Genomic DNA, 72,089 nt, shown 5'->3' on the forward strand with positions numbered 1-72,089 from the left:
TATATCCAGATATCGATTAGGATTGTCCCTTGATGTACTCTCATCCTTAGGGATTATCCATTTGTGGCCAGAGGGGAATCCAAATGAAAGTGCTTAGCTGTTGATCCAAATGGTGGAGCTAATGTCAAATAGATGCCAGAGATACAGTAGATGGCAGGAGTCCAAGTTATCTGGTGTGGTATCGGTTTTCAATTGTAGGCTACCGGCTCTCAGTATCACGCTCTACGTGTTTCGCTGGTTACAGAACATCCAGCTTCATCAGGAGCATCATGTTTTCATGTTGTTTTACCCATAGTGTGTTTCTTTTGTTTAATTTAGTGGAATTTAGCCAGAACCCAGTGGTCAGACAGGTTCCCAGCAGACACCAGGGCGGGACAACAAATTCTTCCAGAAAAGTATACATAAGCAATCCCCAGCCACATTGTAAAAGGCTGACCCACCTGTCTGACATCAATAACATCACTCTCAGCCAGTGGTGGCTCTAGAGGTGGGGATGCAGCACAGTCCAAAATTCAAATAGGGGAGCCACACCAACTGTCATTCCAACTGACTCACTGGCAGTTGGTGCGGCTCCCCTATTTGAACTTTGGACTACGCTGCAGCCCCACCTCTGGAGCCATCACTGCTCCCAACCAATGGGCATGCTACACATATCCAAGACAAATGGGGGAGGAGGAGGGGAAAACAGTGATTCATTCTGTGTGTGAGATTGGAGGTGAGAGGTTCTAGAGAAATCTGGGGAAAACCTGTCTGGGAAGAACTTGGGCAGCCAAAGGAGTTGGTAAAGCTGCTTTACCCAGGAATTGGACCCAGTAAATATCAGGAGACAGCAAGCAAGATGATCTAAAGCAGCTGTACACAGTGCCATCAGTACTATACCCCTGGGTGAGCGTGGACATATTTAGAGTAATTATCATTGATGGTTGGGACTCTGCAGGGGCTGTTAAGGGGACTGGTAATTACCTGGCATGTTATTCAATGGGTTACAATATGTAATGGTTATTTACATTACTGTATTAAACTATTATGTTTTCTGTGCAATAAAGTGTCTGTTTATATATTTATTTCCTCCCTACTCGTGTGTTGCTGAACCTAAGGATCCGGGCATACTGAGCGAACAATGTTTCCAATAGCTGTATCCTCACATATGGCATGAGCAGTAAAAGCCCCATAATCCCCAATGTCCCCAGGCAAGGTTGCTTGGATCTCTTCTGGAATCATATCTGGGTGCTGAGCAGGCACTGGGCACTCAAACGGTTGAGGGTGCTGGACACTCAAAAGATTGGACAGAAGATGGACACAGAGATGGACCCATATGGATTGGAACCTTGGATGGACAGGAACCCCCGGATGGACCCAGCTGGATAAGAAACTTGAATGGACCTGGCTGGGCAGGAACCTCGAATGACAGCGCATGGGCAGGAACGTCGGCACAGAATTCTGGTGCTTCACGGATCTTGAACAACGGAGGCATACAGCTGCTGGAAGACAAAAAAACATTAGAGCACTTTGACAGGCATCCGGTGAGGGGGCATTTGAGACAATAGATTAAACCTCTTTCCCAGAGGCAAGGGCAGAGCTCAGGTCCTCATTCCCAAAGACAAGGGCAGGTGGGTCCACATGCCCAAAGGCAAGGGAAGACTAGTCCTTATGCCCAAAGGCAAGGGCAGACTTTGGGTGGGTTGCCAGCAAAACAGTGCTAAGAGGGAACTGGAAAACAGCAGCTGGTCACAGGGATGGTTTCCCTTTAGGAGCTGACAGGGAGGAGACCCTGGCTGAGGCTGACAGACAAGTGTTCTTTCCTGGGGTAGCAAGGCTTAAAGCCTGTTTCTGGTGTAGGAAACTTGTACCCTCTCCTGGATTCTTGAAGCCACCTCCTTTGACAGGACACTTGAAGCCTCCTCCTGGGGTAGGATAATTGGAAGCCATACCTTGGGCAGGTTACTAAGAGCCCCCTCCGGTGGCAGGATACTTGAATTCCCTTTCTGGGGCAGGACTCTTGGAGCCAGCTCCTGGGGCAGGACACTTGGAGCCCCCTCTTAGGCTGAAGCACTGAAGACCCCCTCTTAAACTGAGGCACCGGAGACCTCTCATGGAGCTATGGCACTCGTGACACCTTAACACCATTCATGAAAACATTCAACTTTCATTTAAAATCGAGGATAAGTCTATTAACCTTTTAGACTTTACAATATAAAATAAGGATGGAAAAATTCATACAAAAAATTATTCTAAACCCACTATTTTTAGGATGCTTTTATTGGTGCCATGCATTGGTACCATGATAGTTGGATAATTATATTTCTGGGGAGCAACATAAAAGATTAACAATAATTTGTAGGGAGAAAAATATATCCTAAGAATTGGATTTGAACAAAGAAGAAGAAGAAAGATAAATCTAAACTACTGTAAATAGTGGTGTTCATTACGAGTTCATTGCGAGATGCACATGGACCCTTACTTTATGTATGATCTATTTTTCATCCTCACCTTCTTGCCATGAATTGGAAGAACAGAGGAACCATATACATCACATAGAAATTATGGACCAAGAGACTGATTAGCAATAATCTGTCATTACTGTTCATGGGTGGTCATTCCGAGTTGTTCGCTCGCCAGCAGTTTTTAGCAGCCGTGCAAACGCTAGGCCGCCTCCCACTGGGAGTGTATTTTAGCTTAGCAGAAGTGCGAATGAAAGGATCGCAGAGCGGCGGCAACTTTTTTTGTGCAGTTTTAGAGTAGCTCAATACCTACTCAGCGCTTGTGATTACTTCAGACTGTTCAGTTCCTGTTTTGATGTCACAAACACGCCCTGCGTTCGCTCAGCCACGCCTGCATTTTCCTGGTATGCCTGCATTTTTTCGAACACTCCCTGAAAACAGTCAGTTGACACCCAGAAACGCCCAATTCATGTCAATCACTGTGCGGCCAGCAGTGCTACTACTTCGTCCGTTGTAATAGTACTTTGCGTGTGCGCATTGCGCCGCATGCGCAGAAGTGCTGTTTTTTTACCTCATCGCTGCGCAGCAAAGGAATGCAGCTAGCAATCAACTCGGAATGACCACTATGGTCCATATAACATTGTACATTATAAGGTTGAGTGTAATGTATGAATCTGGGACAAAAAATTAGAATTAATATAGCCATTTTTGAAGTGCGAATGTCCTTGACTATAAGCAATATCAGATATGAGAGATATGTGTGGAGACATTTTGATAATGAATACTTACCATGTGGCCGGGATCCTGAGAACCTGAAAAAGAGAAAAAGATACATCATACCTGATTGATGGGGAGGATGGTCGAATTATGATTAATGGACCATTACTAGATTATAGAATATAATAATGGCCTGGCTATTCTATATCCCACTATATATGGTAAACAAGACATACGGACTGTTAACAATATGAAAGAAAAGGGACTCTTATTGGAATTTTTAAATATCACCCTGGCAAATATACATATGCAAAACCCCTCTTAAATAAATTTTCAATATTGGTTTACATGTATCTAGAGGGTTAAACACAAAATAAGCTGTAAATATTATAATATATATGGAGATGGAAATACGTGTTTAGTGATAAGTAGACTTATATATAAGGAATTACAATTAGTCGAATAGATAACAATCACATACAAACAATTAAGGATCACTCTACACAAACCTATGATAACACCACAACACTTATTAACCGGTCACGGTTCACGTCATATTTAAGCACTAGCACATTATAACAACCAGTTACAGGTCTGTTATAGAAAGGTAACAATGATCGTAATTGCACAATTCTTTCACGTCACACGTTATGTGATTATAGTAACTCATTTAAACATTTACTCATCACAGTTGCCATTATTTATACTATATCAGTCACAATCATTCACTGTATTTATATTTATTACATGGACACATTGTTGTTTCACTATGTTTATTTTATGTTTTTTTCACACACACGATTTTGATTTTTTGATGTGTTCTTCATATAATGCTGTGGTTGTTTTCAACAATAAATGTTAATATATACTGATAAAATATATATATGTTCTATAATTAAGGGATATAAATCCTTAGTTGCATTTGTATATTATGCCTGTCAGAAAGAAATGGGGTCATTAATTATATCAAGTGTAAGAGAACCCATCACATCTTCCCTATTGGTCTGGCTAGATCATGTGACCAGAAAACGGAATCCATACCAGGAGACAGAAATTTAACATTTTATCTATCCCTAGCAAATGGTTCTCAGGCTCCAGGATTGACCCAGACAGACCACATGATCGGACACATTCCAAGTAAACTTTTATTAATGGGAGCCTTGCCGTGATTGGATGAGAAAATCACGTGATCCAGAATCCGTGTCGGGATTGGCGTGGCAATATTGTTAAATCTTGGTCACTGGAGACATTCTGGTTTGCCCTGAAAAAACTAACTGTGAAACGCGCGTCGGTGGTTCACACTGTACCAATGTGGTTAATAACTTGTGCATGCTAATTATGTGTATTACTGTCTAAATGTGACTCTGATTGGAATGTACTCCAGATGTAGAGTGATATGTATAGGGCTCAGATTATATGTATCCGAGGCAGAATTAACTACTTAGCTACACAGGCAAACAGCCTAATAGCAGCAGTATAATATTATACAGAGATACAGTGCTTGATGTATCTTTGTACACTACTATATAAGTGTTTGTTATGCATTGAAAGTAACATATTAAATAATAAATTACTACTAGTGTATAAAGCAATTGCTCCCTTTCACTGAATAGGAGAACGTCACTGGTAATATTCAGTATTTAGCTGCATGCAGCCGTTTGTGAAGCACTGAAAGTAATATAGCAAATAATAAACTTCTGCTACAGTGTATAAAGCAATTGTTCCCTCTCATTGAAGAGGAGAACGTCACTGATAATATTTAACATTTAGCCACATGCAGCTGTCTGTGATGTATTGAAAGTAATAAAGTAAATAATAATCTACTGCTACAGTGTATAAAGCAACCGTCCCCTTTCACTGAATAGGAGAACGTTACTGATACCATCCAGCATTTAGCTAGATGCAGCCGTTTAGGATACATTGTGAGCAGTTTTAAAACAATTTGAGGAGGGTGGCAGAATACAGCAACTCATTAACATTTCAGTCAATTTGCTAACTCTCAGACTCTACACGGTGTACACACATTTGTCATATTTCAGCTACTACAACAGTGATGTACAGCATAACATTAACATATCACTAACAGTTTAATAAATTCTGCTGACAGCGCTGACAACGAGGATTGACATAGTTTGCCAGTAATAAAATCAATATAAATTTGCTAGATGCGTAAGGTGATACTCACTTGAGGGTGAGTTAGTGAGATCATCCTATCTGCTGTAATACACTAGAGCAGTATATACTGCCAGCAGCAGACTCTTGGAATTATTTCACTATTTATGAACTTTTCATGACACAATATGTGGCTGTGTGTGAAAGGGGAACACTAGCCAGCAGCTGGAAAAGCACCACAATATCAATGAAATTGGAATGCTCAATACACATTTGGAATTTCTCTAGAATTATTATACCCTAGATTACATGTGAGAGTTTGGTTTGAATTAAACTGACACGATAAGAGAATAACTGCAATACAAACATCAATTAAGTCTTTATTGACAGTAATAAACAAATTGACAGTACACACCGTGTCATTAGAGGTCATACTACCCAATAATCAATTACAAGAGCGGTGCACGACACATTGTTGTCTTGTCATTTGGTGTTCGTTTTAATATTTCACAGTTATAGGCCTTTTAATAATACTAGATTCAAAGTTATATCTTATGTAACCATTGATTGTTTTTGTGGACCACCTTAGACCAATTCTTTCCCTTCTTTTGTGAACAAGACTTAATTAGCACCTCAGTCAGTTTGATTTAACCATGTGTGCTGAGCCATGGATATACCTAAAACCTGGACTGTTGGGGTGCCTTGAGGACCGCGTTTGATAACCTCTGTTCTTTGCTTTTTTAAATTAGAGCCTACTTGCCTGTTGCAAGATACATTTGTGCGCTTCCCAAACTTACGCCTTTGAGAAATCAGAGAGATCATTGCATTCAATGCGAATCGTGCATTTTACCACCACCCCCCTCCTACCAGGGGAGAACCGTGAATCACGGAATTTTGCAGAAATGGGGGTGGGGCACGGAGTGCCCAGCAGAGTCTCCTCCCCAGGCCTCTGGAAGTAGGCAGGTATGCAACAAATATACCTACCAGCCCAATCTGAGAAAGCAGCGACCATTCTAGTGATGCCTACAAAATGCGCACGACTCTAGTGATGGATACACAATGCAGGAATAAATAAGATTTTACTCACCGGTAAATCTATTTCTCGTAGTCCATAGTGGATGCTGGGACTCCGTAAGGACCATGGGGAATAGCGGTTCCGCAGGAGACTGGGCACAAACTAAAAAAAGCTTTAGGACTAACTGGTGTGCACTGGCTCCTCCCACTATGACACTCCTCCAGACCTCAGTTAGGATACTGTGCCCGGAAGAGCTGACACAATTTAGGAAGGATTTTGAATCCCGGGTAAGACTCATACCAGCCACACCAATCACACCGTACAACTCGTGATACTATACCCAGTTAACAGTATGAAACCAACGAAGCCTCTCAAACAGATGGCTTCTCAACAATAACCCGTTAGTTTAACAATAACTAAATACAAGTATTGCAGACAATCCGCACTTGGGATGGGTGCCCAGCATCCACTACGGACTACGAGAAATAGATTTACCGGTGAGTAAAATCTTATTTTCTCTGACGTCCTAAGTGGATGCTGGGACTCCGTAAGGACCATGGGGATTATACCAAAGCTCCCAAACGGGCGGGAGAGTGCGGATGACTCTGCAGCACCGAATGAGCGAACTCTGGGTCCTCAGCAAGGGTGTCAAACTTGTAGAATCTTGCAAACGTATTTGACCCCGACCAAGTAGCTGCTCGGCAAAGTTGCAAAGCCGAGACCCCTCGGGCAGCCGCCCAAGAAGAGCCCACCTTCCTCGTGGAATGGGCTTTTACAGATTTAGGATGCGGCAGTCCAGCCGCAGAATGCGCAAGCTGAATTGTGTTACATATCCAGCGAGCAATAGTCTGCTTCGAAGCAGGAGCACCCAGCTTGTTGGGTGCATACAGGATGAATAACGAGTCAGTTTTCCTGACTCCAGCGTCCTGGAAACATATATTTTCAAGGCCCTGACTACGTCCAGTAACTTGGAGCCCTCCAAGTCCCTAGTAGCCGCAGGCACCACAATAGGTTGGTTCACGTGAAACGCAGATACCACCTTAGGGAGAAACTGGGGACGAGTCCTCAATTCTGCCCTATCCATATGGAAAATCAGATAAGGGCTTTTACACGACAAAGCCGCCAATTCTGAAACACACCTGGCCGAAGCCAAGGCCAACAGCATGACCACTTTCCACGTGAGATATTTCAAATCCACGGTCTTAAGTGGCTCGAACCAATGTGACTTCAGAAAACTCAACACCACGTTGAGATCCTAAGGTGCCACAAGGGGCACAAAAGGGGGCTGAATATGCAGCACTCTCTTAACAAAAGTCTGAACTTCAGGCAGTGAAGCCAGTTCTTTCTGGAAGAAAATCGACAGAGCCGAAATATGGACCTTAATGGAACCCAATTTTAGGCCCATAGTCACCCCTGACTGTAAGAAGTACAGGAATCGACCCAGGTGAAATTCCTCCGTTGGGGCCTTCCTGGCCTCACACCAAGCCACATATTTTCGCCATATGTGGTGATAATGTTTACTGTAACATCCTTCCTAGCATTAATCAGCGTAGGAATGACTTCCTCCGGAATGCCCTTTTTCTTTAGGATCCGCTGTTCAACCGCCATGCCGTCAAACGCAGCCGCGGTAAGTCTTGTAACAGACAGGGCCCCTGCTGCAGCAGGTCCTGTCTGAGCGGCAGAGGCCAAGGGTCCTCTGATATCATCTCTTGCAGTTCTGGGTACCAAGCTCTTCTTGGCCAATCCGGAACCACGAGTATAGTTCTTACTCCTCTCCTTCGTATTATTCTCAGTACCTTTGGTATGAGAGGAAGAGGAGGGAACACATAAACCGACTGGTACACCCACGGTGTCACTAGAGCGTCCACAGCTATCGCCTGAGGGTCCCTTGACCTCGCGCAATATCTTTTTAGCTTTTTGTTGAGGCGGGACGCCATCATGTCCACCTGTGGCCTTTCCCAACGATTTACAATCATTTGGAAGACTTCTGGATGAAGTCCCCACTCTCCCGGGTGGAGGTCGTGCCTGCTGAGGAAGTCTGCTTCCCAGTTGTCCACTCCCGGAATGAACACTGCTGACAGTGCTAACACGTAATTTTCCGCCCAACGGAGAATCCTTGTGGCTTCTGCCATCGCCATCCTGCTTCTCGTGCCGCCCTGTCGGTTTACATGGGCGACCGCCGTGATGTTGTCTGACTGAATCAGTACTGGCTGGTCCTGAAGCAGGGGTCTTGCTTGACTTAGGGCATTGTAGATGGCCCTTAGTTCCAGGATATTTATGTGTAGGGAAGTCTCCTGACTTGACCACAGCCCTTGGAAGTTTCTTCCCTGTGTGACTGCCCCCCAGCCTCGAAGGCTGGCATCCGTGGTCACCATGACCAGTCCTGTATGCCGAATCTGCGGCCCTCTAGAAGATGAGCACTCTGCAGCCACCACAGCAGAGACACCCTGGTCCTTGGAGACAGGGTTATCAACCGATGCATCTGAAGATGCAATCCGGACCACTTGTCCAACAGGTCCCACTGAAAGGTTCTTGCATGGAACCTCCCGAATGGAATTGCTTCGTAGAAAGCTACCATCTTTCCCAGGACTCGCGTGCAGTGATGCACCGACACCTGTCTTGGTTTCAGGAGGCCTCTGACTAGAGATGACAGCTCCTTGGCTTTCTCCTCCGGGAGAAACACTTTTTTCTGGTCTGTGTCCAGAACCATCCCCAGGAACAGTAGACGTGTCGTAGGTACCAGCTGTGACTTTGGAATATTGAGAATCCAACCGTGCTGTTGTAGCACTTCCTGAGATAGAGCTACCCCGATCAACAACTGCTCCCTGGACCTCGCCCTTATCAGGAGATCGCCCAAGTACGGGATAATTAAAACTCCCTTTTTTTCGAAGGAGTATCATCATTTCGGCCATTACCTTGGTAAATACCCTCGGTGCCGTGGACAGACCGAACGGCAACGTGTGGAATTGAGGTACTCCTGGTGAGGATGGTAAATGGGGACATGCAGGTAAGCATCCTTGATGTCCAGTGATACCATGTAATCCCCCTCTTCCAGGCTTGCAATAACCGCCCTGAGGGATTCCATCTTGAACTTGAATCTTTTTATATATGTGTTCAAGAATTTCAAATTTAAAATGGGTCTCACCAAACCGTACGGTTTCGGTACCACAAACATTGTGGAATAGTAACCCCGTCCTTGTTGAAGGAGGGGCACCTTGACAATCACCTGCTGGGAATACAGCTTGTGTATTGCCTCTAACACTGCCTCCCTGCCTGAGGGAGTTGTTGGCAAGGCAGATTTTAAGAAACGGCGGGAGGGAGACGTCTCGAATTCCAGCTTGTACCCCTGAGATACTACTTGAAAGATCCAGGGATCCACCTGTGAGCGAGCCCACTGATCGCTGAAGTTTCTGAGACGGGCCCCCACCGTACCTGACTCCGCCTGTGGAGCCCCAGCGTCATGCGGCGGACTTGGCGGAAGCGGGGGAGGACTTTTGCTCTTGGGAACTTGCTGTATGTTGCAGCTTTTTCCCCCTACCTCTGCCTTTGGGTAGAAAGGAGGCGCCTTTAACCCGCTTGCCCTTATGGGGTCGAAAGGACTGTACCTGATAATACGGTGCTTTCTTTGGCTGTGAGGGAACCTGGGGTAAAAATGCTAATTTCCCAGCTGTCGCTGTGGAAACTAGGTCAGAGAGACCATCCCCGAACAACTCCTCACCCTTATAAGGCAAAACTTCCATGTGCCTTTTTGAATCTGCATCACCTGTCCACTGCCGGGTCCATAAACCCCTCCTGGCAGAAATGGACATTGCACTAATTTTAGATGCCAGCCGGCAAATATCCCTCTGTGCATCTCTCATGTATAAGACTGCGTCTTTTATATGCCCTATGGTTAGCAATATAGTGTCCCTGTCTAGGGTGTCAATATTTTCTGACAGGGAATCTGACCACGCAGCTGCAGCACTGCACATCCATGCTGAAGCAATAGCTGGGTGTGTATATACAGACTTCAGGATCGCCTCCTGCTTTCTATCAGCAGGCTCCTTTAGGGCGGCCGTATCCGGAGACGGTAGTGCCACCTTTTTTGACAAGCGTGTGAGCGCTTTATCCACCCTAGGGGGTGTTTCCCAACGTGACCTATCCTCTGGCAGGAAAGGGTACATCATTAGTAACCTTTTAGAAATTACCAATTTTTTATCAGACGAAGACCACGCTTCTTCACACACTTCGTTTAATTCCTCAGATGAGGGAAAAACTACTGGTAGTTTTTTCTCCCCAAACATAATACCCTTTTTTGTGGTACCCGGGGTAATATCAGTAATGTGCAACACATTTTTCATTGCCTCAATCATGTAACGTGTGGCCCTATTGGAAGTTACATTTGTCTAATCGTCATCGACACTGGAGTCAGTATCCGTGTCGACATCTGTGTCTGCCATCTGAGGTAGCGGGCGTTTTAGAGCCCCTGATGGCTTTTGAGATGGCTGGGCAGGCACAGGCTGAGAAGCCGGCTGTCCCATATCGTCAAACCTTTTATGTAAGGAGTTGACACTTCCACGTAATTCCTTCCATAAGTCCATCACATTAACAGGCATCTGCTCCGCCTCCACATAAGCCTCCTCATCATACATGTCGACACAGCCGTACCGACACACCGCACACACACAGGGAATGCTCTGACAGAGGATAGGACCCCACAAAGCCCTTTGGGGAGACAGAGAGAGAGTATGCCAGCACACACCAGAGCGCTATATAACACAGGGATCCGACTATAAATGAGTGTTTTTCCCTTATAACTGCTTATATAATATATACTGCGCCTAAATTAAGTGCCCCCCCTCTCTTTTTTACCATTTTGTATGCAGGACTGCAGGGGAGAGCCAGGGAGCGATCCTTCCAGCGGAGCTGTGAGGGAAAAATGGCGCCAGTGTGCTGAGGGAGATAGCCCCGCCCCTTTTTCGGCTGACTTTCTCCCGTTTTTTCTGGAAATCTGGCAGGGGTTAATTTACACCTATATAGCCTTTTGGACTATATATGGTGTATATTTGCCAGCCAAGGTGTCTTATTGCTGCTCAGGGCGCCCCCCCCCCCAGCGCCCTGCACCCATCAGTGACCGGAGTGTGAGGTGTGCATGAGGAGCAATGGCGCACAGCTGCAGTGCTGTGCGCTACCTTGTTGAAGACTGAAAGTCTTCTGCCGCCGATTTTCTGGACCACTTCTTGCTTCTGGCTGTGTAAGGGCTCCGGGACCGGACGATCGAGGTCGGGCCCTGTGTTCGATCCCTCTAGAGCTAATGGTGTCCAGTAGCCTAAGAAGCCCAAGCTAGCTGCAAGCAGGTAGGTTCGCTTCTTCTTCCCTTAGTCCCTCGTAGCAGTGAGTCTGTTGCCAGCAGATCTCACTGAAAATAAAAAACCTAATTCTAACTTTCTTTCTAGCAGGCTCAGGAAAGCCTCCTAGTGTGCATCCAGCTCAGCCGGCACAAAAATCTAACTGAGGTCTGGAGGAGGGTCATAGTGGGAGGAGCCAGTGCACACCAGTTAGTCCTAAAGCTTTCTTTAGTTTGTGCCCAGTCTCCTGTGGAGCCGCTATTCCCCATGGTCCTTACGGAGTCCCAGCATCCACTTAGGACGTCATAGAAATTGTTTTAACTAATATACAATGCAGGGACCATCCTAGTGCTTCATATACAATCCATGTACCATCCAAGTAACCAATATACAATACAGGGACCATAGTAGTGACCCACAAAGACAATCCAGGGTCCGTCCTAGTGATCCATATACAATCCAGGGACCATCCAAGTAACCAATATACAATACAGGGACCATAATAGTGACCCCCAAAGACAATCCAGGGCCCATCCTAGTGATCCATATACAATCCAGGGACCATCCTAGTAACCAATATACAATACAGGTACCATCCTAGTGACCCATATACAATCCAGGGACCATCCAAGTAACCAATATACAATACAGGGACCATCTTAGTGACCCATATATAATCCAGGGACCATCCAAGTAACCAATATACAATCCAGGGACCATCCTAGTGACCCATGTATAATACAGGGACCATCCGAGTAACCAATATACAATACAGAGACCATCCTAGTAACCCATATACAATACAGAGACCATCCTAGTGACCCATATACAATCCAGGGACCATCCAAGTAACCAATATACAATACAGGGACCACCCTAGTGACCCATATACAATCCAGGGACCATCCAAGTAACCAATATACAATCCAGGGACCATCCTAGTGACCCATGTATAATACAGGGACCATTCGAGTAACCAATATACAATACAGAGACCATCCTAGTAACCCATATACAATACAGGGACCATCCTAGTGACCCATGTACAAATCAGGAACCATCCTTGTGACCCATGTACAATACAGGTACCATCCTAATGACCCATATACAATACAGAGACCATCCTAGTGACTCATATACAAGGACCATCCTAGTAACCCATATATAATACAGGGACCATCCTAGTGACCCAAAGACAATCCAGGGTCCATCCTAGTGACCCATATACAATCCAGGGGCCATCCTAGTAACTCATATACAATACAGAGACCATCCTAGTGACCAATGTACAATACAGGTACCATCCTAATGACCCAAATACAATACATGGACCATCCTAGTGACCCATAAAAAAATACAGGGAGCCATATACAATACATGGACCATCCTACTGACCCTTATACAATATTTTATCAGGGACCCATTTATAATTTATAATTTTTAATATATAATTTATAATTTTATCAGGGACCCATTTACAATACAGGGACCATCCCATATACAATACAGGGACTCATATACAATACAGGCACCATTCTAGTGACCCATATTCAATACAGTGACCATCCTAGTGACCCATATACAATACAGGGACCATCCTATTGACCCATATACAATACCAGGGACCATCCTAGTTATCCATATCCAATACAGGGACCATCCTAGTGACCTATACATACCCTCCGACTGTACCTTTTTAGCAGGTACAGTACCTTTTTTTTTTTTGGTCTGTACCGATTTTTGGCTCTCTAGACTTCCATTGAAAGTATAGGAAAAGGGGCGTGACAACTCCCCATTTACCTGTGGCCACGCCCCCTTTTTCAATTTGTACCAATTTTTGTGTGTAAAATGTTGGAGGGTATGCCTATTTACAATATCAGGGACCATCCTAGTGACCCATATACAATACAGAGACCATCCTAGTGACCCATATACAATACAGGGACCATCCTAGTGACCCATATACAATACCAGGAACCATCTTAGTAACCCATATACAATACAGCTACAATTCTAGTGACCCTTGGGGGTCATTCCGAGTTGATCACTCGCGAGCTAGTTTTAGCAGCCGTGCAAACGCTATGCCGCCGCCCACTGGGGAGTGTATTTTAGCTTAGCAGAAGTGCGAACACTTGTGCAGCCGAGCTCTGCAAAAACAGTTTGTGCAGTTTCAGAGTAGCTCTGAACCTACTCAGCGCTTGTGATCACTTCAGCCTATTCCTGTCCCAGCAAGCGCCCAGCCACGCCTGCGTTTTTTCAGACATGCCTGCGTTTTTGCAAACACTCCCTGAAACTGGTCAATTGACACCCAGTAACGCCCCATTCCTGTCAATCTTCTTGTGGCCGTAGAAGGAAAACTTCGCTAGAACCTGAGCACAACCACAAAGAGCTTTGTACCCGTACGTTGCCCGTGCGCATTGCGGGGCATACGCATGCGAAAATCGGCAGCGAGCGATCAACTCGGAATGACCCCCCATATACAATACCTGGGGCAATCCCAGTGACCCATATACAATGCAGGGACCATACCAGTGACCCATATACAGAGGTTTTTTTTTTTTTCCTAGTAATCTTATAGTCCCCACCTGTTGGATTTATGATTATAGCGCAGTATTTAGTCTATGATAGGCGTACTATACACAGTAGTTACCTGCGGCCACTGCATATCTCCAGCTCCGGGAAAACTGTTCCATATTTCATTTAAAAGTGGGAATATTTGTATCACATCAGATGTCAGGACTACATGTATTATACCTATACACTGGCAACTTGTCATTTACTGTTGATTAAATATGTTAATTTAATTCTGCAGCGTCCCCAGCGCCGGTGTTACATTAATGTTGGTTATAGTTACTCTGATATAAAACTGGCCCACTACTAGGGATTAATGTGACCAAAATACACCCTACTTCCGGTATCTGCGTTCCATCACCTAACAGCCTGTGCGTTCCAGACTACTTCCGGAATCTGCGTCCCATCACCTTAACAGTCAGTACGTTCCTCCCTACTTCCGGTAAATGTGTTTAATCGCCTTACAGCCTTTGCGTTCCACCCTACTTCCTACTTTGAGTTCAAGCGATTCCTACCCACGCTCCCGTCAGTGCGTTTCACTCACAGGAAAAACTTTAATATCCGGTGCTACAACTTCCGAGTGTAGAGAGTCCAGTCTTGCACCAAGAGGTACTGTACTGTACAGGAGGAGCAGCCTGTGGTGTCCTGTTATTATTATTATTATCCAGGAGGAACAGCCTGTGGTGTCCTGTTATTATTAATTATTATCCAGGGAGAGCAGCCTGTGGTGTCCTGTTATTATTATACAGGAGGAGCAGCCTCTGGTGTTCTGTAATTATTATACAGGAGGAGCAGCCTGTGGTGTCCTGTTGTTGTTATTATTATTACCCAGAGGGAGCAGCCTGTGGTGTCCTGTTATTATTATACAGGAGGAGCAGCCTCTGGTGTCCTGTTATTATTATACAGGAGGAGCAGCCTGTGGTGTCCTGTTGTTGTTGTTATTATTATAATTATTATACCGGGGGAGCAGCCTGTGGTGTTCAATTATTATTATTGTTAAACAGGAGGAGCAGCCTGTATTATCCTGATATTATTAAACAGGAGAAGCGTCCTGTGGTGTTCAGTTGTTGTTGTTATTAATATTATTATACAGGAGGAGCAGCCTGTGGTGTCCTGTTATTATACAGGAGGAGCAGCTTGTGGTATCCCGTTATTATTATACAGGAAGAGCAGCCTGTGGTGTCCTGTTATTGTACAGGAGGAGCAGCCTGTGGTGTCCTGTTGTTATTATTATACAGGAGGAGCAGCATGTGGTGCCCTGTTATTATTATACAGGAGGAGCAGCCTGTGGTGTCCTGTTGTTGTTGTTATTATTATTATTGTACAGGGGGAGCAGCCTGTGGTGTGTTGTTGTTTACTATTATTATTATTATTATTATTATTATACAGGAGGAGCAGCTCGTGGTGTCCTGTTGTTCTACAGGAAGAGCAGCCTGTGGTGTCCTGTTGTTGTTGTTGTTATTATTGTTATTATTATTATTATTATTATTATTATACAGGGGGAGCTGGCTGTGGTGTCCTGTTGTTATTGTACAGGGGGAGTAGCCTGTGGTGTCCTGTTATTATTATACTGGAGGAGCAGCCTGTGGTGTGTTGTTGATGATGATGATTATTATTATTATACAGGGGGAGCTGCCTGTGGTGTCCTTTTATTGTTATTATTATTATTATTATACTGGAGGAGCAGCCTGTGGTGTCATGTTGTTGTTGTTGTTGTTGTTGTTGTTGTTGTTGTTGTTGTTGTTGTTGTTGTTATTATTATTATTATTATTATTATTATTATTATTATTATTATACAGAGGGAGCAGCCTGTGGAGTCCTGTTATTATTATACTGGAGGAGCAGCCTGTGGTGTCATGTTGTTGTTGTTGTTGTTATTATTATTATTATTGTTGCGGTGATATGTGATTTCATCATTTGTGCAGAGTCACATATTACCTGAGACTGATGGAATTCTCTATTGTTTGTCCCTTGTTTCCTCCATTCTGGTGCCCTGTCCCTGTATTATTACCCTCTTCTTTTTTCTTTTACTATTGGTGTAACATTATGCAGCTCAGCGTTATGTGACGGCCTCTAAGGAGCCTTATGGGGCTAATTCTTACATATCTATTACTTGTGTTCTCTGTGATTTGTCTTATATTTATTCCTAGACACTACATCTGTGAGGAACCGTTGTCTTTATTATACGTCACACATTCTGTATTCTCACTGATTAACTGAGGATGGATACGGACAGGAGTCAGAAGACTGAGATGATAATAAATATCACCCTGGAGATCATCTACCTGCTGACTGGAGAGGTGAGGGGATCTGGGAGCGTCACAATGACGTCACTTATATCTATAGTAATAATACAGGGACATGACTGGGGAGGTGAGGAGATCTGGGAGCGTCACAGTAACATCACATATCTATAGTAATAATATGTGGACATGACTGGGGAAATGAGGGGATCTGGGAGGGTCACAGTGACATCACTTATCTATAGTAATAATACTGGGACATGACTGAGGAGGTGAGGGAATCTGTGAGTGTCACAGTGACATCACTTCTATCAATAGTAATAATACAGGGACATGACTGGGTCGGTCAGGGGATCTGGGAGCATCACAGTGACGTTACTTATATCTATAGTAATAATACAGGGACATGATTGGGGAAGTAAGGGGAAATGGGAGTATCACAGTGACGTTACTTATATCTATAGTAATAATACAGGGACATGACTGGGTCGGTCAGGGGATCTGGGAGCATCACAGTGACGTTACTTATATCAATAGTAATAATACAGGGACATGACTGGGGAAGTAAGGGGAAATGGAAGTATCACAGTGACGTTACTTATATCTATAGTAATAATACAGGGACATGACTGGGGAGGTGAGGGGATCTGAGAGCGTTACAGTGATGTCACATAGCTATAGTAATAATATAGGGTCAAGACTGGGGAGGTGAGGTGATCTGAAAGTGTCACAGTGAAATCACTTATATCTATAGTAATAATACAGGGACATGACTGGGGAGGTGAGGGGATCTGGGGGTGTCACAGTGACATCACTTATATCTATAGAAATAATACAGGTGCATGACTGGGGAGGTGAGAGGATCTGGGAGAGTTACAGTGACATCACTTATATCAATAGTAATAATACAGGGACATGACTGGGGAGGTGAGGGGATCTGGGAGCATCACAGTGACATCACTTATATCTGTAGTAATAATACAGGTACATGACTGGGGACATGAGGGGATTTGGGAGTGTCACAATTACATCACTTATTTCTCTAGTAAAAATACAGGAACATGACTGGGGAGGTGAAGGGATCTGGGATCGTCACTGTGACATCACTTATATCTATAGTAATAATACAGGGACATGACTGGGGAGGTGAGGGGATCTGGGAGTGTCACTGTGATGTCACATATCTATAATGATAATAAATGGACAGGACTGGGGAGGTGAGGGGATCTGAGAGCATCACAGTGACATCACTTTTCTCTAACGTCCTTGAGGATGCTGGGACTCCGTAAGGACCATGGGGAATAGACGGGCTCCGCAGGAGATAAGGCACTTTAAAAAAGCTTTGGATTCTGGGTGTGCACTGGCTCCTCCCTCTATGCCCCTCCTCCAGACCTCAGTTTTACACTGTGCCCAGACCAAGATGGGTGCACTGCAGAGAGCTCTCCAGAGTTCTCTGCCTGACAGCATTTTTGTTTGGATTTTTCTTTCTACTTTTTACTACTTTTTCACAGGGAGCACTGCTGGCAACAGGCTCCCTGCATCTAGGGACTGAGGAGAGAGGAGCAGACCTTCTTGTCAAAGATAGGCTCTGCTTCCTCGGCTACTGGACACCATTAGCTCCAGAGGGGGTGAATGCAGGTTCTTACTGGGCGTCCACCCCCGGAGCCGCGCTGCCGTTCTCCTCACAGAGCCAGCAGTGCAGAAGTCAGAAGACGTCTCAGGCGGCAGAAGCCTTCAGCTTCACTGAGGTAACGCACAGCACTGCAGGTGTGCTTCATTGCTCCCATACACCTCGCATACTACGGTTACTGTAAGGTTGCAGGGCGTAGGGGGGGGGGTTCACCCTGGGCAGCAATATAAACCTCTGCATGGCAAATAGACTATATACATGTACAGGTGGGCTCTGTACATGTATATAAAAGAGCCCCCGCCATATTTTACTAAGTTTGAGCGGGACAGTAGCCCGCCGCCGAGGGGGCGCGGCTTCTCCCTCAGCACTCACCAGCGCCATTTTCTCTCCACAGCACTGCTGAGAGGAAGCTCCCCGGACTCTCCCTTGCTTACACACGGTGAAAGGGTGCTTAAAAGAGAGGGGGGGGGCACATAATTGGCGGTTTACATATTACACAGTGCTGCTGGGGAAAAACATTTTGTGTTGGTCTCCAGGGTAATTGCGCTGGGGTGTGTGCTGGCATACTCTCTGTCTGTCTCTCCAAAGGGCCTTGGCAGGGATACTGTCTTCAGAAAAGGGGTTCCTTGTGTGTGTGAAGTGTGTCGGTACGCGTGTGTCGACATGTTTGACGAGGAAGGCTCGCTTACTGTGGAGGGGGAGTGTTTGAATGTCAGGTCGCCGTCAGCAACGCCGACACCGGAATGGGTGGATATGCTGAATGTCTTGAATGCAAATGTTAATCTATTGCATTAAAGGTTAGACAAGGCAGAAGCTAGGGATCAGTCAGGTAGCCAGTCCATACCTGTCCCTGTGGCGCCAGGGCCTTCGGGGTCTCAGAAGCGCACCATATCCCGATCGATGACACAGATACCGACACAGATACTGACTCTAGTGTCGACTATGAAGATGCAAAATTACAGCCAAAGGTGGCTAAGGGTATACGGTACATGATTATGGCCATTAAAGAGGTTTTGCATATTTCTGAGGAACCCCCTGTCCCTGACACGAGGGTGCACATGTATAAAGAGAAAAAGCCTGAAGTCACTTTTCCATCATCATCATTTGAATTAAGTGAATTGTGCAAAAAGGTTTGGGACTCTCCAGATAGGAGACCACAAGTTCCCAAAAGGATTCTTATGGCGTTTCCTTTTCCACAAACTTAGAGGATACGCTGGGAATCTTCACCAAAAGTGGACAAGGCGCTGACACGCTTGTCCAAAAAGGTGGCACTGCCTTCTCAGGATACGGCTTCCCTCAAGGAACCGGCTGATCGCAGGCAGGAAATTACCTTGAAGCACATTTCCACTCACTCCGATACTATTGCTAGACCGGCTATGGCGTCGGCCTGGGTTTGTAGTGCGGTGGTGGCATGGGCAGATTCCTTATCTGCGGAGATTGACACCTTAGATAGGGATGCCATTCAAATGACCATAGAGCATATCAGAGATGCTGCCTTGTATATGAGAGATGCACAGAGAGACATTTGTTTATTAAGCTCCAGAATAAATGCTATGTCTATTTCTGCTAGGCGACTCCTGTGGACCCGGCAGTGGACGTGAGATGCCGATTCTAAGCGGCACATGGAGTCCTTGCCGTACAAGGGGGGGGAGTTGTTTGGAGACGGCCTCTCGGACCTTGTCTCTACGGCTACGGCTGGTAAGTCGAATTTCTTACCTTATGTCCCCCCGCAGCATACTAAGAAGGCACCTCATTATCAAATGCAGTCCTTTCATTCCAATAAAAACAAGAAGGTGCAGGCATCGTCCTTTGTTACCAGAGGAAAAGGGAGGGGAAAGAAGCTGCACACAGCTAGTTCCCAAGAGCAGAAGTCCTCCCCTGCGTCTGCAAAGTCCACGGCATGACGCTGGGGCTTCCCGGGGAAAGGCAGATCTGGTGGGGGCTCGTCTTCGGTTTTTCAGCCACGTCTGGGTTCAATCGCAGGTGGATCCCTGGGCAGTAGAGATTGTTGCTCAGGGATACAGGCTAGAATTTGAAGACTTGCCTCCTCGCCGGTTTTTCAAATCGGCTCTGCCGACTTCCCCGTCAGAGAGGGAGTCAGTGTTGACAGCAATACAAAAATTGTATGTTCAACAGGTGATTGTCACAGTTCCTCATCTCCAGCAGGGAGAGGGATATTATTCAACCCTGGTTGTGGTCCCGAAACCGGACGGTTCGGTCAGGCCCATTTTAAACCTGAAATCTCTGAAATTGTACTTGAAAAGGTTCAAGTTCAAAATGGAATCACTCCGGGCGGTCATCGCCAGCCTGGAGGGGGGGGGATTGGATGGTGTTCCTGGACATAAAGGATGCATACCTTCATGTTCCAATATTCCCCCCCCCCCATCAGGCGTTCCTGAGATTTGCAGTGCGGGACTGTCACTACCAATTTCAGACGTTGCCGTTTGGGCTTTCCACGGCCCGAGGGTTTTCACCAAGTTAATGGCGGAAATGATGGTGCTCCTGCGCAGGCAGGGGGTCACAATTATCCCATACTTGGACGATCTCCTCATAAAGGCGAGATCTCGGGAGAAGTTGCTGGACAGCGTGTCTCTGTCCATGAAGACGTTGCAGCTACACGGCTGGATTCTCAATATACCGAAGTCCCAGCTAGTTCCTACAACGCGTCTGACCTTTCTGGGCCTGATCCTAGACACAGACCAGAAAAAAGTTTTTCTTCCGATCGAAAAGGTTCAGGAACTCATGACCATGGTCAGGAACCTATTGAAACCAAAGAAGGTTTCAGTGCATCAGTGCACGCGGGTCCTGGGGAAGATGGTGGCTTCATACGAGGCCATCCCTTTCGGCAGATTCCACGTGAGGACTTTTCAATGGGATCTCTTGGACAAGTAGTCCGGGTCCCATTTACAAATGCATCAAAGGATCACCCTGTCTCCCAGGACCAGGGTATCTCTCCTGTGGTGGCTGAACAGTGCTTACCTTCTAGAGGGTCGCAGGTTCGGCATTCAGGACTGGGTCCTCGTGACCACGGACCCAAGCCTCTGAGGCTGGGGAGCAGTGGCACTGGTAAGAAATTTCCATGGTCTCTGATCAAGCCTGGAGACTTGTCTCCACATCAACGTCCTGGAGTTGAGGGCCATATACAACGCCCTGCGTCAAGCGGAGAACGGTTCTGATTCAGTCAGACAATGTCACGGCAGTGGCTCATATAAACCGCCAAGGCTGAACAAGGAGCAGAGTGGCCATGGCAGAAGCGACCAGGATTCTACGCTGGGCGGAAGGCCATGTAAGCACGCTGTCAGAGGTGTTCATCCCGGGGTTGGACAACTGGGAGGCGGACTTCCTCAGCAGGCACGTCCTGCATCCGGGGGAGTGGGGACTTCATCAAGAAGTCTTTGCACAGATCGCGGATCGGTGGGGCCTGCCTAAAATAGACATGATGGCGTCCCATCTCAACAAAAAGCTAAAGCGGTATTGCGCCAGGTCAAGGGACCCTCTGGCGGTAGCGGTAGACGCTCTGGTGACACCTTGGGTATTCAGATAGGTCTATGTGTTTCCTCCTCTTCCTCTCATACCCAAGGTGTTGAGAATTGTAAGAATAAGCAGGGTCAGAACAATCCTCATTGAGGACTTGGTATCCGAAACTGCAAGAGTTGCTCACAGAAGATCTTCTTCCTCTAAGGCAGGACCTGCTGCAGCAGGGGCCCTGTCTGTTCCAAGACTTACTGCGGCTGCGTTTGACGGCATGACGGTTGAACGCCGGATCCTAGCGGAAAAAGGAATTCCAGAGGAAGTCATTCCTACCCTGATGAAGGCTAGGAAAGACGTGACATTGAAACATCACCGTATATGGCGGAAATATGTTTCTTGGTGTGAGGCCAGAGCTGCTCCTACGGAGGAGTTCCATTTGGGCCGTCTACTACAATTCCTTCAACAGGAGTGACCTTAGGCCTAAAATTAGGGTCCATAAAGGTGCAGATTTCGGTCTTATCCATTTTCTTTCAAAGAGAATTGGCCTCTCTTCCTGAGGTACAGACTTTTGTGAAGGGGGTGCCGCATATTCAGCCTCCCTTTGTGCCTCCGGTGGCACCTTGGGATCTTAACGTGGTGTTACGTTTCCTCAAGTCACTTTGGTTTGAACCACTTAAAACGATGGAGTTGAAATACCTCACGTGGAAAGTGGTCATGTTGTTGGCGTTCGCTTCGGCAAGACGTGTTTCAGAATTGGCGGCTTTATCGCATAAAAGCCCATACTTGGTTTTTCACGTGGATAGGGCAGAGTTGAGGACTCGTCCTCACTTTCTGCCAAAAGTGGTCTCATCTTTTCATGTGAACCAACCTATTGTCGTGCCTGTGGCTACAACGGACTTGGAGGATTCCGAGTCCCTGGATGTAGTCAGGGCTTTGAAGATTTATGTGACCAGAACGGCTTGGATCAGGAAGACTGAAGCTTTGTTTGTTCTGTATGCGGCCAACAAGGTTGGCGCCCCTGCTTCAAAGCAGACTATTGCTCGCTGGATCTGTAACACGATTCAGCAGGCGCATTCTACAGCAGGATTGCCGTTACCGAAATCGGTTAAGGCCCACTCCACTAGGAAAGTGGGCTCTTCTTGGGCGGCTGCCCGAGGGGTCTCGGCATTACAGTTGTGCCGAGCAGCTACTTGGTCGGGGACAAACACCTTTGCAAAGTTCTATAAGTTTGATACCCTTGCTGAGGAGGACCTCCTGTTTGCTCAATCGGTGCTGCAGAGTCATCCGCACTCTCCCGCTCGTTTGGGAGCTTTGGTATAATCCCCAAGGTCCTCACGGAGTGCCAGCATCCTTAAGGACATTAGAGAAAATAAGATTTTACTTACTGGTAAATCTATTTCTCGTAGTCCGTAGAAGATGCTGGGCGCCCGTCCCAAGTGCGGACTTCTTCTGCATGACTTGTATATAGTTATTGCTTACATAAGGGTTATGTTATAGTTTTCGGTGATACCGTGGCTATGTTGTTGTTCATACTGTTAACTGGGTAAGTTTATCTTAAGTTATACAGTGTGATTGGTGTGGCTGGTATGAATCTCGCCCTTAGATTTACAAAAATCCTTCCTCGTACTGTCCATCTCCTCTGGGCACAGTTTCCCTAACTGAGGTCTGGAGGAGGGGCATAGAGGGAGGAGCCAGTGCACACCCAGAATCCAAAGCTTTCTTAAAGGGCCCTATCTCCTGCGGAGCCCGTCTATTCCCCATGGTCCTTACGGAGTCCAAGCATCCTCTACGGACTACGAGAAATAGATTTACCGGTAAGTAAAATCTTATTATATCTATAGTAATACAGGGACATGATTGGGGAAGTGAGGGGATCTGGGAGTATCACAGTGACGTTACTTATATCTATAGTAATAATACAGGGACATGATTGGGGAAGTGACGGGATCTGGGAGTATCACAGTGACGTTACTTATATCTATAGCAATAATACAGGTACATGACTGGGGAGTTGAGGGGATCTGGAAGCATCACAGTGACATCACTTACTGTATATCTATAGTAATACAGGGACATGACTGGGGAATTGAGGGGTCTGGGTGTATCGCTGTAATGTCACATATCTATAATAATAATACAGGGACATGACTGGGGAGGTAAGGGGATCTGTGAGCATCACAGTGACGTCACAAAGCTAGGGACATGATTGGGGAGGTGAGGGTTTCTGGGAGTATCACAGTGACGTTACTTATATCTATAGTAATAATACAGGGACAAGACTGGGGAGGTGATGGGATCTGGGAGTGTCATAGTGACATCACTTATATCTCTAGTAATAATACAGGGACATGACTGGGGAGGTGAGGGGATCAGGGAACGTCACTGTGACATCACTTTTATCTATAGTAATAATTCAGGGACATGACTAGGGAGGTGAGGGGCTCTGGGAGCGTCACAGTGACATCACTTATATCTATAGTAATAATACAGGGACATGACTGGGGAGGTGATGGGGTCTGAGAGTGTCACAGTGACATCACTTTTATCTATAGTAATAATACAAGGACATGACTGGGGAGGTGAGGTTATCTGGTTAGGTGAGGTGGTCTGTGAGTATCACAGTGACATTACTTATATCTATAGTAATAATACAGAGACATGACTGGGGAGGTCAGGGCATCTGGGAGCGTCACAGTGACATCACATATCTATAGTAATACAGTGACATGATTGGGGAGGTGAGGGGTTCTGGGAGTGTCACAGTGACACCACTTATATCTATAGTACACTTTTATCTTTAGTAATACAGTGACATGACTAGGGAGGTGAGAGGATCTGGGAGTGTCACAGTGACATCAGTTATATCTATAGTAATAATACAGGGACATGACTGGGGAGGTGAGGGCATCTTGGAGCGTCACAGTGATGTCACATATCTATAATAATAATAATAATAATACAGGGGCATGACAGAGTAGGTGTGGGGATCTGGGCGTGTTACAGTGACATCACATATCTATAGTAATAATACAGAGGCATGATGGGAAGGTGAGGGGATCTGCGAGCGTCACAGTGACATCACTTGTATCTATAGTAATAATACAGGGGCGTGACTGGGGAGGTGAGGAGATATGGAAGTTTATACAATGATATTTGATGTGTCCCCCTATACCCAGGGTTACACGGTAGTGAGGAAGACATCCGGTAAGTTCGAGACACCCAGCAGCTGTCCCCGTGTGTCAGGAAGACTGAGCAGAACCCAGAGCCCCATCACGGTGCCTCCACCTCACTCACTGATACATGAGAGACACAATAACCAGAAGATCCTAGAACTCACCAACAAGATCATTCAGCTGCTGACTGGAGAGGTGACTGCTGGGAATGGGACATTATACAGTAACACCGGGGAACGTGTCTGGGTGATGACTGGAGAGGTGACTGCTGGGAATGGGACATTATACAGTAACACCAGGATATGTGTCTGGGTGATGACTGGAGAGGTGATTGCTGGGAATGGGGCATTATACAGTAACACCAGGGGATGTGTCTGGGTGATGACTGGAGAGGTGACTGCTGGGAATGGGGTATTATACAGTAACACCAGGGGATGTGTCTGGGTGATGACTGGAGAGGTGGCTGCTGGGAATGGGACATTATACAGTAACACCAGGCGACGTGTCTGGGTGATGACTGGAGAGGTGACTGCTGGGAATGGGATATTATACAGTAACACCAGGGGATGTGTCTGGGTGATGACTGTATCACTGTGTGTGTCAGGTTCCTATAAGGTGTCAGGATGTCCCTGTCTATGTCTCCATGCAGGAGCGGGAGTATATAGAGGAACACAGGGGTCTGTACAAGGACGTGATGATGGAGAATCACCGGCCCCTCACATCACTGGGTAAGAGGAGACTGTCATGTATTGTACAAGGGAGAGCAGGTATGGGGGGCCCTATATACACACATCATCTGATAATCACATATATACAATGTACTCAGTCACTTTGTGTCTCCTACAGATGTGCCCAGTAATAGAGATACCCCAGAGAGATGTCCCCGTCCTCTGTATTCCCAGGACTGTACAGAGGAGAATCACAGGACCCCACAGGAGGATCAGGTAGGTGGGATTTAGGGTCTCGCCAATATACCAAAGTGACTGTAACTATGTGATCTGTAAAGGAGCTGTGTGTGTCTTATACACTGATATTATACTGTTTACTATCAAATAATGAATAAGCCTTATTATAAAGTGTTCATTATTGTTGGTATTTAGGGTGAAGATAGGAGTAATGTGACTGATATGAAGGTAGAAGATATAGAGGGAGAAGATGAGACATATGTGACTGATATAAAGGCAGAAGATATAGAGGGAGAAGAAGAGACGTATGTGACTGATATAAAGGCAGAAGATATAGAGGGAGAAGAAGAGACGTATGCGACTGATATGAAGGCAGAAGATACAGAGGGAGAAGAGACGTATGTGACTGATATGAAGGCAGAAGATACAGAGGGAGAAGAGACGTATGTGACTGATATGAAGGCAGAAGATAAAGAGGGAGAAGAAGAGACGTATGTGACTGATATGAAGGCAGAAGATATAGAGGGAGAAGAAGAGACGTATGTGACTGATATGAAGGCAGAAGATATAGAGGGAGAAGAAGAGACGTATGTGACTGATATAAAGGCAGAAGATATAGAGGGAGAAGAAGAGACGTATGCGACTGATATGAAGGCAGAAGATATAGAGGGAGAAGAAGAGACGTATGTGACTGATATGAAGGCAGAAGATACAGAGGGAGAAGAAGAGACCTATGTGACTGATATAAAGGCAGAAGATATAGAGGAAGAAGAAGAGACGTATGTGACTGATATGAAGGCAGAAGATACAGAGGTAGAAGAAGAGACGTATGTGAGGGGTGATCTGCAGTGTAAGGAGGAGGAAATCCCTACAGATATCAGCACAGGTGAGCAATAAACACTTTATTTTATTTATTTACAGTTCCTTATATAGTGCATAAAATTCTGTTGCCCTTTACAATTGGAAACAGTGATAAAATAAAACCAAACGAGTGAAAACAGTGAGATAACAAGAATAGGTAATAACAGAAATTCATAGAGGTAGGACGGCCCTGCTTTCAAGCTTACAATCTATAGGGAAGTAGGCATTGATAGACAAGGATAGGTGTTGACTATTGCAAAAAGGTCCACCAGATTGCAAAAGTCCTTGGTGGGCTGTATGATATGGTTACACAGCAATGTTGGCCTGGTGTCGGGAGGATAGGAAAGTGAAGAAAGTAAAAACATGTGAGGTTATGTGTGGACTCTACAGTGGGGATGTAATTGGAAAGTAAAGTATATGAAGCTATGTGGGCATTTCCAGAATTCGATAAACTCACCTTCAGGAATTGCTTAAAGTTTTGGAGACTAGAGGAGAGTCTTATTGTGCGTGGGAGGGCATTCCACTATTTTATTACAGAATAGAGTCCCATATTCTCCTTCCTCAGTCACTACAGCAATATCTCATTCTACACCCTTTTCTGTCAGTGCAAACTAATGAGAGATATGTATCTGACCATTGGAGGAGTCCAGAGCCATCAGCCCCTATTATACTCCTGCTCTCCCATTCACATCATGTCACTGTATGTTACCAGCCCAGAGATCTGACCAGTCTCCTCACGACACTCTGTGGTGTATCATATACATCAGGGGACATCAGCCCCTATTATACTCCTGCTCTCCCCCTCACATCATGTAATTTTGTGTTACCAGTCCAGAGATCTGACCAGTCTCCTACCCATACACTCTGGTGTATCTCATACATCAGTAGCCATCAGCCCCTATTATACTCCTGCTCCCCCTCACATCATGTCACTGTATGTTACCAGCCCAGAGATCTGACCAGTCTCCTCACGACACTCTCTGGTGTATCATATACATCAGGGGACATCAGCCCCTATTATACTCCTGCTCTCCCCCTCACATCATGTAATTTTGTGTTACCAGTCCAGAGATCTGACCAGTCTCCTACCCATACACTCTGGTGTATCTCATACATCAGGAGTCATCAGCCCTTATTATACTCCTGCTCCCCCTCACGTCATATCACTGTGTGTTACCAGCCCAGAGATCTGACCAGTCTCCTCCCCACACTCTCTGGTGTATCTCATACATCAGGAGTCATCAGCCCTTATTATACTCCTGCTCTCTCCCTCACATCTTGTCACTGTGTGTTACCAGCCCAGAGATCTGACCAGTCTTCTTCCCACACTCTATGGTGTATGTTATACATCAGGAGCCATCAGCCCGTATTATACTCCTGCTCTCCCCCTCACATCATGTAATTTTGTGTTACCAGTCTAGAGATCTGACCAGTCTCCTACCCACACACTCTGGTGTATCTCATACATCAGGAACCATCAGCCCCTATTATACTCCTGCTCTCTCCCTCACATCATGTCACTGTGTGTTACCAGCCCAGAGATCTGACCAGTCTCTTCCCCCATACTCTCTGGTGTATCTCATACATCAGGAGCCATCAGCCTGTATTATAATCCTGCTCTCCCCTCACATCATGTCACTGTGTTACTAGCTCCGAGAACTGACCAGTCTCCTCCCCACACTCTCTAGTGTATCTCATACATCAGTAGCCATCAGTCCCTATTATAGTCCTGCTCTCCCACTCACATCATGTCACTGTGTGTTACCAGCACAGAGATCTGACTTGTCTCCTCCCCACACTCTCTGGTGTATCTCATACATCAGGGGACCTCAGCCCCTATTATACTCCTGCTCTCCCCCTCACATCATGTCACTGTGTGTTACCAGCCCAGAGATCTGACCAGTCTCCTGCCTACACACTCTGGTGTATCTCATACATCAGGAGCCATCAGCCCCTATTATACTCCTGCTCTCCACCTCACATCATGTCACTGTGTGTTACCAGCCCAGAGTTCTGACCAGTCTCCTCCCCACACACTCTGGTGTATCTCATGCATCAGGAGCCATCAGCCCCTATTATACTCCTGCTCTCCCCCTCACATCATGTCACTGTGTGTTACCAGCCAAGAGATCTGACCAGTCTCCTTCCCAGACACTCTGGTGTATCTCATACATCAGGAGCCATCAGCCCCTATTATACTCCTGCTCTCCCCCTCACATCATGTCACTGTGTGTTACCAGCCCAAAGATCTGAACAGTCTCCTCCCCACACTCTCTGGTGTATCATATACATCAGGGGACATCAGCCCGTATTATACTCTTGCTCTCCCCCTCACATCATGTAATTTTGTGTTACCAGTCCAGAGATCTGACCAGTCTCCTACCCACACACTCTGGTGTATCTCATACATCAGGAACCATCAGCCCCTATTTCTCTGACGTCCTAAGTGGATGCTGGGGACTCCGTCTGGACCATGGGGATTAGCGGCTCCGCAGGAGACAGGGCACAAAAATAAAAGCTTTAGGACTAGGTGGTGTGCACTGGCTCCTCCCCCCTATGACCCTCCTCCAAGCCTCAGTTAGGTTTTTGTGCCCGGCCGAGAAGGGTGCAATCTAGGTAGCTCTCCTGAGCTGCTTGGAATAAAAGTATAGACTTAGGTTTTTTTATTTTCAGTGAGTCCTGCTGGCAACAGGCTCACTGCATCGAGGGACTAAGGGGAGAAGAAGCGAACTCACCTGCGTGCAGAGTGGATTGGGCTTCTTGGCTACTGGACATTAGCTCCAGAGGGACGATCACAGGCCCAGCCATGGATGGGTCCCGGAGCCGCGCCGCCGGCCCCCTTACAGATGCTGAAGACAGAAAAGGTCCAGAAATCGGCGGCAGAAGACGTCCATGTCTTCCTAAAGGTAGCGCACAGCACTGCAGCTGTGCACCATTGCTCTCAGCACACTTCACACCTCGGTCACTGAGGGTGCAGGGCGCTGGGGGGGGGCGCCCTGAGACGCAATGAAAACACTATATATGACTAAAAATACATCACATATAGCTCCTGGGCTATATGGATGTATTTAACTCCTGTCATTTTACCTCAGAAAAAGCGGGAGAGAGGCCGCCGAGAAGGGGGCGGAGCCTATCTCCTCAGCACACAAGCGCCATTTTTCCACACAGCTCCGCTGGTAGGAAGGCTCCCAGACTCTCCCCTGCACTCCTGCACTACAGAAACAGGGTAAAAAAGAGAGGGGGGTCACTTATTTGGCTAGATATAGATATATTGCAGCTATAAGGGATAGACACTTATTTATAAGGTTGTACCTATACATATATAGCGCTCTGGTGTGTGCTGGCAAACTCTCCCTCTGTCTCCCCAAAGGGCTAGTGGGGTCCTGTCCTCTATCAGAGCATTCCCTGTGTGTGTGCTGTGTGTCGGTACGCGTGTGTCGACATGTATGAGGAGTAAAATGGTGTGGAGGCGGAGCAATTGCCTGTATTAGTGATGTCACCCCCTAGGGAGTCGACACCTGACTGGATGGTCTTATTTAAGGAATTACGTGATAGTGTCAGCACTTTACAGAAAACTGTTGACGACATGAGACAGCCGGCAAATCAGTTAGTGCCTGTCCAGGCGTCTCAGACACCGTCGGGGGCTCTAAAGCGCCCATTACCTCAGTCGGTCGACACAGACACGGACACGGACACTGACTCCAGTGTCGACGGTGAAGAAACAAACGTATTTTCCAGTAGGGCCACACGTTACATGATCACGGCAATGAAGGAAGCTTTGCATATTTCTGATACTACAAGTACCACAAAAAAGGGTATTATGTGGGGTGTGAAAAAACTACCCATAGTTTTTCCTGAATCAGAAGAATTAAATGAAGTGTGTGATGATGCGTGGGTTTCCCCCGATAAAAAACTGCTAATATCTAAGAAATTATTGGCATTATACCCTTTCCCGCCAGAAGTTAGGGCGCGTTGGGAAACACCCCCTAGGGTGGATAAGGCACTCACACGCTTATCAAAACAAGTGGCGTTACCGTCTCCTGATACGGCCGCCCTCAAGGAACCAGCTGATAGGAAGCTGGAAAATGTCCTAAAAAGTATATACACTCATACTGGTGTTATACTGCGACCAGCGATTGCCTCAGCCTGGATGTGCAGCGCTGGGGTGGCTTGGTCGGATTCCCTGACTGAAAATATTGATACCCTTGACAGGGACAGTATGTTATTGACTATAGAGCGTTTAAAAGATGCGTTTCTATATATGCGTGATGCACAGAGGGATATTTGCACCCTGGCATCAAGAGTAAGTGCGATGTCCATTTCTGCCAGAAGATGTTTATGGACACGACAGTGGTCAGGTGATGCGGATTCCAAACGGCACATGGAAGTATTGCCGTATAAAGGGGAGGAGTTATTTGGGGTCGGTCTTTCGGACCTGGTGGCCACAGCAACAGCTGGAAAATCCACCTTTTTACCCCAACTCACCTCTCAGCAGAAAAAGACACCGTCTTTTCAGCCTCAGTCCTTTTGTCCCCATAAGGGCAAGCGGGCAAAAGGCCAGTCATATCTGCCCCGGGGTAGAGGAAAGGTAAAAAGACTGCAGCAGACAGCCTCTTCCCAGCAACAGAAGCCCTCCACCGCTTCTGCCAAGTCCTCAGCATGACGCTGGGGCCTTACAAGCGGACTCAGGTGCGGTGGGGGGTCGTCTCAAGAGTTTCTGCGCGCAGTGGGCTCACTCGCAAGTAGACCCCTGGATCCTACAGGTAGTATCCCAGGGGTACAGATTGGAATTCGAGACGTCTCCCCCTCGCAGGTTCCTGAAGTCTGCTTTACCAACGTCTCCCTCCGACAGGGAGGCAGTATTGGAAGCAATTCACAAGCTGTATTCCCAGCAGGTGATAATCAAAGTACCCCTCCTACAACAGGGAAAGGGGTATTATTCCACACTATTTGTGGTACCGAAGCCAGACGGCTCGGTGAGACCTATTCTAAATCTGAAATCTTTGAACACTTACATACAAAGGTTCAAATTCAAGACGGAGTCACTCAGAGCAGTGATAGCGAACCTGAATGAAGGGGACTATATGGTGTCCCTGGACATCAAGTATGCTTACCTTCATGTCCCAATTTGCCCTTCTCACCAAGGGTACCTCAGGTTCGTAGTACAGGACTGTCATTATCCGTTTCAGACGCTGCCGTTTGGATTGTCCACGGCACCCCGGGTCTTTACCAAGGTAATGGCCGAAATGATGATTCTTCTTCGAAGAAAAGGCGTCTTAATTATCCCTTACTTGGACGATCTCCTGATAAGGGCAAAGTCCAGGGAACAGTTGGAGGTCGGAGTAGCACTATCTCGGGTACTGCTACAACAGCACGGCTGGATTCTAAATATTCCAAAATCGCAGCTGATCCCAACGACACGTCTGCTGTTCCTAGGGATGATTCTGGACACAGTCCAGAAAAAGGTGTTTCTCCCGGAGGAGAAAGCCAGGGAGTTATCCGAGCTAGTCAGGAACCTCCTAAAACCAGGAAAAGTGTCAGTGCATCATTGCACAAGGGTCCTGGGAAAAAAGGTGGCTTCTTACGAAGCGATTCCATTCAGCAGATTTCACGCAAGAACTTTTCAGTGGGATCTGCTGGACAAATGGTCCGGATCGCATCTTCAGATGCATCAGCGGATAACCCTGTCTCCGAGGACAAGGGTGTCTCTTCTGTGGTGGCTGCAGAGTGCTCATCTACTAGAGGGCCGCAGATTCGGCATTCAGGATTGGATCCTGGTGACCACGGATGCCAGCCTGAGAGGCTGGGGAGCAGTCACACAGGGAAGAAATTTCCAGGGAACGTGGTAAAGTCTAGAGACTTCTCTCCACATAAATATACTGGAGCTAAGGGCAATTTACAATGCTCTATGCCTAGCAAGACCTCTGTTTCAAGGTCAGCCGGTGCTGATCCAGTCGGACAACATCACGGCAGTCGCCCACGTAAACAGACAGGGCGGCACAAGAAGCAGGAGGGCAATGGCAGAAGCTGCAAAGATTCTCCGCTGGGCGGAGAATCATGTGATAGCACTGTCAACAGTGTTCATTCCGGGAGTGGACAACTGGGAAGCAGACTTCCTCAGCAGGCACAATCTTCACCCGGGAGAGTGGGGACTTCACCCAGAAGTCTTCCACATGATTGTGAACCGTTGGGAAAGACCAAAGGTGGACATGATGGCGTCCCGCCTCAACAAAAAACTGGACAGGTATTGCGCCAGGTCAAGGGACCCTCAGGCAATAGCTGTGGATGCTCTGGTAACACCGTGGGTGTACCAGTCAGTGTATGTGTTCCCTCCTCTTCCTCTCATACCCAAGGTACTGAGAATTATAAGACGGAGAGGAGTAAGAACTATACTCGTGGCTCCGGATTGGCCAAGAAGGACTTGGTACCCGGAACTTCAAGAGATGCTCACAGAGGACCCATGGCCTCTGCCGCTAAGAAGGGACTTGCTTCAGCAAGGACCCTGTCTGTTCCAAGACTTACCGCGGCTGCGTTTGACGGCATGGCGGTTGAACGCCGGATCCTAAGGGAAAAAGGCATTCCGGAAGAGGTCATACCTACCCTGGTCAATGCCAGGAAGGAGGTGACCGCACAACATTATCACCGCATTTGGCGAAAATATGTGGCGTGGTGTGAGGCCAGGAAGGCCCCCACGGAGGAATTTCAACTGGGTCGATTCCTGCATTTCCTGCAAACAGGAGTGTCTATGGGCCTCAAATTGGGGTCCATTAAGGTTCAAATTTCGGCCCTGTCGATTTTCTTCCAGAAAGAATTGGCTTCAGTTCCTGAAGTCCAGACATTCGTCAAGGGAGTACTGCATATACAACCCCCTTTTGTGCCTCCAGTGGCACCGTGGGATCTCAACGTAGTTCTGGGATTCCTCAAATCACATTGGTTTGAACCGCTCAAATCTGTGGATTTGAAATATCTCACATGGAAAGTGACCATGCTGTTGGCCCTGGCCTCGGCCAGGCGAGTGTCAGAATTGGCGGCTTTGTCTCACAAAAGCCCATATCTGATTTTCCATTCGGACAGGGCAGAACTGCGGACGCATCCCCAGTTTCTCCCTAAGGTGGTGTCAGCGTTTCACCTGAACCAACCTATTGTGGTGCCTGCGGCTACTAGGGACTTGGAGGACTCCAAGTTGCTGGACGTTGTCAGGGCCCTGAAAATATATGTTTCCAGGACGGCTGGAGTCAGGAAAACTGACTCGCTGTTTATCCTGTATGCACCCAACAAGCTGGGTGCTCCTGCTTCTAAGCAGACGATTGCGCGTTGGATTTGTAGTACAATTCAGCTTGCACATTCGGTGGCAGGCCTGCCACAGCCAAAATCTGTAAAGGCCCATTCCACAAGGAAAGTGGGCTCATCTTGGGCGGCTGCCCGAGGGGTCTCGGCTTTACAACTTTGCCGAGCTGCTACTTGGTCAGGGGCAAACACGTTTGCAAAATTCTACAAATTTGATACCCTGGCTGAGGAGGACCTGGAGTTCTCTCATTCGGTGCTGCAGAGTCATCCGCACTCTCCCGCCCGTTTGGGAGCTTTGGTATAATCCCCATGGTCCTGACGGAGTCCCCAGCATCCACTTAGGACGTCAGAGAAAATAAGAATTTACTTACCGATAATTCTATTTCTCGTAGTCCGTAGTGGATGCTGGGCGCCCATCCCAAGTGCGGATTGTCTGCAATACTTGTACATAGTTATTGTTACAAAAATCGGGTTGTTATTGTTGTGAGCCATCTTTTCAGAGGCTCCTCTGTTATCATGCTGTTAACTGGGTTCAGATCACAAGTTGTACAGTGTGATTGGTGTGGCTGGTATGAGTCTTACCCGGGATTCAAAATCCTTCCTTATTGTGTACGCTCGTCCGGGCACAGTATCCTAACTGAGGCTTGGAGGAGGGTCATAGGGGGAGGAGCCAGTGCACACCACCTAGTCCTAAAGCTTTTATTTTTGTGCCCTGTCTCCTGCGGAGCCGCTAATCCCCATGGTTCTGACGGAGTCCCCAGCATCCACTACGGACTACGAGAAATAGAATTATCGGTAGGTAAATTCTTATTTATACTCCTGCTCTCCCCCTTACATCATGCCACTGTGTGTTACCAGCCCAGAGATCTGACCAGTCTCCTTCCCACACACTCTGGTGTATCTCATACATCAGGAGCCATCAGCCTCTATTATACTCCTGCTCTCCCCCTCACATCATGTCACTGTGTGTTACCAGCCCAGAGATCTGATCAGTCTCTTCCCCCATATTCTCTGGTGTGTCTCATACATCAGGAGCCATCAGCCTGTATTATACTCCTGCTCTCCCCTCACATCATGTCACTGTGTTACTAGCTCAGAGAACTGACCAGTCTCCTCCCCACACTCTCTGGTGTATTTCATACATCAGTAGCCATCAGTCCCTATTATACTCCTGCTCTCCTCCTCACATCATGTCACTGTGTGTTATCAGCCCAGAGATCTGACCAGTCTTCTTTCCACACTCAATGGTGTATGTTATACATCAGGAGCCATAATCACCTATTATACTCCTGCTCTCCCCCTCACATCATGTCACTGTGTGTTACCAGCCCAGAGATCTGACCAGTCTCCTCCCCACACTCTCTGGTGTATCTCATACATCAGGAGCCATCAGACCCTATTATACTCCTGCTCTCCCCCTCACATCATGTCACTGTGTGTTACCAGCCCAGAGATCTGACCAGTCTCCTCCCCACACACTCTGGTGTATCTCATACATCAGTAGCCATCAGCCCCTATTATACTCCTGCTCCCCCTCACGTCATATCACTGTGTGTTATCAGCCCAAAGATCTGACCAGTCTCCTCCCCACACCCTTTGGTATATCTCATACATCAGGAGCCATCAGCCCCTATTATACTCCTGATCTCCCCCTCACATCATGTCACTATATGTTACCAGCCCAGAGATCTGACCAGTCTTCTCACGACACTCTCTCGTGTATCATATACATCAGGGGACATCAGCCCCTATTATACTCCTGCTCTCCCCCTCACATCATGTAATTTTGTGTTACCAGCCCAGAGATCTGACCAGTCTCCTCCCCACACTCTCTGGTGTATCTCATACATCAGGAGCCATCAGCCCCTATTATACTCCTGCTCTCACCCTCACATCATGTCACTGTGTGTTACCAGCCCAGAGATCTGACCAGTCTCCTCACGACACTCTCTGGTGTATCATATACATCAGGGGACATCAGCCCCTATTATACTCGTGCTCTCCCCCTCACATCATGTAATTTTGTGTTACCAGTCATGAGATTTGACCAGTCTCCTCCCCACACACTCTGGTGTATCTCATACATCAGGAGCCTTCAGCCCCTATTATACTCCTGCTCCCCCTCACATCATATCACTGTGTGTTACCAGCCCAGAGATCTGACCAGTCTCCTCCCCACACTCTCTGGTGTATCTCATACATGAGGAGCCATCAGCCCCTATTATACTCCTGCTCTCCCCCTCACATCATGTCACTCTATGTTACCAGCCCAGAGATCTGACCAGTCTCCTCACGACACTCTCTGGTGTATCATATACATCAGGGGACATCAGCCCCTATTATACTTCTGCTCTCCCCCTCACGTCATGTCACTGTATGTTACCAGCCAAGAGATCTGACCAGTCTCCTCTCCACACTCTCTGGTGTATCTCATACATCAGGAGCCATCATCCTCTATTATACTCCTGTTCTCCGCTCACATCATGTCACTGTATGTTACCATCCCAGAGATCTGACCAGTCTCCTCACGACACTCTCTGGTGTATCATATACATCAGGAGCCATCAGCCCCTATTATACTCCTGTTCTCCCCTCACATCATGTCACTGTATGTTACCAGCCCAGAGATCTGACCAGTCTCCTCCCCACACTCTCTGGTGTATCATATACATCAGGGGATATCAGCCCCTATTATACTCCTGCTCTTCCTCTCACATCATGTCACTGTGTGTTACCAGCCCAGAGATCTGACCAGTCTCCTCACGACACTCTCTGGTGTATCATATACATCAGGGGACATCAGCCCCTATTATACTCTTGCTCTCCCCCTCACATCATGTAATTTTGTGTTACCAGTCATGAGATTTGACCAGTCTCCTCCCCACACACTCTGGTGTATCTCATACATCATGAGCCTTCAGCCCCTATTATACTCCTGCTCCCCCTCACATCATATCACTGTGTGTTACCAGCCCAGAGATCTGACCAGTCTCCTCCCCACACTCTCTGGTGTATCTCATACATGAGGAGCCATCAGCCCCTATTATACTCCTGCTCTCCCCCTTACATCATGTCACTCTATGTTACCAGCCCAGAGATCTGACCAGTCTCCTCACGACACTCTCTGGTGTATCATATACATCAGGGGACATCAGCCCCTATTATACTTCTGCTCTCCCCCTCACGTCATGTCACTGTATGTTACCAGCCAAGAGATCTGACCAGTCTCCTCTCCACACTCTCTGGTGTATCTCATACATCAGGAGCCATCATCCTCTATTATACTCCTGTTCTCCGCTCACATCATGTCACTGTATGTTACCATCCCAGAGATCTGACCAGTCTCCTCACGACACTCTCTGGTGTATCATATACATCAGGAGCCATCAGCCCCTATTATACTCCTGTTCTCCCCTCACATCATGTCACTGTATGTTACCAGCCCAGAGATCTGACCAGTCTCCTCCCCACACTCTCTGGTGTATCATATACATCAGGGGATATCAGCCCCTATTATACTCCTGCTCTTCCTCTCACATCATGTCACTGTGTGTTACCAGCCCAGAGATCTGACCAGTCTCCTCCCCACACTCTCTGGTGTATCTCATACATCAGGAGCCATCATCCACTATTATACTCCTGCTCTCCCCCTCACATTATGTCACTGTGTGTTACCAGCCCAGAGATCTGGCCAGTTTCCTCCCAACACTCTGTAGTGTATCTCATACATCAGGAGCCATCAGCCCCTATTATACTCCTGCTCTCCCCCTCACAACATGTCACTGTGTGTTACCAGCCCAGAGATCTGACCAGTATCCTTCCCACACCCTCTGGTGTATCTCATACATCAGGTACCATCAGCCCCTATTATACTCCTGCTCTCCCCCTCACATCATGTCACTGTGTGTTGTCGCAGTCAGAGATCTGACCAGTCTACACCCCACACTTTCTCATACATCAGAAGACATCTGTTACTATTCTTCTCCTTCTCCTGTTATAGCAGTGAGCAGCACAGTTGGTGTAATGGCAAGCATTACTGAATCACAGAGGTGAGGTTGTGGGTTCAAGTCCCTTACTGCATGGAGTTTGTATTTTCTCCCTGTTCTTTTATGGGTTTCCTCCCACAATCCAAAAATTATACCGGCTGAGCAACTAGTGTATATGTGTTTGCCTATGTGGTAAGGGCTATAGACTGTTAGCCCCTGGGACTGAGGTAAGTGAGCGGATATTCTCTGTAAAGTGCTGAGGAATATGTATGTGCTATATATGGATAAGTGGTAGCGAATGATCATGCATATCCCTGATCTGATCAGCTCCGGCTGCCAGGTTTGTCTGCTGTCCCTCATGTGGGTGTGACTGACCTCCCCCTGACCTTAGCTGCTGCCCTGATCTTGTGCTTCTCACGCTGTGCACCAGAAATGCGTCATTCCCAGCTCTGCTAACAGTACATTACGCGTATACTGCCCACTGTGTGCGAGCCTGGAGGCAGCAGTATTCCGTCACCTGATGTGAGGAGACGGGGCTCACAGATCACTTCCAGTATTAGATGGAAAGGTGAAATGTTTATGATTAAGGACAAGTTGCACCACAGCATGGCACTCAGTAACAGGAGCAGAGAGTCCAGTAATGTCCCGTGGCTCGGGACAGTCTGCCGTTGATCCAACGTACGTTTCAGCAGGGGTGATGTATAGAGGCAGTGACCAGGATAAGGGGCCGGTGACGGGTCTAAGTAATCCCAAAGTTATTTGTCCCACACGGCCTCTTGGCAGAGCATCAACGCTTGTCCACTATCAGAGACAATCACTGACTGCAAAGCTCTCCGGTAGCCATTCTTACCCCCTCTCACCCCCAATAGCGTAATCACTCAGGAGTGTCTGATGCTCCCCTTCCACTCATGACTTAAAATAATAGTCCTAGTAAAGAATAATACATTTTGACATGAATAACTTGATTGCATTTTGATAAACTGAATCTGATAGATATATTGTGTATTGTATATTTGCTTAGTTCTTATAATGTAGTAAGGGGAATGGGTCACCTCAATCTGCTCCCACCTGCTCTGCTCTGCTCCCTTCTGTCCAGTCCCTCCCCCAACTGTGACTCCTGACTTCATCTTTGCTCTCCTCTCCGTCCCCTCAAAATACAAGACAAAAGTGTAGGAAACAGATACTTATCACCCACCCAAAAGCTCAGACAGATGACGGAGCAGATTTGTGGTTACGTTCTACAAAGATGGGCGACACAAAGATATTACAGAGACACTGGCAGGTACTTTGTGCAGATGAAGATTTAGACAAAGGTGTGGGAGATACAATCTCCAGCTGGAGAAGATCAAGAAATCACTTTTTCAATGGACAACTAGTATATGGACAATTGACAGTTGTGAGCTATTCGTTCATTATTTCTCCAGCTGGGTCCACAGGTTATCCACAGGATAACAATAGGATATGATGGAGCGACAGCGGATTGGCACCAAATGGGATCCCCGCCCACTGGCTCAGGCAAATCAGTTTTTTGTTTGGTGCGGCAGGAGCCGGACCATGGTCACAGGGCTGCTGTTCTATGGCAGCCCTAAGCTTTATTATTTTATTTTTAATAGTCTAACTATGTTTTTGAGTGATCTTTCCTAACAGCGTCTTAAACGCATATTGGAAAGAGTCGCTCCAACAACGCTTACCCACGGTTCAAGTGCTGTGTCGACGGGCGTCTGTGTCGGATATACTAGCAGGTCCACCAGACGTTACCAGGCTGTGGCCGGAGCACGGGGAGAAGGTAAGGCACCGGTTCCACTTAGAAGGGGAATATGGACACCGCCGCACTGGTTTGGGAGGAGACTACCAAACAGTAGCTGATGCACCGCCACCACGGATGCTCCAGAGCTAGGCTTTAGGGATCATAAAGTGCCAGGAATGGTATGAGGCTGGGATCCCTAGGGTTGATGTCAGCATGGGCAGTCAGACGCTCTCCTGGTCGCCCCTCCCCCCAGTTCATGACCAGTTTCCGTCGGTCTCCCGCCATGAACTGTTGCCTCACTTCTGTCTCAGACGCTACCATGAGGTGTCTCGGTCGCAGCATAGGCCGCTGCGTCTGTGTACACTAAACTCTACCGCGAGGAGACCCAGTCGCAGGACAGGCGTCTGTATGACCGGTGCGCTTGTATGCACAGTGCGTCTATGTCCACTTTAAGGTTCCCGGAGCGACAGTGTACACTAGTAGCGTCTGGATCCATTCGGCGTTTGCTAATATATTGATCGATCTTGGAAGTGAGGTGAGTCTCCCTGTATCCCACTCTACTGAGTACAGGTTATACAGCACTACAATTCTTTCTACTTTTGTCAGTATGAATAGTTAAATTTAAGTGCCTATTGCATATGAGTCTTTACATTACTGTGGTTTTCTTCGCATTGCGTCTGAATACGTTCGGATCTGTTGTGCTCAAATGACTAATATATAACATGTGACTGACTGCTAGTGTGATTGCTGACTTTATATATGTTTGTCAGTGGTTTCTTCTGAACCTCAATGCTGGTGCATGGGATGGGGTCAGATTGATATCACTTTAATAAGGTAAAGTGATTACAGTCACTAACTGTGTAGTACACTGTGAAAAGCTGATTATTTATCATGTCTAAGAGCGGCAAAAGTGACGAGGTTACACTGACAGTAACTAGTGATGAGCACCGGAAATTTTTCGGGTTTTGGGTTCGGTTCCGCGGCCGTGTTTTGGGTTCGAACGCGTTTTGGCAAAACCTCACCGAATTTTTTTTGTCGGATTCGGGTGTGTTTTGGATTCGGTTTTTTTTTTTCAAAAAACCCTAAAAAACAGCTTAAATCATAGAATTTGGGAGTCATTTTGATCCCAAAATATTATTAACCTCAATAACCATAATTTCCACTCATTTTCAGTCTATTCTGAACACCTCACACCTCACAATATTATTTTTAGTCCTAAAATTTGCACCGAGGTCGCCGGATGACTAAGCTCAGCGTCCCAAGTGGCCGACACAAACACCTGGCCCATCTAGGAGTGGCACTGCAGTGTCACGCAGGATGGCCCTTCCAAAAAACACTCCCCAAACAGCACATGACGCAAAGAAAAAAAGAGGCGCAATGAGGTAGCTGTGTGAGTAAGATAAGCGACCCAAGTGGCCGACACAAACACCTGGCCCATCTAGGAGTGGCACTGCAGTGTCACGCAGGCTGGCCCTACAAAAAACTACTCCCCAAACAGCACATGACGCAAAGAAAAAAAGAGGCGCAATGAGGTAGCTGTGTGACTAAGATAAGCGACCCTAGTGGCCGACACAAACACCTGGCCCATCTAGGAGTGGCACTGCAGTGTCACGCAGGCTGGCCTTTCAAAAAACTACTCCCCAAACAGCACATGACGCAAAGAAAAAAAGAGGCGCAATGAGGTAGCTGTGTGAGTAAGATAAGCGACCCAAGTGGCCGACACAAACACCTGGCCCATCTAGGAGTGGCACTGCAGTGTCACGCAGGATGGCCCTTCAAAAAACTACTCCCAAACAGCACATGACGCAAAGAAAAATGAAAGAAAAAAGAGGTGCAAGATGGAATTGTCCTTGGGCCCTCCCACCCACCCTTATGTTGTATAAACAGGACATGCACACTTTAACCAACCCATCATTTCAGTGACAGGGTCTGCCACACGACTGTGACTGAAATGACGGGTTGGTTTGGACCCCCACCAAAAAAGAAGCAATTAATCTCTCCTTGCACAAACTGGCTCTACAGAGGCAAGATGTCCACCTCATCATCATCCTCCGATATATCACCGTGTACATCCCCCTCCTCACAGATTATCAATTCGTCCCCACTGGAATCCACCATCTCAGCTCCCTGTGTACTTTGTGGAGGCAATTGCTGCTGGTGAATGTCTCCACGGAGGAATTGATTATAATTCATTTTAATGAACATCATCTTCTCCACATTTTCTGGATGTAACCTCATACGCCGATTGCTGACAAGGTGAGCGGCGGCACTAAACACTCTTTCGGAGTACACACTTGTGGGAGGGCAACTTAGGTAGAATAAAGCCAGTTTGTGCAAGGGCCTCCAAATTGCCTCTTTTTCCTGCCAGTATAAGTACGGACTGTCTGACGTGCCTACTTGGATGCGGTCACTCATATAATCCTCCACCATTCTTTCAATGGGGAGAGAATCATATGCAGTGACAGTAGACGACATGTCCGTAATCGTTGTCAGGTCCTTCAGTCCGGACCAGATGTCAGCATCAGCAGTCGCTCCAGACTGCCCTGCATCACCGCCAGCGGGTGTGCTCGGAATTCTGAGCCTTTTCCTCGCACCCCCAGTTGCGGGAGAATGTGAAGGAGGAGATGTTGACAGGTCGCGTTCCGCTTGACTTGACAATTTTCTCACCAGCAGTTCTTTGAACCCCAGCAGACTTGTGTCTGCCGGAAAGAGAGATCCAAGGTAGGTTTTAAATCTAGGATCGAGCACGGTGGCCAAAATGTAGTGCTCTGATTTCAACAGATTGACCACCCGTGAATCCTTGTTAAGCGAATTGAGGGCTCCATCCACAAGTCCCACATGCCTAGCGGAATCGCTCTGTGTTAGCTCCTCCTTCAATGTCTCCAGCTTCTTCTGCAAAAGCCTGATGAGGGGAATGACCTGACTCAGGCTGGCAGTGTCTGAACTGACTTCACGTGTGGCAAGTTCAAAAGGTTGCAGAACCTTGCTCAACGTTGAAATCATTCTCCACTGCGCTTGAGACAGGTGCATTCCACCTCCTATATCGTGCTCAGTTGTATAGGCTTGAATGGCCTTTTGCTGCTCCTCCAACCTCTGAAGCATATAGAGGGTTGATTCCACCTCGTTACCACTTCTTGCTTCAGATGATGGCAGGGCAGGTTCAGGCGTTTTTGGTGTTGCTCCAGTCTTCTGGTCTTGGTGCCTGTACGCCGAAAGTGTCCCGCAATTCTTCTGGCCACCGACAGCATCTCTTGCACGCCCCTGTCGTTTTTTAAATAATTCTGCACCACCAAATTCAAGGTATGTGCAAAACATGGGACGTGCTGGAATTTGCCCAGATTTAATGCACACACAATATTGCTGGCGTTGTCCGATGCCACAAATCCACAGGAGAGTCCAATTGGGGTAAGCCATTCTGCGATGATCTTCCTCAGTTGCCGTAAGAGGTTTTTAGCTGTGTGCGTATTCTGGAAAGCGGTGATACAAAGCGTAGCCTGCCTAGGAATGAGTTGGCGTTTGCGAGATGCTGCTACTGGTGCCGCCGCTGCTGTTCTTGCGGCGGGAGTCAATACATCTACTCAGTGGGCTGTCACAGTCATATAGTCCTGAGTCTGCCCTGCTCCACTTGTCCACATGTCCGTGGTTAAGTGGACATTGGGTACAACTGCATTTTTTAGGACACTGGTTAGTCTTTTTCTGAGGTCTGTGTACATTTTCGGTATCGCCTGCCTTGAGAAATGGAACCTAGATGGTATTTGGTACCGGGGACACAGTATCTCAAACAAGTCTATAGTTGGCTCTGCAGTAATGATGGATACCGGAACCACGTTTCTCACCGGCCAGGCTGCCAAGGCCTCAGTTATCCGCTTTGCAGCAGGATGACTGCTGAGATATTTCATCTTCCTCGCAAAGGACTGTTGGACAGTCAGTTGCTTAGTGGAAGTAGTAAAAGTGGTCTTACGACTTCCCCTCTGGGATGACCATCGACTCCCAGCAGCAACAACAGCAGCGCCAGCAGCAGTAGGCGTTACACGCAAGGATGCATCGGAGGAATCCCAGGCAGGAGAGGACTCGTCAGAATTGCCAGTGACATGGCCTGCAGGACTATTGGCATTCCTGGGGAAGGAGGAAATTGACACTGAGGGAGTTGGTGGGGTGGTTTGCGTGAGCTTGGTTACAAGAGGAAGGGATTTACTGGTCAGTGGACTGCTTCCGCTGTCGCTCCCAAAGTTTTAGAACTTGTCACTGACTTATGATGAATGCGCTGCAGGTGACGTATAAGGGAGGATGTTCCGAGGTGGTTAACGTCCTTACCCCTACTTATTACAGCTTGACAAAGTCAACACACGGTTTGACAAATGTTGTCCGCATTTCTGTTGAAATACTTCCACACCGAAGAGCTGATTTTTTTGGTATTTTCACCAGGCATGTCAATGGCCATATTCCTCCCACGGACAACAGGTGTCTCCCCGGGTGCCTGACTTAAACAAACCACCTCACCATCAGAATCCTCCTGGTCAATTTCCTCCCCAGCGCCAGCAACACCCATATCCTCCTCATCCTGGTGTACTTCAACACTGACATCTTCAATCTGACTATCAGGAACTGGACTGCGGGTGCTCCTTCCAGCACTTGCAGGGGGCGTGCAAATGGTGGAAGGCGCATGCTCTTCACGTCCAGTGTTGGGAAGGTCAGGCATCGCAACCGACACAATTGGACTCTCCTTGTGGATTTGGGATTTCGAAGAACGCACAGTTCTTTGCTGTGCTTTTGCCAGCTTGAGTCTTTTAATTTTTCTAGCGAGAGGCTGAGTGCTTCCATCCTCATGTGAAGCTGAACCACTAGCCATGAACATAGGCCAGGGCCTCAGCCGTTCCTTGCCACTCCGTGTGGTAAATTGCATATTGGCAAGTTTACGCTTCTCCGACGACAATTTTATTTTAGATTTTTGAGTCCTTTTTTTACTGATATTTGGTGTTTTGGATTTTACATGCTCTGTACTATGACATTGGGCATCGGCCTTGGCAGACGACGTTGATGGCATTTCATCGTCTCGGCCATAACTAGTGGCAGCAGCTTCAGCACGAGGTGGAAGTGGATCTTGATCTTTCCCTATTTTTGGAACCTCAACATTTTTGTTCTCCATATTTTAATAGGCACAACTAAAAGGCACCTCAGGTAAACAATGGAGATGGATGGATACTAGTATACAATTATGGATGGACGAGCGACTGCCGACACAGAGGTAGCTACAGCCGTGGACTACCGTACTGCGTCTGCTGCTAATATAGACTGGATGATAATGATATAATAAATATATATATATATCACTACTTCAGCCAGACAGGTATATATTATAATGACGGACCTGCTGGACACTGTCAGCACTGCAGACTCCTAAAGTAAGCTACTAGTATCAAGAAGATAGAAAAAAGAAAAAAACCACAGGTAGGTGGTATACAATTATGGATGGACGAGCGACTGCCGACACAGAGGTAGCTACAGCCATGGACTACTGTACTGCGTCTGCTGCTAATATAGACTGGATGATAATGATATAAAAATATATATATATCACTACTGCAGCCGGACAGGTATATATTATATAATGACGGACCTGCTGGACACTGTCAGCAGCACTGCAGACTCCTAAAGTAAGCTACTAGTAGTATCAAGAAGATAGAAAAAAAAAACACCCACAGGTAGGTGGTATACAATTATGGATGGACGAGCGACTGCCGACACAGAGGTAGCTACAGCCGTGGACTACCATACTGCGTCTGCTGCTAATATAGACTGGATGATAATGATATAAAAAATATATATATATATATATCACTACTGCAGCCAGACAGGTATATATTATAATGACGGACCTGCTGGACACTGTCAGCACTGCAGACTCATAAAGTAAGCTACTAGTATCAAGAAGATAGAAAAAAGAAAAAAAACACAGGTAGGTGGTATACAATTATGGATGGACGAGCGACTGCCGACACAGAGGTAGCTACAGTCGTGGACTACCGTACTGCGTCTGCTGCTAATATAGACTGGATGATAATGATACAAAAAATATATATATATATCACTACTGCAGCCGGACAGGTATATATTATATAATTAATGACGGACCTGCTGGACACTGTCAGCAGCACTGCAGACTCCTAAAGTAAGCTACTAGTAGTATCAAGAAGATAGAAAAAAAAAACACCCACAGGTAGGTGGTATACAATTATGGATGGACGAGCGACTGCCGACACAGAGGTAGCTACAGCCGTGGACTACCGTACTGCGTCTGCTGCTAATATAGACTGGATGATAATGATATAAAAAATATATATATATCACTACTGCAGCCGGACAGGTATATATTATAATGACGGACCTGCTGGACACTGTCAGCACTGCAGACTCCTAAAGTAAGCTACTAGTATCAAGAAGATAGAAAAAAAAAACCACAGGTAGGTGGTATACAATTATGGATGGACGAGCGACTGCCGACACAGAGGTAGCTACAGCCGTGGACTACTGTACTGCGTCTGCTGCTAATATAGACTGGATGATAATGATATAAAAAAGATATATATATCACTACTGCAGCCGGACAGGTATATATTATATAATGACGGACCTGCTGGACACTGTCAGCAGCACTGCAGACTCCTAAAGTAAGCTACTAGTAGTATCAAGAAGATAGAAAAAAAAAACCACAGGTAGGTGGTATACAATTATGGATGAACGAGCGACTGCCGACACAGAGGTAGCTACAGCCGTGGACTACCGTACTGCGTCTGCTGCTAATACAGACTGGATGATAATGATATAAAAAATATATATATATCACTACTGCAGCCGGACAGGTATATATTATAATGACGAACCTGCTGGACACTGTCAGCACTGCAGACTCCTAAAGTAAGCTACTAGTATCAAGAAGATAGAAAAAAAAAAACCACAGGTAGGTGGTATACAATTATGGATGGACGAGCGACTGCCGACACAGAGGTAGCTACAGCCGTGGACTACCGTACTGCGTCTGCTGCTAATATAGACTGGATGATAATGATATAAAAAATATATATATATCACTACTGCAGCCGGACAGGTATATATTATATAATGACGGACCTGCTGGACACTGTCAGCAGCACTGCAGACTCCTAAAGTAAGCTACTAGTAGTATCAAGAAGATAGAAAAAAAAAAAAACACCACAGGTAGGTGGTATACAATTCTGGATGGACGAGCGACTGCCGACACAGAGGTAGCTACAGCCGTGGACTACCGTACTGCGTCTGCTGCTAATATAGACTGGATGATAATGATATAAAAAAAAAATATATATATCACTACTGCAGCCGGACAGGTATATATTATATAATTAATGACGGACCTGCTGGGCATTGTCAGCAGAATGCGTTTATAGAATAAAAACACCACACGACGAGTGTTTAACTTTTTCAGGCAGACAATCACAATATACTGGTGGTCAGAAAGTGGTCACTGGTCAGTCACACTGGCAGTGGCACTCTGGCAGCAAAAGTGTGCACTGTTAAATAATATGTACTCCTGCTACTGCTCCCCAGTCTCCCCCACAATTAAGCTGTGTGAGCACTCAGCACAGTCAGATATACATAGATGATGCAGCACACTGAGGCTGTGCACAGATATGGTATACTGTTACTGTGTCACTGTGTATCGTTTTTTTTCAGGCAGAGAACGGATTATATTAAATAATAATATAATAAAACTGCACTGGTGGTCACTGGTCAGTCACTAGTAAACTCTGCACTCTCTGAGTACTCCTAAGCTCCAGTAAATCAAGTGTCTCACTCTCACTCTCTCTCTTCTAATCTAAATGGAGAGGACGCCAGCCACGTCCTCTCCCTATGAATCTCAATGCACGTGTGAAAATGGCGGCGACGCGCGGCTCCTTATATAGAATCCGAGTCTCGCGATAGAATCCGAGCCTCGCGAGAATCCGACAGCGGGATGATGACGTTCGGGCGCGCTCGGGTTAACCGAGCAAGGCGGGAGGATCCGAGCCTGCTCGGACCCGTGGGGAAAAAGCTGAAGTTCGGGCGGGTTCGGATTCCGAGGAACCGAACCCGCTCATCACTAACAGTAACACCAACACTTATAACATGTTTGTCCTGCAAAACGGGATTATCCTCTCAGGATCTGGCACATGATGTGCAAATTGTTTTGATTTTCAGCAGATTGCAAGGCAGATCCCTGTTCAACTGCAGGTAGATCCACCTTGGGCGATGTTTGCTCAGACCGTGTCCAGTATAGCTGAACTGGTAATTCCTACAGCTTCAATACCAGCAGTAGGATACACTATTAACCCATACATGCAGCTCCCTTATTACGGTATATCCACTACAGCTCAGGATACACAGCAAGCTGATAAACCGGGTGTAAATAAATGATCAAATTCACAGGTTACACAGGATGATACATCAGATGATGATAGCTCTATGTACTCTGCTTCATCATATCAAGAACAGGTGGAAGGTATCAGCTCAGTGGATATAGCTGAATTAATTGGAGCAATGAAGGCTATTCTGTCCTTAGGGGATTCAGCAGAGCCAGTGTTAAAAACTAAGGCACCTATGTTTAAACATCCCAAAACAGTTAGGGTCGAGTTTCCAGGATCAGATCAGCTGACGGAAATCATGGAAGAAGCTTGGGCTGCACCCAATAACAAATATAGAATTCCCAGAAAATGGGATTCCAATTACCCTTTTCCAACTGGGAACTGTTTAAAAAGGGAAGTGCCTCCTAAGGTAGATACGCATGTCATTCGATTAGTGTGAAAATTTATATTGCCTTTGCAGTCAACGTCATTGAATGATGTCACAGAAAGGAGAGTGGATGGGTTTTTTAAAACCATATTTTCACTGTCGGGGGTAGTCCTAAGGCCAGCTATGGCTTCAGCTTGGATGGCAAAAGCAGTAGCTGAATGAGCTGAGGTACTGGAAGACGGGCTTTCAGCACCTACCCATATAGCTCACATGAAACAGGCTGCAGTATTCTTAGAAGAAGCGGCAATAGATATGGGTACTATTGCTTCTAAAGTATCAGCCTTAACAGTAGCTGCTCGCAGAGCAGTTTGGCTGCGCACGTGGAAAGCTGATTCAGAATCGAAAAAGGTTCTGGAATCTTTGCCTTTTGTGGGGAATATTCTGTTTGGTAAGGAATTGACAGATATTCTGGAATCAGAGGCAGAATCCAAGAAGGTCAGGTTTCCTGCCACATATAACCCAGACCTAAGTGTCCGGTTTTTCGGCCATTTTGCAAGGAAAAGCAAAAGGAAAAAGTGATCGTAAGCAGCCCCAATACAATAAGTTTAGAAACATAGAATTTGTCGGCAGATAAGAACCACTTGGCCCATCTAGTCTGCCCCTTATTTTTTATTTTATTTTTATATTATTTTTTATCACTAACCTTTTTTGATCCTTATTTCTTTGTAAGGATATCCTTATGTCTATCCCATGCATTTTTAAATTGCTCTACTGTCTTAGCCTCTACCACCTCTGATGGGAGGCTATTCCACTTGTCCACTACCCTTTCTGTGAAATAATTTTTCCGCAAATTTCCCCTGAACCTCCCCCCCTCCAGTCTCAGTGCATGTCCTCGTGTCCTATTGCTTCTCTTCAATTGGAGAATGTTTCCCTCCTGGACTTTGTTAAAACCCTTGATATATTTGAAGGTTTCTATCATGTCCCCCCTTTCCCTTCTCTGCTCCAAACTATACATATTGAGATTTCTTAGTCTTTCTGGGTACGTTTTGTGATGTAGGCCATGCACCATTTTAGTTGCCCTCCTTTGTAAAGTTTCTAATGTATTAATATCCTTTTGAAGATATGGCCTCCAGAACTGAATACAGTATTCTAGATGAGGCCGTACCAATGACCTATACAGTGGCATTATTACTTCTTTCTTTCTGCTGCTGATTCCTCTCCCAATGCAGCCAAGCATCTGACTAGCCTTCCTCATTGCCTTGTTACATTGCTTACCTGCTTTTAAGTCGTCTGAAATAGTGACTCCTAGATCCCTTTCCTCCTCAGTAGTTTCCAGTATAGTGCCATTAATACTGTATTTAGCTTTAGGATTTTTGAGACCCAAGTGCATGATTTTGCATTTTTTGGCATTAAACTGTAATTGCCAGACTCTTGACCATTCCTCTAGTCTACCTAGATCCTCAATCATTTGTTTTACCCCACCTGGTGTGTCTATCCTGTTGCATACCTTTGTGTCATCTGCAAAAAGGCATATTTTCCCTTTAATGCCATTTGCAGTGTCACCAATAAAGATATTAAAAAGCACTGGTCCAAGTACAGATCCCTGGGGTACTCCACTGGTAACATTTCCCTCCTGTGAATGCACTCCATTTACCACAACTCTCTGTTTTCTATCCTTCAACCAAGATCTTATCCATTCAATAATCCTAATATCCAATCCCAGTAAGGCAAAGAAGCATTAGGCCACCAGAGGGCCAGCTTCCAACCCAGAAGATAAGCCATCAGCCTGATGGTGCGGGCCTCCGCCTGGGGGACCCCAGGGTAGGGGGCAGACTTCTTCATTTTGCACAGATATGGCAGCAGTCTACAACAGATGCCTGGGTGCATGAAGTGGTATCTCTGGGTTATGTTTTCCCCGTTCAAGAAGCAGCCTCCTCAAAAGTTCTTCTGTACCAGCCCGTCTCGGATAGAGGCGAAGGCCAGAGCACTGCAAGAAGGAGTTCAGAAATTGCTTCAGTCAGGATTAATTATTCCAGTACCCCCTGCACAATGGGGACAGGGTTTTTACTCCATCCTGTTTTTGGTTCAGAAACCAAATGGGTCGTTTCGGCCGATTCTCAATCTCAAAATGTTAAACAAATACATTTTGGTACCACGGTTCCACATGGAGACTTTACGCTCCATAGTTTTAGCCATGGAACCAGGGGATTACATGGTCTACCTAGATATACAGGATGCTTACCTGCATGTTCCTATAGCACTGTCTCATCAGTGTTACCTCAGGTTCGCCATCCTTCAGCAACATTTTCAGTTCCAGGCCTTACCCTTTGGGTTAGCCACAGCTTCCAGAGTATTTACCAAGATGATGGTGGTTATGGCAGCTTATCTCCGAAAGCAGGGGATAAGAATTTTTCCATACCTCGACGATCTTTTAATCCTGGAACTGTCCCAGGAAATGTGCTTGGGCCATCTCCAGCAGACAATAACTTGTCTACAGACGGCTCATACATTGGGCAAAGTCATCTCTGATTCCATCACAACAGATGATTCACTTGGGGGCTGTATTGGATTCAAGTCTGCAGACAATATTTTTACCTCGGAACAAAATATCCAAGGTGCAGTTAAGGACTCAGGAGTTGTTACACAGTCAAACAATATCAATTCAACATTCGACATGGTGGAGTAGGCACAGTTCCACTCAAGACCTCTGCAGCATCTGATTCTGTCCAAATGGAATGGGGTACATCAGACGATAAAGTAACATACCATAGTACTTTCAGAAAAAGTAAGAAGGTCATTAGCCTGGTGGCTGCAGACATCCAATCTAGACAAGGGGAGACCCTTTTGGATATCCGATTGGGAGATCCTGACAACAGATGCCAGTCTTTAGGGCTGGGGATCAGTGTCCGGAAAATTATGGTTCCAAGGACAGTGAACCACAGAAGAAAGTTGCCTGCTAATAAACCTGTTGGAGCATCAGGCCATATACATGGCACTGATTCAGGCAAAAGACACTTCGCAAGGAAAACAAGTCCAGATCCGCTCAGACAATGCGACAGCAGCAGCGTACCTCAACCATCTGGGACGGACTCGCAGCAAAACAGCAATGGAGGAGGTAAGTCACATACTAAAATGGGCAGAACTCCATCTTCCAGCATTGTCCGCAGTGTTCATTCCGGGAGCCCTAAACTGGGAAGCGGATTTTCTCAGTCGACACGCCATTCAAGCAAGCGAATGGGCTCTACACCCGGAAGTCTTTCAGACTCTGGTAGACAAGTGGGGTTTGCCAGAGATAGATCTCATGGCGTCCCATCTGAACAACAAAGTGCCAGCATACGGGTCAAGAACAAAGGATCCCGGAGCGATCTTTGTGGACGCTCTATCAATGAAATGGGATTTTCATCTGGCATATCTGTTTCCTCCGATCATCTTGCTACCCAAGGTGGTGTGGAAAATAAAGCAAGAAAAGGGTGCCGTGATTCTAATAGCTCCGGCTTGGCCCAGAAGGCATTGGTACACAGATCTGCAAAGTATGTCAATGGATGTTCCAATTCTGCTCCCTCAACGTCCAGATCTACTGATGCAGTGTCCTTGTTATCACAGGCAGCTGGATCGACTGTCGTTGACGGCGTGGTTCTTGAAACCTCTATCCTGAAGTCAAGAGGATTCTCACAACAGGTAATTTAAACAATGCTCAGAGCAAGGAAACCCTCCTCAGCTCGCATTTATCACCGAATATGGCAGACCTATATTCATTGGTGCAGTAAAGGAAATATAGGCCCAAAATCTTTCCAAGTTTCCAGGGTCTTAGATTTCCTTCAAGAAGGAATAGATAAGGGTTTGAAGGTGGCTTCCTTGAGAGTGCAAGTATCAGCATTGACTGTATGGTTCCAAAAGAAAATTGCCAATTTACAGGATGTGCGTACTGTTTTCCAGAGAATGCTGCGCATTCAACCGGCTTTTGGTCCTCCGGCAGTGCCTTGGGACTTAAGTCTAGTTCTCATAGCCCTTCAAGTTGCTCTGTTTGAACCACTTAATAAAGTGGCTCTGAAATTGTTGACTGCTAAAGTTCTCTTTCTACTGACTATGACATCAGCTAGAAGAGTGTCAGATTTAGGAGCGCTGTCATGCCGTTCTCCTTTTCTGATTTTTTTATCCAGATAAATCAGTTCTCAGAACTAGGTCTGGGTATCTTCCTAAGGTGGTGTCTAAATTCCACCTTAATGAAGAAATTATAGTCCCGGTTTTCAGGTATCGGGACTGTCTGCGGGAGAAGCGTTGCTGGACGTAGTTCGGGCGTTAAGGGTCTACGTGGATCGTACCAGTGCCATCAGAAAGACAGATTCTCTCTCCATTTTTTATGGATTTCACAAGAGAGGATGGCCTGCTACTAAACAGACGCTAGCAAGATGGCTTCAAATGATGATTTCAGAAGCGTATTCTCAAGCTGATCTCCCTGTTCCGGCTAATGTCTTGCTCACTCTACTCGTAAGGTAGGTCCTTCATGGGCAGCACAACATGGTGCTTCAGCAGAACAGATATGTAAGGCAGCCACATGGTCTTCCATTAACACTTTCATTAGACATTATGCCTTGTATACTTTTGCCTCTCATGACGCTAAATTCGGGCGCAAGGTTCTCCTGTCCAATCAGGAGTGTACCCACCACTAAATTGCTTTGGGCTAAATTGCTTTGAGAAATCCCATTGTTATCCTGTGGATAATCTGTGGACCCAGCCGAAGAAATATATGTTATGGTTGATAATGGTATTTCTCCTATGTCCACAGGTTCCACAGGGATCCCACCCTGATGCAACTGATTTGGGGATCTTTATACTCGCTAAACTCTTCCCTCTTGCATGGAAGGGTGTGCATGTGTGTTCTTCTCGCCTGAATAGGGCTCTACATGATGCTCCTGCCTAAATGCTTTGGAATACAACTGAATTGCCTGAGACAGTGGGCGGGGATATATGGACGAGCCCATTGCATCCTGGGAGGACTGAAAGCTTGTGATCATTTGATGCCAATCCGCTGTAGCTCCATCATATCCCATTGTTATCCTGTGGAACCTGTGGATATAGGAGAAATACCGTTATCAACGATAAGTTCTTACCATAACGTATATTTCTTCATCAATTTAGCAGGCAAAGGGTCTAGAGGTGATTCCAAGTGTTGAATTTGCATTTTTAAGCTGTTGCTGTGAACCCACAACATGCAGTCAAATGAGACAAAATCAGACAGATAGCAGGGACCTTCAGAGTGGCCAAATCATCAAATTTATATTGACCTAACCGTATAGTATCCCATCTTCCACCTATTGTATCACACCATTCTCCCCAAAATCTCCCTTTTTTCCAAACACACCAAACACATTTTCACTCAGTAAATTGGGATGTATTCCTCCCTTTCTAGAAATAATTCAGCAATCTTATATCCTGAAACCCCCAAAAAACCCTAAAAAAACTTTGTTGACCTTTTGTGTGTCGACCATGCCCACGTCAACCTAATGACCATGTCGACCTTCCATATATGTTGACCTAGACGTGTCAACTTTCGGTCAGTGTCGACCTACTTACTGTTGACCTTCAGTGGTCAAACTAGTGACTGACGACCTAAAGACCGGATACCAGTTTAATTAGTTATTTTTAGATTTATATATTATCTTTTAAGGCAGTAGTTCCCAAACTTGGTGCCGTGAGGCACTTCCAGAGGTGCTTCAGGTTGGTGGTCCAGCACTAGGGTGCCATGATTTAAGAAAGTTTGGGAACCACTGTTATAAGGCAATTCTTTCCTCTGCCACTGTAAATTGTGCGGCAGTATCAGCAAAGATGGTGTTGATGAGCTTCTGATTCAGTGTAGGGCTGAAGGGATCTGCCCACACAGAGAAGAAAAAGGGTGGACAGACAGTCCAGGTGGGGACTGCTGTTAGAGCCCAGGGTGCCTGGAGGCCAGTGGGGGCTAGGAAGCCACATTCTTATCCGCAAGAGGCAAGGAGAACCAAAATACTCTGAAACTGTATTTGAGTAGTTGTGGTTGCCAGGCCAAAGCCTGTGGAGATACCTGCAAGAAGCATGCAAGACTTTGAGACTTTGCACACAGACTAGCTGACCCACGCTCTAGCTGGACACAATTCGGCTGTCTAGTCACTGGCCAACTAGCTGGCATCTGTTGCCCCGCCTACAACAGTGTTTTGTCCTCTTCCCAACCACTACAAACCAATTACAGAAAACATATCAATGACACACATGTGGCGCACCTGTGGGTTTGTGTGCTGTAATAGAAATCCAGAGGGAATGTGACCCTGACTGCAGCCTGTTCATTTGCCAGAAAAAGGGAGTACCAGCTTCCATTCCCAGTACATGTCACCACACCTTGCATTACATTTCTATCTTCTGCAGTGGAAGTACTATATCTAGGCAGATATCTTTGTGATCTATTGGCGTATAATTTCTAGTGAAGATGGCAGAATATCGCAATGTAAGAGACTCTGAATGAGGCTTGATAGTAGCTACATTCTGCAGTCACTTAGATGGGAGCAGGCTCTTTCAGGAAGACAATGCATCACCCTACAGGTCTGGAGCCACCATATTATGGCTGGAGGAGCATTTCTCTGAGTCTGACATCAGAAATTGGATCCCTCATTTGCCATATCTGAACCCAGTAGCACTCCACTGGGGAATATTATAAATTGTACCTTATTATGGAGAGACATTCAATTTTCTGTACACTTATTCCCAACAGATGAATGTAACAGAAGGAATATCTCGGAAGAAAATCTAATTTCATCTTCAGGTTGTAAAACAGAAGATGATGACATCACACAAGATTCTCCTGGACAAAACACTACTGCCCTACTTGTACCACCTGTACCTCACAATGTGCTTGTGTCATCTGGTCCCTCTAATCAGAGGGGATGTTCTGATAACACTGATATTGGGTCATCTTCTACAGCACTGACAGTAGATAAAATATTTCCCTGTTCTATAGATGACAGATGTTTTACACAGACCGCACAGCTTATAACCAATCATCCAGCTAAGGGAGGTGAGAAACCATTTCCATGTTCTGAGTGTGGGAAATGTTTTACCGATAAATCAAATCTTGTTACACATCAGAGAAGTCACACAGGTGACAAGCCATTTCCATGTTCTGAGTGTGGGAAAAGTTTTACATACAACTCACGTCTTGTTACACATCAGAGAAGTCACACAGGTGAGAGGCCATTTCCATGTTCTGAGTGTGGGAAATGTTTTACACATAAATCAAATCTTGTTCTACATGAGAGAATACATACAGGTGAGAAGCCATTTCCATGCTCAGTGTGGGAAATGTTTTACTGATAAATCAAATCTTGTTAAACATCAGAGAAGTCACACAGGTGAAAAGCCATTTCCATGTTCTGAGTGTGGGAAACGTTTTACACACAAGTCACGTCTTGTTAGACATCAGAGAAGACACACAGGTGAGAAACCATTTCCATGTTCTGTGTGTGGGAATTGTTTTAGAGATAAATCATCTGTTGTTAGACATCAGAAACTTCACACACATGAGAATGTGTAACATAACAGTAATCGAATCTTGATAAAACTATACTTTATTAACACTAGTAAAAAATTGGTATATATGCAGATGGAAAGTTATTTATCTTACAAATAAATCTAATTTCTCACATATTTTTTTGTTAAAGGGCTGAGCTGGAATGGTTTGTGTTATTTCTCTAGCATCCATAAGGGATATTGGGGACAGAATTAGTGTGATGGGGTATAGATGGGTCCAAAGGAGCAAGTGTACTTTAAAATTCTTCACTGGGTGTGCTGGCTCCTCCCCTCTATGCCCCCTCCTACAGCTCAGTTTAGATAAAGTTCCCTCAGGAGAGGATGCACACTCTAAAGCTCCAGAGTTTTTCTTCATTTTATTTCTAAGTTTTATTTATTTCGGTATGCTGTTTGGGCAACAGCATACCTGCGCCATGGGAGTTATGGGGGAGATGGTCACCGGCCTCTTGAGGTGCAGAGCTGCTTCCCCGCTGCAGGACCGCCGTCCTGAGGGGCTGTTTGTTCAGCGAGGCATGGATCCTTGGCTGTCGCAGCCGCAGCATGCGACACACCCCTAACACTGCGTGAAGGTGATAATCAGTGGTGAGTACCAACCAGGTTCCCCACTAGGGGGGTCCCCCGGTCTAATGTGTAGCTGAAGCGCGGCTGAGGCGTACGGGTCCCTCCTGGGGGGGACCCATTATAGTTCCTGCGTGAGACTGGCTAAATAGAGTGAACCAAGCATTTATGTGAGGTTGTACATGTTAAAGGAGACATGGCCAGTATAAATATACAGCAGTAGCTCCGGCGCCATGTCGTGGGGCGGAGCTACATGAGAGCAGGCTCAGCGGCATTTTGGCACCTTCCTCTGCATGAGCAGCAGCTGCAGCAGCCTACACAGCTCCTCCAGAACTGCCCCTGTATACACTGGTACCGGGTATAGGGAGGGGGGGGAGCCACTATTATTGTGCACAATAATCCCCTGGGGATTTTATCAGTAATCTCACTGTGTTTACACATCTATATCAAACGCTGACAACCTCACTGGGGCCGGTCAGCGTTGGGTGCGCTGGAGTCTCTCTTCTCTGTCTCCTCTCAATTTCAATAGGGCAGGCTTGTCATATATAATATCAGGCTGTATTGTGTGTGTATATTATATCTGTTTTTCTAATCACTATGGTAAAACAGAAGTCTTGTAATGCCAGGTTCTCTCCTAGTACATACAGCTCATTATCATGTGAGCAGTGTAGTCAGTCATCTCATGCTGATACTAATGTGGGGGAGAATACAGAGCCCCCCTGGTTGGGGTCTATAAAAACTATGATGTCTGATATGTCATCTCAGCTCACTGCAAATGCAAACAAGATACAAGAACTGCAACAAGCAGTTACTGCTAAGCTTACCTCCTGCCTGCTTCACAGAAACCTGCTCTACCAGCACTCCTATCAGATGATACTGATGATATACATGATGCTGGGGATGATGGGGACCCCATAAGTGGGGATCCCACCCCGATTCAGGGTATTGAACCCCTCATATTGGAGAGGTGTCCAAGCTCCCCCTGGGGGATGCAAATACTCAGCAGTCATTTTTCCTCCCTCAAGAGAAACCAAAAGTCACATTCCCTGATTCCACAGAATTGGATAATTTATTAAAACTAGCCTGGAAGAATCCAGATAAAAAATATCAAGTGACAAAAAGGTTTTTGAATATCTTCCCCTTTGCCGCTGAGGGCAGAATGTTTTGGGAATAATCTCCAGCAGTAGACTTCTCAGTCTCTCGCCTTTCTAAAAAGGCGGTGCTCCCTGCTCCGGGCTACCTTACGGTAAAGGACCCAGCAGATAGGAAAATAGAGACCACTCTAAAATCTATTTACATTGCTGCAGGCGTAGCACAAAGGACGGTCATTGCAGGTTGCTGGATAACATATGCAATCCATTCCTGGGCTAGTCAAATAAAGGAAGGTCTGTTGGGTGATAGGACCATAGTCAATACTGTTGCTTTCCTGACTCGCATTCAGGACACGGCAAGAGTCCACTGTGACTCCCTAAAAGAGATTGGCACTATTAATGCTAGAACCATGGCTATGGCTGTGTGCGCACAGAGCCACATGGTTACGTCATTGGATTGCTGATACGTGTTACAACTGAGGGCTGAGGCTAACCTGGGGAAGCCTCAGATGTAGGGGCTGACGTGTAGGTGAACCAGGGAGGTAGTATTGGGTTCCTAGACATACCGGAGCTCTAGTACGATTTGCCCGAAGGCGTGACCACGACAACGAAGTTGTAAAAAGGTAAAGTCAGTTTTATTGAACACACAGCTTAAGGCCCCTCAGATATGCAAAACGTCACAAAAGATGTGCAGTGGTAAATTACAGTACAGTTCTTAGAAGCGCAGGGGTAATTAGTGCTGTGGCTTGCAGAACAGAATATTAGAGCCCTTGCCAGAACTGGAGATGGTAAGTCCGTATGCCAAAGCTAACCGCTGAGGAGAGGTATTAACTGGTACTGCCCAGCAGATGGTATACAGAGGCTGGAGCAACACAGTTGCAAAGAAGTAGATGGTACTTGGTAATTGCAGATTGCCGGATGGAACGGTATGAATGAAAGCTGTGCAGAACTCACCACTGTAGATTTAGAGTCCGTTGGTGAGCATCGATGGACGCTGTGGTTCAATGGTAGAATGGTCACTGATGCAGGCGATATAGGAATACCGCTGATGACGTTGAAATAAACTGAAGACACTGTGGAGCACCGCTAGCAGAATACCAATGACTCAGGAGCACTGTGGAAAGCTGGTAGGCCATGGTAAGTATGCTGTGGAGTATGGAGAGCGGTGCTGTAGAAGGGAGAAGTTGAAAACGATACCAGGACACCGCTGGAATCTGGAAGCGAAGCAGGACCAATACTGGAAGCAGGAAGCTGGTGTCTGATCCTGAGACACAGCAATTGTTGGTTTTCTAGGTTCTGGAACACTGCAGAAGTCAGCTGCACCGCAGGATGGAAACAGGTGCGGGTCTCTTAGTGGAGGTGAATCACAGGAGCTGGAATACCTGGAGAAACAAGCAGTAGAATCCACAAGCAGGAGAGACATGTGTATAGGTTAGACAACCAAAGCACTGACGATTATCCAGCCCAGGAGCAGGATATTTATACCAGCTGGTAAGCAGGCATTGGCTGGATAATTAGGCAGAGTCCAGAGTGCAGCGGATAGGTTGTGAAAGGACATGTGATGAGGAAAAACATGGCTGCGCCCATGTTTGCATTTGGAGGGAAAGTCTGTATATTGCATGTGGTAAACAGCAGTAATGGCGGCGGAGGGCAGGAGACGCCATTCTTTAAAACAGTGTAACTAAACTGTAAGGTTGCCATGACATCGCTGCGGGATCACAGGGAAGAGACTTGAGGTGAATGTATACAGCGCGCTGCACGCAGACAGCGCAGATGGAATCCTGTTTTGGAACGCTGGGCCAGTCTCTGGAGACACTTGGAAGGTAAATAATGATGTCCAATAACCCGGATCGTGACAATACGGACTCAAAATGTAATGTGGAATCTGTTCCCTTCACAGGTGAATGGCTCTCTGGAGGTGACCTAGACACCTGGATTTCTAAAGCCACGTTTCTTCCTTCAGGTGCCCCTCCTGCTAGACGTACCTATCCAGGACCGTCTGCTCAGTCCTTTCGGTCCCGCAGATTTCGATCCAGAGCCAGAGGAGCCTCCAACGCAGCGAGAGGCTACAGAGGAATACCTAGAAAACCAGCAGTTGCTGGGTCTCAGGACCAGAACGCCAGTTCTGCTTCCGCAAAATCTTCAGCATGACTGTACCCACCCACCCCAGGGAGATCTCGTGGTGGGAGCTCGGCTACATCACTTCAGTCACATCTGGGATGGTTCTTGCCAAGATGCTTGGGCAAGGGACTTTATCTCTCAGGGCTACAAGCTGGAGTTCGACGGTACTCCTCCCCAATGATTTTTAAAATCAGGCTTACCAGTTTTGGTAAGTAGGCACGGTACGCTACTACTGGCCATAGAGAAGTTGGTACAGTCCCAGGTCATTGTCCCAGTACCACTACTGCAATAAGGACAGGGTTACTACTCCAGTCTGTTTGTAGTACCGAAACCAGACGGGTCTGTGATACCCATTCTGAATCTGAAATCCTTGAATCCTTACCTGAAGGTTTTCAAATTCAAGATGGAATCTTTGAGGGCGGTGATCGCAGGCCTGGAACCACAGGAATTCCTACTGTCCCTTGATATCAAGGACGCTTACCTACATATCCCAATTTGGACTCCTCATCAGGCCTATCTGTGATTTGCCCTGCTGAATGATCACTACCAATTTCTGGCATTAACCTTCGGCCTGTCTACAGCTCCGAGAGTGTTCCCGAAGGTGATGGTGGAAATGATGTTTCAGCTTAGGATCCAGGGAGTCAATGTGATTCCATACCTGGACGATCTCCTGATAAAAGCAAACTCCACATAGGTCGCACTATCCAACTTCTGTCTCACCACGGGTGGATCCTCAATCTACAGAAGTCCCACCTGGAACCGTCTCAGCGGCTCCTGTTTCTGGGCATGCTACTGGATACTGTAGCACAGTAAGTTTTCCTCCCCAAGGACAAAGCGAGAACACTCCAAGAAATGGTTTGCATGGTACTCAGACCTGCTCGAGTCTCTGTCCGTCTTTGCAAAAAATTATTGGGAAAGATGGTGGCCTCCTACGAGGCGATACAGTATGGAAGGTTCCACGCCAGACCCTTCCAATTGAACATCCTGTACAAATGGACCGGATGATTCAACTGTCACCCCGAGCCAGGATTTCACTCCTGTGGCTACAGTCTTCCAAACTCCTGGAAGGCCGAAACTTCGGGATTCAGGATTGGATCCTCCTCACGACAGATGCGAGTCTACGAGGATGGGGAGCTATCACCCAAGGGGCGCAGTTCCAGGGCAGGAGGCCCTTCTTCCAATTAACATTCTGGAACTTCGGGCTATCCACAATGCTCTACTTCAGGGGTCTCCTCTACTAAGGGATCGGGCAATCCAGGTGCAGTTGGACAACGCCACGGCAGTGGCATACATCAATCGACAAGGAGGGACAAAAAGCAGGGCCTGAATGCGAGAAGTGTCAAGAATACTCCTCTGGGCAGAAAAACATGCAAGAGCGCTGTCCGCAATCTTCATTCCGGGAGTGGACAACTGGGAGGCAGACTTCCTAAGTCACCACGACCTCCACCCAGGGGAGTGGGGACTACACACACAGGTGTTCCAACTGATCATCGACAGGTGGGGTTGCCCACAGATCAACTTGATGGCCTAACGTCTCAACAAGAAGCTTTGCTGCTATTGCTCACGAACCAGGGACCCTCAGGCGAGCGCAGTGTATGCGCTGACTTCGCCTTGGTCATACCGGCTGGTCTACCTGTTTCCTCTGATTCCTCTGATCCCAATGGTGCTCAAGCGGATCAGACATCAAAGAGTGGAAGCAATCTTGATTGGCCCCGAAGAGCATGGTTGCGGCTCTACTGGACATGTCCATACAGGACCCTTGGCCTCTACCACTAAGAAGGGATCTTCTTCAACAAGGACCGTTCGTCTACCCGAACTTATGGCAGCTTCGTTTGACGGCATGGAAGTTAAACGGAACATCCTAGGTCACAAAGGGATTTACAAAAAGGTCATTGCCACTATGGTACAAGCCAGAAAACCTGTGACGTCAAAACACTATCATCATATCTGGCGGAGATATGTCTCTTGGTGCGAGGAACGCACATATCCCTCTGCGGAATTCCACTTAGGAAGGTTCCTCTGTTTCCTGCAGGCTGGAGTGGATAAGGGCTTACTTCTGGGATCCATTAAGGTCCAGATTTCAGCTCTTTCCACCTTCTTCCAGAAGAAGTTGGCTCTCTTGCCGGAAGTTCAGACCTTCTTGCAAGGGGTGCTTCATATACAACCTCCCTTTGTGCCCCCTACGGCACCTTGGGATCTGGATGTTATGTTACGCTTTCTGCAGTTTTCCTGGTTTGAACCTCTGACGATGGTAGAGGATAAATACCTCTCGTGGAAAACTGTGATGTTACTGGCCCTGGCTTCTGCTAGGCATGTCTCAGAATTGGGGGCCTTGTTGTGCAAAAGTCAGTACTTGCTCTTTTACAAGAACAGAGCAGAGCTCAGGACTCAACAGCAGTTCCTGCCGAAGTGACTCAACCTATTGTGATTCCATCCAGTTCTGACACAGCTTCTAGTCCGGAGGCATTGGATACTGTACGAGCCTTGCAGATCTGTGTCAAGAGGACGGCTCGGGTCAGGAAGACGGTTTCCTTGTTCGTGCTGTATGATGCACGAAAAAAGGGGTTGCCCTGCTTCAAAGCAGTCCATTGCTCATTGGATTAAGCTTACTATCCAACAGGCTTATGCATCAGCAGCCTTACCGGTTCCACAGTCTCTGAAAGCCCACTATATTAGATTGGTGAGCTCTTCCTGGGCGGCTGCCCGTGGAGTCTCGGCCCTACAACTATGCCGAGCTTCTACCTGGTCGGGGACTAAAACCTTTGTGAAGTTCTACAAATTTGATATCCTGACGAAAGAGGATACCCAGTTTGGGCAGACGGTGCTGCAGTTGTTTCCACCCGTTCCCGCAGCTTTGGAACATCTTCATCGTACTAATTCTGTCCCCAATATCCCTTATGAATGCTAGAGAAAATAGGATCAAAATCAGCTTTATTGGCCAGGTGTACTCACGTACACTAGGAATTCTTTGTGGTACAATGCATCGCCAAGCAGCAACATGGAGGAAAAACGTAGCATACATTACAAACATTACACATATGAGTTCATACTGCACATATGCAACTGTACAGTAGACATATTATACATTTAAGACTAAAAACTAAGGCTGCTTGGCAGAGCAGCACCGAGGCAGCCATCCGCGGCGCCAAGTAGAACTCACACAATGCACATAATACAGAAGATTTAAGTATTACATCAAAAGATAAACCACACAGACAAAGACACAGAAAGAATAGTGCATTATTGGTGTAGGCATTTTGAGTAATAACCTCCAGGGGTTGTGTATTCCACCCTCACAAGGCACCAGGTGCGGCAGCCATCTTAGGCGCACTGCGTAGGATTACCCAGGGTGGAATAGTCCACCCCTAGAAGAGAACACAAAATGGGGAGATTGCAGAGTCCTTAAGTTCAGAGTAGGGTTCCAATAAAAACATCAGGTCCACGCATTTTTCATCCCATCCACAAGCGCACCAGATAAGGCAGCCATGTTGGGCGCACTACAAGGTTACACAGTGGGAGATGAGCCATACAGGTGCCAAATGCATGTATGGGAGAACTGACACGCATTTGCTATACCCTGCATGGAAAGATCCAAATGAAGCACACCCCGCCCACGGAGGAACCATCCGAGGCAGCCATGTGAGGCGCACTGTGTAGGTTACTGCTGGCAGGGTGTGCAACCAATGGAGGTACACATTACGGGAATAGCACATAGTGGGGTGGAAGTACCGTGTAAGAAGAAAGAGAATAGAAAGACACATTTGCAGGAAAACTGTACTAACATTATTTTGTGAAAAAGATAAATGTCCTGGTCTCATGAGAGCAGTGCGGGTGGGTGTGAGAATGTGGGGTGCAGTGCGGGTGGGTGTGAGAGTGTGGGGAGCAGTGCGGGTGGGTGTGAGAATGTGGGGTGCACACTAATGTCCAATGGAACTGACCCAGCAAAGTCTGGTCCTGATGTACACGTCCCTCAGTTCCCTGCTCAGCTTCAGGGGTAGTCCCGGGGGCAGTCATGATGTTCTTGGACACAGAAGTAGTAGGCATTGGTCCTGGTGTTCTCATGGCAGAGGTGAGGAGAGGCCACATAATGTTCCAGATTTCTTTCTTGATGCTGTTCAATGTTTGTTCAAATGTTTTTTTAACTGTTCATTTTCAAAACGCTTAGAGAAGGAACGCTTGGAGTATTGGAAAGTACAGCTGACAGGCACAGCTGTGCATGGTTGAAGTTACAGATATACTATGGGAAATTGACCCAACTACAGCTGAGGCAAATGTCCCACTAATCAAAGGTGTTACATTACACAGTGTTTGACTAAACAAACACCAGCCCAGTCAGCCTTAATTAAATATGCGGCACTGACCAAGCTTTGAAACACAGGTATTTTAAATTACAAACAAAAGCATAAATCACAAAACTGTCTAACAAATGATTTGAACATACATTTGGAATATAGATGATTTTAATATACCTACCGGTAAATCCTTTTCTCGTAGTCCATAAGGGATATTGGGCGCCCGCCTCTGTGCGGAGACTTTCTGCAGGTTCTCTGTTATGTGTTCCTGTTCAGCTGTTGCTGTTAATGTTGCCAGACCTTGCTGGCTAAGTTATGTATTGGTGTGCTGGTGTTTAACTCTCACCACACCTGTTGTTGTTATGTTCCTTCTCTCAAGTATGTCATTCTCCTTCGGGCACTGTTACCTATAACTGAGCTGTAGGAGGAGGCATAGAGGGGAGGAGCCAGCACACCCAGTGGAAGAATTTTAAAGTGCACTTGCTCCTCTGGACCCGTCTATACCCCATCCTACTAATTCTGTCCTCAATATCCCTTATGGACTACGAGAAAAGGATTTACCGGTAGGTATATTTAAATCCTATTTCTCTATCGTCCTAGTGGATGCTGGGGTTCCTGAAAGGACCATGGGGAATAGCGGCTCCGCAGGAGACAGGGCACAAAAGTAAAGCTTTACGATCAGGTGGTGTGCACTGGCTCCTCCCCCTATGACCCTCCTCCAAGCCTCAGTTAGATTTTTGTGCCCGGCCGAGAAGGGTGCAATCTAGGTGGCTCTCCTAAAGAGCTGCTTAGAAAAGTTTAGCTTAGGTTTTTTATTTTACAGTGAGTCCTGCTGGCAACAGGATCACTGCAACGAGGGACTTAGGGGAGAAGAAGTGAACTCACCTGCGTGCAGGATGGATTGGCTTCTTGGCTACTGGACATTAGCTCCAGAGGGACGATCACAGGTACAGCCTGGATGGTCACCGGAGCCTCGCCGCCGGCCCCCTTGCAGATGCTGAAACGAAGAAGAGGTCCAGAATCGGCGGCAGAAGACTCCTCAGTCTTCTAAAGGTAGCGCACAGCACTGCAGCTGTGCGCCATTTTCCTCTCAGCACACTTCACACGGCAGTCACTGAGGGTGCAGGGCGCTGGGAGGGGGGCGCCCTGGGAGGCAAATGAAAACCTAATTTGGCTAAAAATACCTCACATATAGCCTCCGGGGGCTATATGGAGATATTTAACCCCTGCCAGAATACACTAAAGAGCGGGAGACGAGCCCGCCGAAAAAGGGGCGGGGCCTATCTCCTCAGCACACAGCGCCATTTTCCTTACACAGCTCCGCTGGTCAGGACGGCTCCCAGGCTCTCCCCTGCACTGCACTACAGAAACAGGGTAAAAAAGAGAGGGGGGGCAAAATTGTGGCGAAAATTATATTATTGAAGCAGCTATACAGGGAGCACTTATTATAAGGCTATCCCTATCATATATAGCGCTTTTGGTGTGTGCTGGCAAACTCTCCCTCTGTCTCCCCAAAGGGCTAGTGGGGTCCTGTCTTCGTTAAGAGCATTCCCTGTGTGTCTGCTGTGTGTCGGTACGTGTGTGTCGACATGTATGAGGACGATATTGGTGTGGAGGCGGAGCAATTGCCAAATATGGGGATGTCACCTCCTAGGGGGTCGACACCAGAATGGATGCCTTTATTTATGGAATTACGGGATAGTGTCAACACGCTAAAGCAGTCGTTTGACGACATGAGACGGCCGGACAATCAATTAGTGCCTGTCCAGGCGCCTCAAACACCGTCAGGGGCTGTAAAACGCCCTTTGCCTCAGTCGGTCGACACAGACCCAGACACAGGCACTGATTCCAGTGGTGACGGTGACGAATCAACCGTATTTTCCAGTAGGGCCACACGTTATATGATTTTGGCAATGAAGGAGGCGTTACATATAGCTGATACTACAGGTACCACTAAACAGGGTATTATGTGGGGTGTGAAAAAACTACCTATAGTTTTTCCTGAATCAGAAGAATTAAATGAGGTGTGTGATGAAGCGTGGGTTGCCCCCGATAAAAAAATGCTAATTTCAAAGAAGCTATTGGCTTTATACCCTTTCCCGCCAGAGGTTAGGGCGCGCTGGGAAACACCTCCTAGGGTGGACAAGGCGCTCACACGCTTATCAAAACAAGTGGCGTTACCCTCTCCTGAGACGGCCGCACTTAAAGATCCAGCAGATAGGAGGATGGAAAATATCCAAAAAAGTATATACACACATACAGGTGTTATACTACGACCAGCTATAGCGACAGCCTGGATGTGCAGTGCTGGAGTAGCTTGGTCAGAGTCCCTGATTGAAAATATTGATACCCTGGATAGGGACAATGTTTTACTGTCTTTGGAGCAAATAAAGGATGCATTTCTTTATATGCGTGATGCACAGAGGGATATCTGCACGCTAGCATCACGGGTAAGTGCTATGTCCATTTCGGCCAGAAGAAGTTTATGGACGAGACAGTGGTCAGGCGATGCGGACTCAAAACGGCATATGGAAGTTTTGCCGTATAAAGGGGAGGAGTTATTTGGAGTCGGTCTATCGGATTTGGTGGCCACGGCTACAGCCGGGAAATCCACCTTTTTACCTCAAGTCACTCCCCAACAGAAAAAGACACCGACTTTTCAACCGCAGCCCTTTCGTTCCTTTAAAAACAAGAGAGCAAAGGGATATTCATATCTGCCACGAGGCAGAGGAAAGGGGAAGAGACGGCAACAGGCAGCTCCTTCCCAGGAACAGAAGCCCTCCCCCGCTTCTACAAAAGCCTCAGCATGACGCTGGGGCTTCTCAAGCGGACTCGGGGGCGGTGGGGGGTCGTCTCAAGAATTTCAGCGCGCAGTGGGCTCACTCGCAGGTAGATCCCTGGATCCTGCAGATAATATCTCAGGGGTACAGGTTAGAACTAGAGACGAATCCACCTCGCCGTTTCCTGAAGTCTGCTTTACCAACGTCCCCCTCCGAAAGGGTGACGGTCTTGGAAGCCATTCACAAGCTGTACTCTCAGCAGGTGATAGTCAAGGTACCTCTTTTACAACAAGGAAAGGGGTATTATTCCACTCTATTTGTGGTACCGAAGCCGGATGGCTCGGTAAGACCTATTCTAAATCTGAAGTCCTTGAACCTGTACATAAAGAAGTTCAAGTTCAAGATGGAGTCACTCAGAGCAGTGATAGCGAACCTGGAAGAAGGGGACTTTATGGTATCCTTGGACATCAAGGATGCGTATCTCCATGTTCCAATTCACCCCTCACACCAGGGGTACCTCAGGTTCGTTGTACAGAACTGTCACTATCAGTTTCAGACGCTGCCGTTCGGATTGTCCACGGCACCTCGGGTCTTTACCAAGGTAATGGCCGAGATGATGATTCTTCTTCGAAGAAAAGGCGTATTAATTATCCCATACTTGGACGATCTCCTAATAAGGGCAAGGTCCAGAGAACAGCTAGAGATGGGATTAGCACTGTCTCAAGAAGTGCTAAAACAGCACGGGTGGATTCTGAATATTCCAAAATCCCAGTTAATTCCGACAACACGTCTGTTGTTCCTAGGGATGATTCTGGACACGGTTCAGAAAAAGGTTTTTCTCCCGGAGGAAAAAGCCAAGGAGTTATCCGAGCTTGTCAGGAACCTCCTAAAACCAGGAAAGGTGTCAGTACATCAATGCACAAGAGTCCTGGGAAAAATGGTGGCTTCTTACGAAGCAATTCCATTCGGCAGATTCCACGCAAGAATTTTCCAGAGGGATCTGTTGGACAAATGGTCAGGGTCGCATCTACAGATGCACCAGCGGATAACCCTGTCTCCAAGGACAAGGGTATCTCTTCTGTGGTGGTTACAGAGTGCTCATCTATTGGAGGGCCGCAGATTCGGCATACAGGATTGGATCCTGGTAACCACGGACGCCAGCCTGAGAGGCTGGGGAGCAGTCACACAAGGAAGAAACTTCCAGGGAGTGTGGACGAGCCTGGAAACGTCTCTTCACATAAACATTCTGGAACTAAGAGCAATCTACAATGCTCTAAGCCAGGCAGAACCTCTGCTTCAAGGAAAGCCGGTGTTGATCCAGTCGGACAACATCACGGCAGTCGCCCATGTGAACAGACAGGGCGGCACAAGAAGCAGGAGTGCAATGGTAGAAGCTGCAAGGATTCTTCGCTGGGCAGAGAATCATGTGATAGCACTGTCAGCAGTGTTCATCCCGGGAGTGGACAACTGGGAAGCAGACTTCCTCAGCAGACACGACCTTCACCCGGGAGAGTGGGGACTTCATCCAGAAGTTTTCCACATGCTGGTAACCCGTTGGGAAAGACCAATGGTGGACATGATGGCGTCTCGCCTCAACAAAAAACTGGACAGGTATTGCGCCAGGTCAAGAGATCCGCAGGCAATAGCTGTGGACGCGCTGGTAACACCTTGGGTGTACCAGTCGGTGTATGTGTTTCCTCCTCTGCCTCTCATACCAAAAGTATTGAGAATTATACGGCAAAGAGGCGTAAGAACGATACTAGTGGTTCCGGATTGGCCAAGAAGAACTTGGTACCCGGAACTTCAAGAGATGATCACGGAAGATCCGTGGCCTCTACCTCTGAGAAGGGACTTGCTTCAGCAGGGTCCCTGTCTGTTTCAAGACTTACCGCGGCTGCGTTTGACGGCATGGCGGTTGAACGCCGGATCCTAAAGGAAAAAGGCATGCCGGAAGAAGTCATTCCTACTTTGATTAAAGCACGGAAGGAAGTAACCGCGCAACATTATCACCGCATTTGGCGAAAATATGTTGCGTGGTGCGAGGATCGGAGTGCTCCGACGGAGGAATTTCAACTGGGTCGATTCCTACATTTCCTGCAATCAGGATTGTCTATGGGTCTCAAATTGGGATCTATTAAGGTTCAAATTTCGGCCCTGTCGATTTTCTTCCAAAAAGAATTGGCTTCAGTTCCTGAAGTCCAGACTTTTGTTAAGGGAGTGCTGCATATACAGCCTCCTGTGGTGCCTCCAGTGGCACCGTGGGATCTCAATGTTGTTTTGGACTTTCTCAAATCTCATTGGTTTGAACCACTAAATAATGTGGATTTGAAATATCTCACATGGAAAGTGACCATGCTACTAGCCCTGGCTTCGGCCAGGAGAGTGTCAGAACTGGCAGCTTTGTCTTACAAAAGCCCATATCTGATTTTCCATTCGGACAGGGCAGAACTGCGGACTCGTCCGCATTTTCTTCCTAAGGTGGTGTCAGCATTTCATCTGAACCAGCCTATTGTAGTGCCTGCGGCTACAAGTGACTTGGAGGATTCCAAGTTACTGGACGTTGTCAGAGCATTGAAAATATATATTGCAAGGACAGCTGGAGTCAGAAAATCTGACTCGTTGTTTATATTGTATGCACCCAACAAGATGGGTGCTCCTGCGTCTAAGCAGACAATTGCTCGTTGGATCTGTAGCACAATCCAACTTGCACATTCTGTGGCAGGCCTGCCACAGCCTAAATCTGTAAAGGCCCACTCCACAAGGAAGGTGGGCTCATCTTGGGCGGCTGCCCGAGGGGTCTCGGCATTACAACTTTGCCGAGCAGCTACGTGGTCAGGGGAGAACACGTTTGTAAAATTTTACAAATTTGATACTCTGGCTAAGGAGGACCTGGAGTTCTCTCATTCGGTGCTGCAGAGTCATCCGCACTCTCCCGCCCGTTTGGGAGCTTTGGTATAATCCCCATGGTCCTTTCAGGAACCCCAGCATCCACTAGGACGATCGAGAAAATAAGAATTTACTTACCGATAATTCTATTTCTCGGAGTCCGTAGTGGATGCTGGGCGCCCGTCCCAAGTGCGGATTATCTGCAATAATTGTACATAGTTATTGTTAACTAATTCGGGTTATTGTTGAAGGGAGCCATCTTTTAGAGGCTCTTCTGTTATCATACTGTTAACTGGGTTTAGATCACAGGTTGTACGGTGTGATTGGTGTGGCTGGTATGAGTCTTACCCGGGATTCATAAATCCTCCCTTATTGTGTACGCTCGTCCGGGCACAGTACCTAACTGAGGCTTGGAGGAGGGTCATAGGGGGAGGAGCCAGTGCACACCACCTGATCGTAAAGCTTTACTTTTGTGCCCTGTCTCCTGCGGAGCCGCTATTCCCCATGGTCCTTTCAGGAACCCCTGCATCCACTACGGACTCCGAGAAATAGAATTATCGGTAAGTAAATTCTTATTTTTTTTCTTTCTGTCTATTGGAGGATTCTGAATTTCCATTAGGTATAGGGTGTGCGATTTAGACATGGAAGGTGTTGCGTCCACTCTAGCGCCCATTGACAGAGTCACAGGCGCAATAATATGCGAATACTACTTTCAGCCTTCCTCTTGTGCAGTAGTGTGTGCCGGATAGTGTAAGCCCTGAGATGTCCATTATCTGTGCCTTAATCACAGTAGCACAGCAGGTGGTTCAGAGTTACCCCATACCTTACTGGGGTTATATTATGGGTTGCAACCCCCAATATCGGTTCCAGGTATTAAAATTAAATATTTCCTAAATTGCATGTCTACATATGTAATTTATGCGATTACATGTCCATGCGGCAAACAATATGTTGGCCGCACGACACGTACTCTCTACATAAGATATATGGAGCACAGAAGAAATGTTATAAGGAAAGTAAAACACCCATTGTGAAGTCATGTGGTAAACTGTCAGGGTACAGATTTTAAGAATATCAATATGTTGGCTGTGGAACAAATGAAAACTAGACGGGGAGGTGATAGATACAGTGTGCTGTGTAGACGGGAAGCATACTGGATCTTTAGGATGGATACCCTGACGCCTGGTGGATTAAATGATACTGTGGAGCTTAATGGTATATAATTATGCATATAGGGTAGCATTATGTTTTTGTAACCTAATGCGTAGCTATTAGGGATGATATATTATATAGCTAGGCTAATAGATGGTAGTGGTGTGTTCCTCGGATCTGATCTATATACATGGATGTGTGTATGGATAAAATGAACCTATATAACTTTTAGGATGGAGTGGCGGGAGAAAGTTAGGAACTGATCATTTAAAAATATTAGATATAGTATGGTGTGGTCAGTGCCAATTCTAGCGGCGGGCGAGCCGTGCAACCGCACGGGGCGCCCGCCGTGGCACTTCGTGACTACTCTCCTCCCTCTCTCTCTCCCCCCCGAGCGCTCCTGCTCGGGGGGGGCTGGGCTTCGCGGAATGACGCGTTTGCGTCGTGACGTCACGACGCAAACGCGTCATTCCGCGAAGCCCCGCCCCCCCGAGCAGGAGCGCTCGGGGGGAAGAGAGAGGGAGGAGAGGACTGGAGAAGACGGAGGAGGCGGCCGGCGCGCGGGACCTGAAGAGCGGCAAGATGTAAGTATTCTCTCTCTCTCTCTCCCCCCCCCCCCACACTTGACACCTGCCGCACTGTGTAAAATGGGGATACCTGCCGCACTGTGTAAAATGGGGGCACCTGCCGCACTGTGTAAAATGGGGGCACCTGCCGCACTGTGTAAAATGGGGGCACCTGCCGCACTGTGTAAAATGGGGGCACCTGCCGCACTGTGTAAAATGGGGGCACCTGCCGCACTGTAAAATGGGGGCACCTGCCGCACTGTGTAAAATGGGGGCACCTGCCGCACTGTGTAAAATGGGGACACCTGCCGCACTGTGTAAAATGGGGGCACCTGCCGCACTGTGTAAAATGGGGGCACCTGCCGCACTGTATAAAATGGGGATACCTGTCGCACTGTGTAAAATGGAGATACCTGCCGCACTGTATAAAATGGGGACACCTGCCTGCCGCACTTTGTAAAATGGGGACACCTGCCTGCCGCACTTTGTAAATGGGGACACCTGCCTGCCGCGCTGTGTAATATGGGGACACTTGCCTGGTGTAATCTGTAAAAAGGGGACTTTTTTATTTTTTCCCCCTGTGGTGGGTGTGATATCAGACGAGGCCACGCCCACTGAAATGAGACCACGCCCATTTTAATCAGGCCACACAGCCTTGTCGGGAGCGCGCTTTTTCTGGCTATATGGGGGGGGCACGCAATTTTTTTTTATAGCAATGGGGGGGGGGGGAGGGGGGCGCATTTTGAAATCTCGCACTGGGAGCCAAATTGTCTAGAAACGGCCCTGGGTGTGGTTAAGACTATATGTCTATTGACATTATACCATATATATATAGTCTATAGGTGAAAGGAGAGTGAA

At 46.9% G+C, this 72,089-nt stretch overlaps 1 protein-coding gene across 1 annotated transcript; it reads left to right on the forward strand.

The window, feature by feature from the left end:
- The first annotated feature begins 14,683 nt into the window (after positions 1-14,683).
- On the forward strand, positions 14,684-55,909 carry LOC135036374 (oocyte zinc finger protein XlCOF29-like). Its single transcript, XM_063954441.1, has 7 exons — positions 14,684-14,792; positions 16,334-16,483; positions 24,704-24,895; positions 25,350-25,428; positions 25,547-25,644; positions 25,801-26,491; positions 54,971-55,909. Exons 2-7 carry the CDS (start codon positions 16,406-16,408, stop codon positions 55,567-55,569), a joined length of 1,737 nt encoding a protein of 578 aa, XP_063810511.1. The 5' UTR covers positions 14,684-14,792; positions 16,334-16,405; the 3' UTR covers positions 55,570-55,909.
- Positions 55,910-72,089: the final 16,180 nt, after the last annotated feature.

This window comes from Pseudophryne corroboree, unplaced genomic scaffold (assembly GCF_028390025.1).
Source record: "Pseudophryne corroboree isolate aPseCor3 unplaced genomic scaffold, aPseCor3.hap2 scaffold_644, whole genome shotgun sequence".
NCBI lineage: Eukaryota > Metazoa > Chordata > Amphibia > Anura > Myobatrachidae > Pseudophryne > Pseudophryne corroboree.

Excerpts from the sequence above, each read along its gene's own strand:
- LOC135036374 (XM_063954441.1), top strand. The coding sequence starts at position 16,406 with ATGGATACGGACAGGAGTCAGAAGACTGAGATGATAATAAATATCACC. Across the intron at positions 16,484-24,703 it reads TCTACCTGCTGACTGGAGAG|GGTTACACGGTAGTGAGGAA; the intron begins GTGAGGGGATCT and ends CCCTATACCCAG. Across the intron at positions 25,645-25,800 it reads GGACCCCACAGGAGGATCAG|GGTGAAGATAGGAGTAATGT; the intron begins GTAGGTGGGATT and ends GTTGGTATTTAG.